The sequence below is a fragment of the Amblyomma americanum genome, chromosome 2 (genome assembly GCF_052857255.1).
Source record: "Amblyomma americanum isolate KBUSLIRL-KWMA chromosome 2, ASM5285725v1, whole genome shotgun sequence".
NCBI lineage: Eukaryota > Metazoa > Arthropoda > Arachnida > Ixodida > Ixodidae > Amblyomma > Amblyomma americanum.
Window position 1 is genome coordinate 163714874 of NC_135498.1, and position 72089 is coordinate 163786962.

The 72089-nt window shown below is 47.1% G+C and overlaps 1 protein-coding gene across 1 annotated transcript; it reads left to right on the plus strand.

Moving 5' to 3' along the window:
- The first annotated feature begins 36093 nt into the window (after window positions 1–36093).
- LOC144120198 (uncharacterized) lies at window positions 36094–60313 on the plus strand. The gene is made up of 5 exons (XM_077652614.1): window positions 36094–36140; window positions 38936–39058; window positions 40258–40435; window positions 47087–47167; window positions 60101–60313. Exons 1-5 carry the CDS (start codon window positions 36094–36096, stop codon window positions 60311–60313), a joined length of 642 nt encoding a protein of 213 aa, XP_077508740.1.
- The last annotated feature ends 11776 nt before the right edge of the window (window positions 60314–72089 follow it).

Consider the following 72089-nt stretch of genomic DNA (forward strand, 5'->3'; position numbering starts at 1 on the left):
TGTGATGCATGGCAGATGCCTATCAACTTTCAAAAAACCGTGTATATGAGAATCACTCACAAGAAAAGTCCACTGATGTTCCAATATTCATTTAACAACAATATTCTTTCCGAAGTCTCACATTACAAATATCTAGGGCTATGCATTACTAACAACCTTGACTGGACTAAACACATTGATCAAACTGTAAATAATGCAAACCGTAAACTTTTTTTCTTAGGCGTGCATTGAGACTTTCCACACCCCGAGTTCGGCTTCTAGCGTATAAATCGATTGTTCTTCCAATATTAGATTATGCGGCAATAATTTGGGATCCATTCACCAAAACAAACGTAAATAAAATTGAAAAAATACAAAAGAAACAGTACGTTTTGTTTACAATAGCTATGGACGCACATCAGTAAGTGACCTCTTAAACAGGGCTGCTTTAATATCTATAACCGAAAGGAATCGCGTTTCTCGACTAAAGTTCTTATACCAATTGGTCAAAGGTCATTTTAAAATTAACATTGATGGACTAATATCTTTCTCTTCAGGTTATTCTACAAGACAACGTCACAATCTTACAATCACCCCTTTCACCCAGCGTAATAACTGCTTTAAATATTCTTTTTTTCCGCGAACAGTAACGGAGTGGAATCAACTTACTAACGACGAAGTCTTACAGCTATCTGTAACATCGTTCATCGGCAACCTCAGTGCACAATAATGTCTCTGTCATGCATTCCCGGTTCCCATTTTTGAACTGAATTTAATATTGTGATCGTTTTGGTGCTCTTTCTTCATTTAATTAATTCCTTGTTGACCATGTTCACTGATGACTTGATAGTAGTGTATTTATATGCCCCAAACCTTAGTGTACTTTTTTGTTGTGTTACGTCATTGAGCCTTTCATTTTTGCTGTTGTGCTTTGTTGCTTATTATTAATTTGTGACCTTTGTACTTTTTTTTCTTAATATTTGCACTTACCTATTTTCTGTATGCTCACCCTGCGAAAATCCCTTCCTGGGATTTCAGTATTAATAAATAAATAAAAATAAATAAAAATTTCTCTGACCAGCTTGTCACGAACACCTTCAAAACTCTTTTCTGTGTTTGACATATCAAGCCACCTATCAAAATAGTTGGTCTGCCTGCAGGAACACTGCTCAGCGATTTCCGAATCCTCAGGTTTCGCGGTGCAAAATCTCTCACGAAAAACACTCTGCCGTAAGCCTGAATCTTTGGAGGAGTGCCTTTTTGACTTTCTCGTAGTCCATGGAATCAGCAGCAGGCATCCTTCCAAAAACATTCAGCGCCTCTCCGACTAAACACTTGCTCAATGCCGTGGCCCTTTCACAGCGCTCCCAGCATTGCACTAAAGCTATCCGCTCGAATCGTTGCAGATATGCATCCAAATCATCTCTCTTGTCATCAAAAGGAGCCATCCGCTTCCTTGGGCAAACTCTGGCTGGTCTAGGAGATTCTATACCCGCTAAGGAATGCTGATCATTGTCCACGATCTCCTCTTATCCTCCCGCGCCATTAGCATGTTTCCACAAAATAAACTCCTTCTCCCGTTTATCCTTCTTTTCTCCTGTTCTTCTGTTTCGCGAGCTCTTTTCTCTTCTCGCTCTTCCGCCTCGCGAGCTCTTTTCTCTTCTCGCTCTTCTGCCTCGCGAGCTATTTTCGCCTCGCGTTCTTCTGCATCACGAGCGTCTGCCCGGGCTTGCGCCCTTTCCTCTCTCTGCCTATCTGCCTGCACTTTCTTCCTTTTTATCTCCTCGTCATAGAGACGCATCGCCTCTTCCTTGCTTAACCGTAGCTTGTCCGCCAGTTCTAACGTTTTTACCAAATCTATACTTTCTGCCTTCGAGAGATAGGAAAAATCCGAGACAAAGCAAAAAAGAAAAAGGAAATGTATCCTGGCACAGGCTCGCCACTTATCTTTGTCACGGATCTCCCCGGAGAACACTCGGACCGAAAGAACGGACTAGGCGACGGGTGTACCCACACAAACGCACATTTAATACGCCCTACGTGGCACACACACTAGAACACAAAACTAACAAAACCAACACAAACACGAAGACTATAAATACACACGACCCGGGCACACTGCTACTAGCGTCTACTACTAGTGCTCTATTAGCGGTCGGCGTTCGTGCTCACGGTTGGTTCGGTGTGGCTGCGGCGTTGTATGGATCCAGTAGGCGGCGTCGAGGCGGCGTTCGCCGTGCTTGGGCTGGTGTCGCTGGCGGCGTTCGACACGCTTGGGCTGGCGTCGCTGGCTGCGTCGTACAAGCTCTAGGTCCAAGCGCCCGTGGAGGTGACGCCGGTGTTGTTGGCGTTGGGGGCACCACCCGGATGGGTGGCAACAGCGCTGGAGACATTCCTGGCCGTAGCAGGTGGTAGCGTCCTCTGTTGACTCCCAGGAACGGGCTCAGGCACGGCAGAAAGTCCACGATGTGGAGTCGTCGAACGCGAGCTCACCGGAGCAGTAGCCGGCGTCGCTCTCTTCCAGCGGAAGCGTCTCTGACCCGCCGGAGCCTCTGCTTCTCAGTTCATCCTCCCGTGCCTCGCTCTCCCTCGCCCTTTTATAGCCTTGGCTTTAGTCCACGTAAGCTTTGTCGTCGTCTTCTCCTTCTTCTCTTCTCCACCAATCATCTCTCTCCACCTCACCGAATGGTTCTCCACCAATCATCTCCCTAAACCTCACCGCATGCTTATTCTTCTTCTTTAATCTTCGGTTAATTCGCGTCGTCTTCTTCACACCTTTTTCCTTTAAAATTTTAATTTCGGCTTCTTAATATATGTGACAGTCTCCAATATTAGTGATTATCTGATCGTCTCAAGGGAGCTCAAATTTTTCATGCGGCTACCGAAAGTGATGTCAGACCAGTAGTGGATCATTGCACGGACAAAGTACCGTGCGCTCAACGATATCCTGAGTGCAAAAAAGTGTTCTGTATATCAATGTCTCCTGTCGAGTCAGCGCGCCTAATACTGAAGTGGACGCTGAACTTCGTACGCATAAGTTGCTGCCTGGGCAACAGCATTGGTCGAACGTTGGGGTATCATTGGCAAAAATTGGCACGAACATCGGTCCTACACAGGCATTTACGCTGAGCGCTACCATTTTGACACATTGGCCCTACTTTCATGCCAATTTAGGGCCAACGTACAGCCTATCAAGGGGTAAACGTAGGCCTGGCGTTCGTTCTGCGACATGGGCCAGTAAGGGTCTCAGATTGGCATCCATCTTTCGAACATCGGCATCCAGGTTTCGAACATTTGCATCCAGCCTTCTAACTTTGGTATCCAGGCGTCGAACATTGGTATCCGGCTTTCGAACAAAGACATCCAGTTTTCTGCAACATGGGCCAGTAAAGATCTCGGACTGGCATCCAACTCTCAAACATTGGTACCCAGCTTTCGTATAATAGTATCCAGCTTTCGAACCATGGCATCCAGTTTTCGAGCAATGGTATACAGCTTTCGAACACCGCCACATGCAAACCCGGCTGCTGGTTACTGACCAGCATTTTCGATTTAGTCTTCGAAAGGAACCAGGCTGCATGGCTGGCTTCTTGCTTGGAGTGACAAATATGTTTAGGGTAAGAACCCTAGGATGTCCTCACAATCCAACACTCGTCTCTAGGGAAGGGCTGCCATATACAACTGGAGATGCAAACCTTGCACCCTGGTTACTTTTTGCAAACATGGTTCTATTCCACCTACCAGCCCGCAGGAAGGTAAGCAAGAAAAGAGCCACCCAAAAGTATTAAAAAAAGATCTTTATCCAAAGCAGTTGTGAGGCACTTGAGGTGGTGTGTCTATAGGCAGGGCTCGGGCAGGGGTCAGGACCTGGAGTGGGATGCCGGGCTTGTGGTGGGGTGCAGGGCAGAACTTGGGGTGGGGTACATTTATTTTCATGTTTGCTGCGTGTCGATAATTCAGGTTACACAACACAGCTCTGCAATATGCTGTAGCATGGCTAAGAGATCCATAAAGTGCTTAACAAAGCTGTCCAGCTGTGAACTGATCAGTCATATCTGAAGTAATCGTTGCACTCCTCTTGCAAAAGGACTTTTCCACTGCACTCAAATTGCTTGTCCAGCTCTTGCACGATGACCTCACAATGCGTCGAGCCTGCAAAGAGAGGCATGATGTCACGATGAACCTAAATATGGCTTTCACAGGACAAAAACAGAAATGATTAAATAACACTGAATTTTGTGAGGCACAGTCGGGCTGAAAACACTAGACCTCCATTTTACAGAATAATTTGTAACAACCAGCACGCATTTTTCGCTCAAAGAAAAATTTAATTTGCCTTGTCCCAAATTGCTGATTTTTAGTTAATTGCGCCGTTTCGCACCTCCAGTAAGGTATTCAATGTGAAAAAACAAATGAGCGTAATTTTAAAAGGAAGTAAATGTTTTATTTGGTTTTATTATCATAACTACGTATCTCTAAATTTATAGCGCATTTTTTATTCAGGTAAAGATGCACAGGTTGTAGCATATATCTCCCCCATATGGACGTCAAAACAGCTGTTTTGAACAAAGCTTGTTTGTTTGGATGGGGTTAAAAATAAATACGCTGGGCGAAAAAATCTCTGAACGCTTTTGTTTTGTTTTTAATCCAACAGTTTATCTTAGTCGATTCCAATGCATGTAGCACACATTCGAAATTGACTTGAAAACAATACAAAACAGCCATCTGCAAGTCCAGAGTAAAGAGCAAAAGCATTTGCCTTAAATTGCGGATTTTCAATTGCACCTGCAAGTGTGTTAACCACTGCTGGGAATAACAGCGCTGAGATGAGGGACAAAGAAAAAAGAAGACAACAGGACCGCCGGTCCTGTTGTCTTCTTCTTTCTTTGTCCCTCGTCTCAGCGCTGTTATTCCCAGCAGTATGTACCAACCAGCTCAACTCTCCTTATTGTGTTAACCACAGAGAAAGAGCGCCGAAGTAGTATTCATATCCTTACCGACTGGTCTGTAGTAGAAAACAAAACAGTCTCGATTCCTATGCTGCATAAGCGGTACATGACGTACGTATTCTGAATGAATTGGATGAAAGGTCAGAAGAATTCAAACCCGCTGTTCGACGAAGTAGTGAATGTTTGGTGAATTCATTGCACCAAAGACGAAAAATAAAATTCTCACCATTCGGGCAGATCTACACTGCGCACGACGTCAAGCCAGACATTTGGCAATGAGAGTAGATACAAAGAAGTCGTCCTAGTGCTTTGTCTCGTTCTCTTTTCCTGTCGGAAAAAATAAAGCCCCATGTAGTCAGAGCAACACTTACTCCAAAAATCACATTGATTTCCGAACGTATCTCAAGATAAAATATTTGTAGTACTTACAAGTAAGGTATTGCAGGCCAGGATAGTGAACCGCGTCCGAGCTCTCATATAGTATCGGATGTGGGTTTTCGCTTGCGCAGACAACGAAAGGAGCGAGCTCGAGTGTGCATGCTCTTTCGTCGCGTTGGCTGTGCAGCTGGGCGCCGCCATGCCAGGTAAGCCAAGACTCGTCCGTTCAAGAATGTGTCGTGGCGAGGCATCGCGCTGTGACGGATAGCAAGGGAGACGACGGTGATGGGAGGGAGGGGCAGCAAGGAGGGCAGTCATTTTCTTTTACACAGCTTTTGTTGTCCCAAAAAAAAGTTTCGAGCTGAAAGGTAGAGAAAAGAAAATCGGGGGGGGGGGGGGGGAACGAGAGGCGCAGCGCATACCTGCGCGTGGGAGAAACACATAGGACAAAATGAGTAAAAAAAAAGCGCATCGGGGGGGGTAGCGCGCTGCCTTGAAAAGGGCACGTCCGGGAGATGAGTTGGGGAGATAGGAGACTTCAAAAGAGAGAAGGGAGGGGGCCGAAACAGGTGAAAGAGGCTTGGAATTCTCCGAGAATGAGTCAATAACAGTTTTGAAGGTAAGGGTGTGGAAAACGTGGAAGCGTCAAAGTATTCTTGCAAAGCTGCTGGAGACAGCATCATGTCTGGCGACAGAAAACTTTGAAGCGAAAAATGTGCAGTTTAAGATGGACTTCGCCAAAACGACTTCAGACGCTCGCGCATTCTGTAGGGCCTTGTGTTATTTCAGGTTGGGTTAAATGATGTCATAAAATAACTAGAACATAAAACAATAAATTAAATATTATGCAAGCAAATTCGCACTTTTTCATGGTATTACATACGGGGCATGTGGCAAATAAGCTAGGTTAACATGCGTCTAATACCATTTGTCAGTAGATTTATTCGCTGATCGTCGAAGAATCCTCCAACGTTTTGTTGGTGTGGAAATTTCACACAAAAAGATAAAAGAAACAAAATCGTGTTGAACTGTGGCTCGCAACTATTTTCGATGCTTTTCATCAATAAAGGTAGTATTCGAAAGAAAAAAAATTAATTTGCGAGCAAATAAGTTGCGACGTCTGCAAAAGATATAGCCCTCAATGCAAATTACGCAACAAAACAATAAAATGCGCAAAAAACGACATTTTGAAACATTACGATCTCCAGAAAAGGAAGAAAACCCAAATCTGAAAACACAGGGGAAAGCGCGATCACAGGGAACGACGTATGGAAGCGTAGGAATCTCTTACTGCGTGTTGAAGCGGCGGCCTAATGTTTCGCGCGTGCGCAACTTATAATTGTAAATTACGAGGCCACAGCTTCGTTTCTGGACGTTGCTAAAATTGCGCACAAAGTCGGCTTAGGGAATGCACTTGCACTAAGTTATTGCGTTTGATTTAGTATCTCTATTAAGCAGTTACCCACTGCGCAGTGTGACAGTGAATTCTCTAGAGTGAAGCAAAAAAGCGCTTCTCTCATTAAAAATATCATGAAATGAAAGTCATTTGATATTTTTTTAGAAGGAAGCCACCTTGGGCTGGTTTTCAGATACTCGCGCAAGCAGAGCGTGCAAAAACGCTTTAAAATACATAACGTTCATATAAATAGGCGGGTTATTATGCCCAGAAATCGAACAAAGGCAACAGCCTGAGCTCTGTCGGTGCACTTCTCAAAAAAGTATTTTTTTTATTAGCGGCGTGGCTGAGCCATATATATTTACACGAATCATTACGACTGGGTCATGCCAGCGCATATTCGGTAATTACTAAATTTACCAGACCTTTTCAAAGGAATTTAAGGGGTTAGTTGCAGCCGCTTCTAGTTCCCAGGATTAACGATAGGATTCTACAGATCCGTAGTTGTCTGTCTGGATGGTGTCGTGGTCGGCCTTAGGCCGGTTTCACATGCATGCAATTTTCGCCTGCGACACTGCGAACTCCGTCGGTCTGCGACTGGGGAGGGCCGTCGGTCTAGTCGCAGACGGCTTGCGATCGAGTTCCGACCGGTAGGTATTCTGTCGTAGTATCGGTGTGTTCGCTTAGCGACTGAAGAATGGGGAGCGCCGAGACAGGGTGGGACGTGCGGTCACGTGGGAGCTGTTTCCGCTGTAGAAGCAGAACTGTTTATTCGAATCGAAACATTTCAATAATGCCCCACATCTAAAAATACACTCGTCATAACATCATACACATTTCGTGTAGCGTTTCTGTCGCGTTAATTCATGTATTGGCTTTGCAAACGTCAAGAAACCTTGACTGTCCCTTTGACCGAATTCGCTGCGGAGTTGCATGTGAAAGCACTGGCCGAATATCGCACTGCGGCGTCACCGGCTTGGCCGACTGTTTTCGTTCTAGTTGCAGCATGTGAAACAGGCCTTATATGCGACAGAGCGGTTCCTTTGTGGCGGAATATGCTCACTCGACTGACCACCACCGAAGTCGCCGTCGCGTCGTTGCACAACTCAAAATTAGCAAACAGACCGAACAAATGTCGATGGCAGCAGCACACAGCGAGCGAATGCGTTTAGAATGATTCGGAATGCGTTTGGAAATTGTTGGGAAGCCCCTTATAACAAAATTTATCAGCGGCGGAGCCCGCGGCAGACATCGCTACGCCGCGCCTCGACGGCGTCGACACGCTCCTCCTTTAGTTTCTCCTGTACGAGAGCTCCCTCTGGCCGGTGCGATCTGCTGAGAGCTTAATTTGGTTTCATTGATTTTTTTTCGTCAACTATGTCTATACCTCCGTCTACGCAGTCGGAAAATATTCGTTGTTTATCCAACTCCACACATATACCGCCAAAGTGTTCGGTAAGAAAAAGATTAATAAAACTTCTAATTCTTGAACTCGCCCAAGCGCAGCCCAGGAGCTCAAACGAGTTTTCGCGCGTTCAAAAATTATAAACTATTATAAATAATAAATTATAAAATCAACCTTCTAACCAGTGTAATGGATGGGGCAATATTCACCGACACCAGCCAGTATACTTTTAACACTGGACAAAGGGTGGCAAGCCAAGGCCAACATAGCCAAGTTTCGAAAATGGCGTAGCCAATTCTGGCAAAGAGTGGGATAACTCCGGCTAACATGGCCCACGATAGCCAGGCTTTGAAAATGGCTTAGCCAATTCTGGCAAAGAATGGGAGAACTCTGGCTAACATGGCCCATCATAGCCATGATTTATTGATGGCACAGCCAATATCGGGTCCTCATTGGCAACTCTGGGCCTACTTAGGGCCACGCTTTGCCAGTGGCTTTCTAATATTGGCGCGCTGTCACGTGCTACCTGAGTGTGTGGACTGCGTATTCTCGCAAGCCAGGCGCCTGGATTGAAAGGCAGGGCGTCTAAAGCTGCGTTTGCCTTCCAGACCGGGACATGCGCATGTCCCGGTCTGGAATGAGGGGATCGTTTGACAAACATATGAAGGAAGCCAACAGTCACAAAACCAAGGTGCACAGGCGAAAGTTTTTTTTTTTATTGTTTAGTGCCAATAAATTAGTTTTTAAAGAAAATTGCTTAGGAGCAGAAAAAACAACCGTGGCTCCGGTGGGATCCGAACCCACGACCTCCGAATATAGCGTCCGATGCTCTGCCAACTGAGCTATGGCGACGGCTGTCCAATCTGCTGCTCTCGTGGGTATTTATGTTTATTAGGTGTAAGCGAACCTTGAGAGTGATCATCAGCTGAAGTTCTACGTCACACACGCGGTATCACAGGACATGCTATGTCCACCGCTAAGGGCGAGGGTTTATTATTATTTATTTTTAATTTTCTCCCAATAATCCGCACTATAAGTAAAGAAAACATTCCCCAATGCACCTTGGTTTCAGTGACTGTTGGCTTCCTTCGTATATATATATATATATATATATATATATATATATATATATATATATATATGAAGGGAGCCAACAGTCACCGAAACCAAGGTGCATAGGGGAACGTTAATTAATTTTTTTATGTGTTATACTTATCAGTGGGATAATAATACTTAGAATAATAAATTGCTTAAAGAAAATTACTTATAAAGCAGCAGAAAAAACAACCATGCCGCCGGTGGGAACCGAACCCACGACCTCCGAATATCGCGTCCGGTGCTCTTACCAACTGAGCTACGGCGACGGCTGTCCAATCTGCTGCTCTAGTGGGTATTTATGTTTACTGGGTGTAAGCGAGCCTTGAGAGTGTTCACCAGCGCCGCCCTCGACCATAGCGGCGGACGTAGCACGTCCTGTAATACCGCGAGCGTGACGTAGAACGTCATCTAACGGCGAGGGCGGAAACCGTGCGAGAGCACTCTTATGCTACCTATGGCATCAAGACTGCCAGAACCGAGACTCTCGTTAAGCTATTAGCAGACAAGTTAAAATAAAATGAGGGGCCCGTTTGACAAATTTATGAAGGGAGCCAACAGTCACCGAAACCAAGGTGCATAGGGGAACGTTAATTAATTTTTTATGTGTTATACTTATCAGTGGGATAATAATACTTAGATTAATAAATCGCTTAAAGAAAACTACTTATAAAGCAGCAGAAAAAACAACCATGCCGCCGGTGGGATCCGAACCCACGACCTCCGAATATCGCGTCCGGTGCTCTTACCAACTGAGGTACGGCGACGGCGGTCCAATCTGCTGCTCTCGTGGATATTTATGTTTACTGGGTGTAAGCGAGCCTTGAGAGTGTTCACCAGCGCCACCCTCGACCATAACGGCGGACGTAGCACGTCCTGTAATACCGTGAGCGTGACGTAGAACGTCATGTAACGGCGAGGACGGAAACCGTGCGAGAGCCCTCTTATGCTACCTATGGCATCAAGACTGCCAGAACCGAGACCCTCGTTAAGCTATTAGCAGACAAGTTAAAATGAAATGAGGGGCCCGTTTGACAAATTTATGAAGGGAGCGAACAGTCACCGAAACCAAGGTGCATAGGGGAACGTTAATTAATTTTTTTATGTGTTATACTTATCAGTGGGATAATAATACTTAGATTAATAAATCGCTTAAAGAAAATTACTTATAAAGCAGCAGAAAAAACAACCATGCCGCCTGTGGGATCCGAACCCAAGACCTCCGAATATCGCGTCCGGTGCTCTTACCAACTCAGCTACGGCGGCGGCTGTCCAATCTGCTGCTCTCGTGGGTATTTATGTTTACTGGGTGTAAGCGAGCCTTGAGGGTGTTCACCAGCGCCACCCTCGACCATAGCGGCGGACGTAGCACGTCCTGTAATACCGCGAGCGTGACGTAGAACGTCATCTAACGGCGAGGGCGGAAACCGTGCGAGAGCCCTCTTAAGCTACCTATGGCATCAGGACTGCCAGAACCGAGACCCTCGTTAAGCTATTAGCAGACAATATATATATATATATATATATATATATATATATATATATATATATATATATATATATATATATATATATATATATATATATATATATATAGTCTCGTCGTTCACATGATATCGTAACTTTACTCCTCTGCGTCGGCCAGATTAGCCGCTGATGGCAGCTATTAATCCTAACGTGTCATACACTGAATGCGGTGCTTAAGCGTCCTACCAATTTTTAACCTACGCTTAAGTACCACATGGCGCTCTTTGTTCCCTCCGTGCGTGTGGACGGTCCATTTTGTTTTGGCGTGATTGCTTGTTTAAAGAAGCGTTTAACAAGTGTGCCTGTATATGTTTCAATAATAGGGCTTACCAGACGATGTAATGGTTAGTAGCATGGTTAGTAGTAATGCATCAGTAGCATGTATTTTTGAAGCCAGTGTAGGCAGGGTTGCAGAATGGACAAAATATATTATGATCGTAAGGCATCTGCCATAACTTCGCTGCTCGGTTACCGCAACCATGCATTCTACAGCGTGTCGGGTACCCGAAATAAACGTAAAGTAGAAAGACGACATGGCATACGCGTATTTATCGTTTAGTGGCTGGTGCCAAGCGCTCGCGCGTGCCAGAAGGGGTGTTGGTTGAATAATTTCATGCAAACGAACGATGAAGCCTGGAGTCAGCCTAGGCCCCGATCCGTGGCGCTGAATGCAGCAATTCCATCGCCGTCGATACATACCGCAAGCCATGATAAATCATATTGGTGCTGTGCTAGCCTTCTAGGGTTCTGCAAAGGATCCACTGCTTTTTCTGCTAAAAACTCATCGCCATTATCATCATCATCATCATCATCATGATCAGCCTGACTACGCCCACTCAAGGGCAGAGGCCTCTTCTATATCTTTCCAATTAACTTGGTCCTTTGTTAGCTTATGATTTTGTTAATATTCCGTTCACGCAAGAGGTTGTATCCTATGTGAACAACAAAAATCTATTCTTTTCTGAAGAAGAATCCGAAAGCTTACAAAGGAAATGCAATAATTGGTCAGTAGAATGCGGACATTGGGTCAACGCTAATAAGCTCCAGTTCAATAAGTTGAAAAGTAAGCACCTATTGTTCCACGCAGGAAACAAACTAATTCAACGTAGTTCCTTCCTTTGCTTTGCGCGCTAGTCCTTGGAACGAAATGAACCACAAACAATTTTCATAGTCATTTTCCATCAGCGTCTGTGATGGAATGCAAACATAATTTAAAAAGAAGTCTCTCAAGGTCTCGATACAAACAATTATAGAAAGATTTAATGCATAACTGTGCTTATTTCTTACAGAATTCGATTCCAGTATTGTTAGTATGGTGCACCACGACAAAGCAGAATTTTCCCTCGTTGTTCATTGTGCAAGAAAGGCGTTTCGGGCAACTCAACAACGTACATTGTGTTACTTCCTTAAGTCTTGAACACAAAGATTCTTCGAACTGCTGTGGTTGTTCAGAAATAAATAAAGACAACCCTGAGTTATTTCAATGCGATATTTAAAAAATATATGATGGAGTACCGCATAGACGGGAGAAATGTCACTCCTCGAATTAGTATAGAAATTCTGGTGTGCAGATATCATCTTATTCCGAGTTTAACTGTTAAACTCCTTCACAACTACATCTTATCTCTAGATTTCGAAACTGTTCTTTCTTTCGAAGAGGTTGTTATACTTCGCGTTCTCTAAATTGCTTGTCATTGATATTTGTTTAAATAATGTCCGATTACTGGATGCATATGTTTCATATCCTTGGTGCTTGTTACCTACGGCGCGATTCAAAAAAGGTAGTTTCATTCCATCAGATGCATTGGTTTCTGTTTGGTATTGCTGCATGTACCTTACCGCAAGCATTTTCACAGTTTTTCTGCACACATATTCCAGTGCTTTCTGTTTTCGCTTGGTGTCAATGCAAGGAAATGCGCAAAAAATACAAGGAAGAGAAGAGCACATTTTCCTTGATTACGACCGACTCGCCCAAAGTGCGCTCTTAAATCACTTAGTGCCGTCACAGGCACGTAAGGAAGACTTAGCTACAATTTTAACTACGATTGGAAAAAGAAACCAAACGGTACACGGTATACAGTCAGAAATGCACTCCCTTGCATACTGAAGGACAACATATATTTCAGCAGAAAATGGAGGCGTGCGCAATAAGTGAAGCAGTGATGCACACTCTTAGGAGCAGCTAGAAGGTCGTATAGTCCTGGTTTGCAGAGGTACCGGAGGAGGCCCCCTCGGATGCCTCTTCTGTCAATTGGTCTTGTGTCGGTGCAATGGTATGGGATGCTCGAGCAGAGGGTAGAGGCTGCGCAGTGGTATCAAGCATCATGTCCGTGATGGTCACAACGTGGACAGTCGTGTTTTGTTCCACAGTGAGGTCGTGAGCCAGCCACCGCGGTAACCTGTGCGTGGCCATGATGATAATCACGCTGAGAACGAAGAGTCCAGCGATGAAGACAGCAGTCACGCTGAAGGACGCCAGACCACCCGGAAGCGATTGAGGCCCCTGGGTGACTTCGCATGAGTTGAGCGGGACAAGGCTGAGGTGCCCTTTGTCCTCATCGGGCGAGTCTCCTGGTTGGCTTCGCGAGAATGTCGGTTTGATTGTTATTTGCGGATGGACACATGCGGCCGGCAATTGAGGTACCAATACGGTTTCGCTGACAGTTCTCGCAGCAACTTTGTTGTTGTTGTTGTTGTTGTTGTTGTTGTTGTTGTTGTTGTTGTTGTTGTTGTTGTTGTTGTTGTTGTTGTTGTTGTTGTTGTTGTTGTTGTTGTTGTTGTTGTTGTTGTTGTTGTTGTTGTTGTTGTTGTTGTTGTTGTTGTTGTTGTTGCTGTTGTTGTTGTTGTTGTTGTTGTTGTTGTTGTTGTTGTTGTTGTTGTTGTTGTTGTTGTTGTTGTTGTTGTTGTTGTTGTTGTTGTTGTTGTTGTTGTTGTTGTTGTTGTTGTTGTTGTTGTTGACCTCACATAATGGCACATACCCACAAGGGGGATTGGCCATAACCAGGCGGTGACTATTTAAATGACCAGTTGCATGTCGCAAGCATTGGATGACCTACCAAAATTTGGATCGCACAGTTTCCGTAGCCGAGGTGGTTGCAGGAGGTTATGGGGGTCATACAAACTAACATTTAGGCAAAGAAGGGGTAGGGATTACTATAAGTGGTTGTAAAAACCGAAATACAGAAACTGATAATGGGATGGGCAGGACGAAAGCTCATGATGGTAGACGTTTTGATTCTAGGAGATAACTTTGAACGGCAATGCAAACATTCATATTGGTATGGCCAAGCATAGAAGCGCCAAGAGACAGAACAACCGCAGAAGACAGGCGCAAACTTAGATTCTGTATTGGAACTTCTAATAGTCGCCTCCTAATCGATGAGTAGCGACGGCAAAAAAGAAGAAAGTGCTCTATTGTTTCCGGCTCCGCACAATACGGACACAATGGGGAGATCGCCAGACCAGGCCTGTAGAGGTAAAAATTTAGTTGCGGCACCCGGCAACGAAGCCTCGTGAAGGAAACTTCAAGATTGCGCTATCGCCAGACTGAGCTTCTCCAAGGGAACAGTAGGTGCTGGAAGTCGTCCAAGGAAGTAAGCGCTGATGCGCCCAATTCGTTCATTACAGTGTACCGTCGAAAGCGTGCCGCCGTGATATAAGCAGTTTTTGGAAGCGGGTCAACAATCGGTCCACTCAGGGCTGCCTTCGCTAAAGCATCAGCTGATTCATTTAATAGAAGACCCCTGTGCCCAGGAACCCAAAGAAATCGAATTGATGTGATGTGTGGAGGGATCAGGAATTTTAGTATCCGAAAGAGCTGCGATTCAGTGGACGCCGAGAGGGAAGTGCATAAAGATAACGAGTCCGTAATTATTATTACTGCTGATAAAGAAATTGGTACCTTGCGCAGAGCGAGAACCACTGCTAAAAACTCAGCCAGATAAATAGGAGTGAAATCTTGGAGACGGAGAGAAAAAGACCAGTCAAGGGACTGGGAGTAAATACCTACCCCTGCCTTTTCTGCACACACCGAGCCATCAGTCGCAATTGCAACATGTGAGCTGAAGGTCGACCAATAACCCTGCAACATACTATTTAACCATGATAAAGGCAGTAATTTTGCATCAAATGGATAAATGTCATCGTAGATGATAGACACAGTTGCGGGGATGGACCGCACCGGAACAATTTCAGGTATTCGCACGTTGAGTGGGCCCAGCAAAGATTCAACGAAACAGATTTGGGGAGTTTGAAGGCGAGACAATCCGACACCCAAGAACTCCGCTCGCTGCCCCAGGAAGATCAACTCGGATGCATGCTGCTCCGAGTCGCAAAACTTTAAAAACGTTTGTACTGTCAAAAGGCGAAACCTTGCAGTAAGAGACGGCACCCGCGCTTCCAGATACAAAACATTGTTTGCCACGTATTTAGGGAGACCCAAACACAGGCGCAGAGCTTCTCGCTCTAAGAGCAGAAGAGGGCGCAGTTTGTATGCAGCTGCTCCAGAAAACAAAACGCAACCGAATTCCAAGGTTGGCCGGATATACATTTTGTAAATCAGCAGAAGAGCATGTCTGCGCATACCGCAGCGAGGGCTACTCATCCTTCGCAGAAGGCCTACCGCCCGAATCCCTTTCGCAGCAACCTGATCTATTGTTACGGTGTGGGATGCCACGGGGTGGCCACGGGCCCGCCCAGAGAAATATAGCAGCAGTACGGAGGAGAGCCGGCGAAGCACGACCGGCGGCGGCCAAGCTTTCCCGTTCTATCTCCCTCGTGCTAGAGTCGCGCGCTCGCCGCTCGCGCTCGCTCTCCGCCTCTTTTATTCCCGTATCACCTTTCCACCGGGGGGGGGGGGCGAAGAAGTCAGGCCGTGCTTTGATGCAGGGTTTCCTGGGGCGATGCAATGTGGGCTCGCAGATAGGAAACGGTCACACTCTTCGTTGAATTCGAAGTGTGTGAGCTGGGCGAAGGTGTCTGCAGTCGCCGAAGAAGGTCCCACACCGGTTAGGCTAACTTCACGGAGTTTTATGCATATTGAGCGGCGATCCGTTTATGGGACTGCATTGCGTGGGGAAGGCATGGAGCCAGCAGGCGACGACGGCACTGATGAGGACCCGGTAGCTAAGTCGGAGTCACCGCAGGCGCCGTAGACATATCGCTTCATGTTTGAAACATGCTCTGGGAAAATGTGGTGCACACCGCATGGTCGATGCTCTGGCAGGTCTTCGAGGCGGTATGTCACGGGGCCGAGTCGGGCAACGACACGGTAAGGGCCGCGGTATCGGGGCAAGAGCTTTGCGGCACGGCCAGTCGCACGGATGGTGCGGCGAACGAGGACCAAGTCACCGGGCCGGAAGGGGGGATGTGGTGGTGCTGCCGCGTTGGCCGCTTGCACACGCGCGTGAGCCGTGAGGAGGTTGCGCTGGGCGTCGAGGCGGGCGGAATGAAGTCGTTGAGCAGATTCAGTTGGTGACGCAGTAGGATGGGGAAGGCCCAACTGCGCGTCGAGAGGGATGGAGGGCGTTCTGCCATAGACGACTGAGAACGGCGTCATATGCGTTGTTTCTTGCGCTGCAGTGTTGACTGCAAAAGCTGCAGCAGAAACAAAACGATCCCAGTTTGTGTGGGACGGAGCGACGTAGGATGCGAGTATATCCGTGAGGGTACGGTTAACACGCTCCACGAGGCCATTGCACTGCGGATGATTGACGGATGTAGTGGAATGCGCAATGCCGAAGGAGCGGAGGGCTCGCTCGAATTCATGGGACATAAAGCAGCTCCCACGGTCCGTGATGAGGCGCCGGGGAACACCGTGCCGAAGAACGAGATGCTGTTCCACAAACGCGACGGCATGAGCAGACGACGTGTCTGGAACGGGCAGTGCTTCGACCCACTTGGAGAAGTAGTCGATCGCAACCAGAACATACCGGTTGCCGGCACGCGTCTTCGGAAACGGGCCCAAATGATCCAGTCCAACCAGCTCGAAAGGTGAACTTGGTGGCGAAAAAGCCTGCGGGGGTGGCTTGGTTACACCTGTGGACGGTTTTCTGTACTGGCATGTCTGGCAGGACGCCACGTGTTCCTTGACATCTCTGGACATATTAGGCCACCAAAACCGCTCCGACACTCGTGCGTAGGTCTTGCCGCGACCAAGGTGACCAGCCGTGGGAGCGTCGTGTAAGCCGCGCAAGATTTGCGACCGCAGTGTTGCCGGCACAACTGGCAACCAGACGGGTGGTCGACCACGGAGCCGCTTCACATGACACAAGAGGTCGTCCTTCATTCGATAGACCCGGCGTAGTTGGCGGAGGCCTGCGCCGGCGGCGGTGCCAAGGGAGTGGATTATGGCAGCAATGGCGGGAACTTGCGTTTGTGCAGTCCTCAGGTCCGTCAAAGCCGTCACGGAACAAGGGCGGCGAGAAAGGAAATCGGCATCTTGATGGGCAGAGCCGCGCCGATGCACTATTGTGAAATTGTACTCTTGAAGTAGCAGGGACCAGCGTGCAATCTTGGCATTCATTTGTTTGGCGGACTGCAGCCAAGTGAGAGCGCTATTGTCCGTGACTATGGTGAAGTGACGGCCGTACAGGTAGGGACGGAACTTCTCGACGGCCCAGACAACGGCGAGGCACTCGAGTTCTGAAGAGTGGCGGCGGCGCTCAACGTCGGAAAGCTGGCGGCTGGCATAAGCTAGGACTTTGTGGTCACCAGACTCGTCTTCTTGCAGGAGGACAGCGCCGAGCCCATCTTGGCTGGCATCCGTGTGGAGGACGATGTGGGTCGATTCGTCGTAATGGGCCAATGTAGGAGGCTCGAGGAGGGCGTGCTTGACGTCAAGAAACGCGAGCTGTTGGGCCTGCGTCCAACTCCACGGTGCATTCTTCTTCAGCAGGGCGGTCAATGGAGCGCTGCGCTTGGCAAAGTCCGGAATGAAACGACGGAAATACGAAGCAAATCCAGGGAAACTTTTGAGCTCCTTGGCGGTGGAGGGAGCTTCGTAAGCTGTAAGCGCTTTTAGCTTTTCAGGGACGGGACGGATGCCATGCCGGCTCACAACGTGACCCAAGTACGTCACCTCCGCGAAACCGAAGAAACATTTTTTTGGTTTTAAGCGAAGCCCAGCAGAGGTAAGGGATTCGAGGACGAGTTTGAGGCGTCTCTGGTGTTCTTCAAATGTAGCCGCGTAGACAATTACGTCATCCAGGTACACCAACGCCATAGTCCACTTCAAATGGCCTAAGACTCGGTCCATGAGACGCTGGAAGGTGGCTGGAGCGTTCGAGAGACCGAAGGGCATACGGTTGAACTGGTAAAGGCCGTCGGGAGTCACGAAAGCCGTCTTTTCCGCATCATCGGGGTGAACAGGCACCTGCCAGTAGCCCGAGAGCAGATCTAGCGTGGAAAAATAACGGGCCCCCTTCAGGCGGTCAAGCGCATCGTCGAGGCGAGGCAGCGGGTACACGTCGCAATTAGTAATAGCATTTAGCTTCCGATAGTCAACGCAGAAGCGGAGTGTTCCATCCTTCTTGCGCACAAGGACGACAGGGGAGGACCAAGGGATACAAGAAGGGGCAATGATTCCCTGGTCAAGCATGTCGCACACGTGCTGCTGGATGACTCTCCGTTCGGCTGGCGCTACACGGCGAGGTTGGTGATGAACGGGCCCGCGGTTTTCGGTGTTGATCCGGTGTTGAGCCCAGGAAGTGCACCCGAGTTCACCGGCGCTGAGAGCAAGGCAACTGCGATGCTCGAGCAGCAAGGTCTTCAGAGAGGCGAGCTCCGCGCAGGTCAGGCTGGGTCCAAAGTTAAATTCTTCCCATGATAGGATCGCCGGCGCTGGAGGGTGGCGAGGCGGGGCTTCAGGTTGCAGAGACGCCACTGGTGACCCGGGGTCCAAAACTGAGGCTGTACCCAATTGCGTGCCGGGAGTCAGCGCGAGAGGTACGCTGCTGATGTTGAGTATAAATACGTGGGCCTCTCCTTTGAGCACAGGCAGAAGGCTTCGAGGGGAGGTCATCTGACGGGCTGGAGCTGAACACCGGATGGGTTCGAACAGCACGTCTGCTGTGACCGGACTGTCAAGCTTGGCATACACCCACGTTGCCGCACCCGGTGGCAGGGTCACGGCGGACGCCACAGTCACGGTAGTGACGTCGAACGGCTTGACTCGACACGGCCACTTCGTCGCGAGGTCACGCAGAGATGCTGAGGCACGCTTGGTCGCCGACACCAGGGACTGCCACAGGGCGACACCGAGGCTGGAAACCCGGCTAAGCCAGCCCGGCCCACAGAGAGTTCGGTTCGCCCGTGGTTTGGTTCTAGTAAAATTAAGGACGACTCCGGCTTGCTGGCACCACCCGCACCCGAGGACCATTGGCCAAATAGGGCTGTCTGCGACAACAAACTCGGTGGAGATGGTATTTCCGAGTGCTGTCAGGTTGACGACGACACGTCCGACTTGCTCCACAGGGGTGCCGTTAAAAGCTAAGAGCCGGGTTTTGGCGGCTGGCAGAAGCAGGTGGGGCGCGTTAGCAACAAACGATTTGTGCAGTACATTGACAGCCGCTCCAGTGTCAACCAAGGCCTTTACGTGCCGGTCAAGCAGGACGACGTCGACGAGCACGTAAGGAGCATCAGTGGTAATCGGAGCCGACGAAAGGAGGGGACGCGGAGAACGAAGGAGTGTGGGGACGGACTCGTGTCCCGCCAAATCGTTTCCCGACGTTGGAGGGCCGGCACAGTCCCTCGCGTAGTGTCCCCGCAGGCCGCAGCGGAAGCAGGTCATGCGGACGTCGTTACGCAGGCGTCGGATAGAGGCCGCAGTTGGGGCTGCGGACCGAGGAGCCTGCACCCGGACGCTGCGCTCAGCAGACGGTGGCGACCCCCGCGTGGCCAGCAAAGTCAATTCCGCCTCGATGGCGAGCGCCATGGCGGCGCGGACGGAATCAGGACGGCCAGAGCGGACCAAGCGCTGCACCTCAGGGAGTCGGATGGCGTCGACAAACGCCTCGGTGCCGACCAGGGCCACGGCGTTCTGAGGCGCTCCCGGCAGCGACTGCAGAGCCAGGCGCTCAATGGCGGCGGCGAGGTCCTGGTACGTCTCCCCGGGCTCTTGACGGCGGGCTCGCAGGCGGTGGTACTGCACACGGGGTTGACCTGAGGCACCATAGTGGTCGGCGAGGAGGCCCGCCAGAACAGTGTAAGAGCCCAGCTGGTCGGGCGGCACGTTCTGCAGCAGCTCGGTGGCGCGACCCCTCAGTTTTGCAACGAGCATCCATGCCTTCATTTGCTCGTCCCAGCCTCTCGCCGCCGCAATACCGTCCAGCTGGATGCGGTAAGCATCCCACGAGATGGTGCCGTCAAATGTGGGCAATTCCACAACGTCCAACGAACACTGCGGCGAGGACGCACCCGCGCCGAGCACGCCATTGGCGGCCACGACCGCAGGCCCAGCGACGGCAGAGCCGTAAACAGCGGCGGCGGGGACGCCCAAAGGCACCTGACCTGTGCTCGGCTCGGCCGGCACCAGGCGACGGAGTTCGCGCCGGAGAGCTTCCATCTCCCCAGCCTGGGCAGTCAGACGGGCCTCCCATGCGTCCATCCGTTGGGTGACTGTATCCAGGAGGCGCTCAACACCGGCGTCCGGCTGCTGCGAAGAGCCGAGCCCCTCCGAGCGCCTAGGTCTAGCGGCGCCGGCCGCCGCGTCGTCGGCGCTATCGGCTGGTGGTGGACTCCTGTCGTCTGGCACGTCGGGTGCTTGACTCTGGGAGCGGGTGAGCGGCATGATCCCACCGCTGCCACCAAAATGTTACGGTGTGGGATGCCACGGGGTGGCCACGGGCCCGCCCAGAGAAATATAGCAGCAGTACGGAGGAGAGCCGGCAAAGCACGACCGGCGGCGGCCAAGCTTTCTCGTTCTATCTCCCTCGTGCTAGAGTCGCGCGCTCGCCGCTCGCGCTCGCTCTCCGCCTCTTCTTTTATTCCCGTATCACTATATGTGACCGCCAAGAGAGAATGGAGTCATAAGTTGCCCCGAGATACTTTAGGGAGCATACCTGAGGAATGACATGATGACGATAAGACAATGAAATGTGTACCTGTTGAGTAACCGGAAAAGGTAACAAAGCGCACTTGTTTACATTAAGACTTAAGTGTAATTCAGATAACCATCGGTCAAGGGAATTTAAATATGACTGTAAAACCATATACACAGAATATAAATCACTCGCAGCAGCAAAGAAAGCTATATCGTCTGCATACACGTACGTAGTCACGTCAGGGGAAGTCGGAATCGAACTGAGTAAGAGTTTGAATAGCACAGGGGAGAGAACTGCACCTTGAGGCACACCTCTAGATTTATGAAATTTCCTTGTAGAAACTCCGCGTTGACAACAATAAAATTCTCTGTCAGCCAGGAAAGCTGACACCCATTCCACAAAATAACTTGGCAAGCCCAGAGCCCGTAGTCTGTACATCAGAGGCCCATGTTCGACACTGTCATATGCTTTCGAGATGTCTAGAGTTACCAGCGCAGCATACTGTCGACGCCGGCGCGCTAGTCGGGCACAGCTTTAGAGGTCAGTATGCGCACACCATATAGAGCACCCAGGTTTGAAACCAATCTGACAGGGGTTAAGTAGTCCCTTTTCAGTAATAATGGGCATGATTCGTCCATACAGCACGCGTTCAACCAATTTCACCAGATTCGATGTCAATGAAATTGGTCGAATGTTGTCTAAGACCAACCCTTCGCCTGGCTTTTTAAGCACCGGGATAATTTTGGAAACACGCCATACATCCGGGATCCATGGGATCCTAATAGAGTAATTTACCAGCTCCAATATAGCATTGGGGGATTCGTCGAACAGTATTTTAATCATCGCAGAGCTCAGAAACCGAGACATTAAGGAAATCATCATAGTGATTCCCAAGCAGTTGTAGGCGAGAGAGCGCAGCCGAAAAACGGTGTTCCAAGCCTTTGCCAATTTCTTCTAATGACCTGGCAAGCTCTACTGGAGTCAGCACATCAGAGGGAATGTTGTGAGGCGGTGGCAGCCTGTTCCTTGACATCAGAAAGCGAAACAAGGCTTCTCTGTTATTAGATTTTGATAGATGGTCATAATTCTCTTCATCATATTTTTCTTTTGCCCTAGCGACTGTGCGCTTGAAGGTAGCTGCAAGAAACATAATCGATCCAATTCCGGGGACATTGATTATGGATAAGTTTCTTCCAGGCTGCCTTGCGCCGCCTATAATCCTTTGAACATTCTGTATTCCACCAAGGGCTCAGAGAAGTGCCTATGCTATTGCACACTGTAAACTCTGATTGCCTCCGTACCCGATCTAAAATAGAGCATAAGCCTAACACCCTGCTCACCTGAGACAAATTCGGCAAAGAGTGTAGTTCTGAACTGAGTGAACTTTTGAACTTGTTGTAATCGACTAGGGTGCAACTGAATCCGCTGATAGACGTAATCGGACACACAATGTCAAAAGTGAGTGGGAAATGGTCACTGTTTGTTGCAGAGTCAACCGGAGTCCAGAAGGAAACTGCTACCCCTGGGGTTGAAAATGTTAAATCCAATGCTTATCGGGAGTGCCCACGGAGAAAGGTCGGAAAACCCGAGTTATGACAGTTTAGGTTATTCACACAAGCCCAATCCCATAAACGCAAACCGCACTGGTCTGTTCAATAACCCCAAGTCAAGTGATGCGAATTGAAATCCCCAACAAGCAACACATCTGATCTGCTGACAGAGAGTAAGGAATCTAATGGCCGTGTGTCATGAACCCCAGATGGAAAATATACTTTTGCGACAGTAATGGGATGGAAACCAGGAACTGAAAGATCCACTGCCTGAATTTCGCAATGAGCGCCCACACGCTGAAACACCAATCGTGCCTTGTGACAGAATCTGGATGAAACCAGCAGAAGCAAACGCCCCCCCCCCCCCTTGATGGGCGGTCCATTCTAAAAATTCGATAATGTTCCATTTGAAATGAAAACTTTTTCGACAACCAGGTTTCTTGAAGCGCAATGACATGAGGAGAAAATCGATTTGAAAGATTTACTAAATCAGTGAAGGCTGATTGAATGGAACGGCAGTTCCACTGCAGCACTCTCAGAGACTCTATTCTGCCGAGAGATCTGCAGCAGCAACTGCCTTTTCCAAAATGCTGTGGTGACCAGTTTTTCCTGAATTACTCTTTTTTGTTTTGGATTGAGGGGAGCTAGACGGACCAGCAACGGCCAAAGGAGACCGGCTACGTTTCAGAGCTCGAGCATCGAGCTCCATCAGCTCAACACACCCATCAATTGCTCCGGTCGTGACTTCAGGTACATGAGTTGGAGGCGTGCGCTCTTTTTGCGGCTGCATTGAAACAAGGGAAGGCGTCTCCGCGCTGAGTTCAGTAGGTACTGCAGGATCCACGGATGACTTCAACGCAGCATTGGAGGTCATTATTGAAGAGGTCATTTGCGCCACCATGACTTGCGATATGCACTCTGTTACTGAATTCACTAGCCGATCCATGACCTTGGTCATTGCCTTTTCAACCACTGTAGCAATCGCACCTGACAGGCGCGAATCCACGACCGCAGTCGTCTGCCGTGCTGCCACACTTGAGTACCCGTACGTCCTTTCCTTAACAATAGCCATAGCCTCGCGCCTTGAGCTACGGCGCTTTTCTAACACTTCCAGCACCTTAACCTCCTCAGCCCTTGCAGGACAATTAGAATATGTGGCGGAGTGACTACCGCTGCACAAGCAACACTTCTCATCTTTTGAGCACCTTCCTTCACGGTCATGATTACCACCACACACACTGCACCTTGAGCTCGACTTGCAGGCGTTCGCGCTGTGAACAAACCTCCAGCAGTTAAGGCATTGAAGTGGCCTTGAAGAATACGGATCGACCCTGAAAACCAGGGGCCACACCTTCAACTCAGATGGACAAGAGAGACCCGCAAAAGTGGAAATTACCGTTTCAGTTGGAAGTTTTGTTTCCTCGACGACCCCAATGCACCGATGTACAGAAATCACCCCTACTGAGGAGAATTTCTCTAGCGTTTCCTTAGGGCTAAGGCGTCGGTCAACCCCTCGCACCAGACCTTTAGAGCACGCCAAGTGCGGCGGTATAAATGCGCTTACCGACTGGCTTCCAAAAGTTGTGCACGTTAACAAATCCATGATGCAGGCCTGGTCGGCTGACCTGCACACCACGCCTCCTCTGCCGTACTGCCGGACATCACAGATTTTTAAGAAGTGAGGTGTAATCGCCTATAGCGCAGTCTGAACCGCATCCGGGTTATTGGTTCTAATGGCGCCACCATCCGATGGAACCAAGGCCACGGGAATAGTGCCGACGCCACCCCGAAAGAAGGCGTCCAGGGGGAGTTGGTTAGGGGGGAGGCTGGCGTTGTGAGCGATAAATAGGGTGAGTTTGTGGCCCACACAGCCAACCCCGGAGAAGCAACCAAGACGGGCAACCTAGGTCAAGTGACTTTGTGGGGTCATCCCAACGTACCTAATGATTGTGATCAAATTAACCACCCTGGTAAGCAGCAGTTAATTATTTATCGGAAGATGTTTCATAGAAGAGGAAGTTGGGTCGAACAAGACTCACCGGTGGCAGCAACTGCCATCGCATGCAGTTGGAGCATCCTTTAACCGTAGCACCATTCCGCAAGGAGTGGTATGAGGACTCTCAGGAACATATGAATATAAAGTTTAGAATGACCACTTTCACATATATGGGCAATAACTTATTAACTCTATTTGCTCATACCACTAAAGCAGAGCTTAAGTGGGCCCTCCAATTACTTTAGCTTGTATAGGACGATAGCATCTTGTGAGGTTGCATTCAAGGATAGTTTTCTGTCTATATTCAAGATCGGTAATACAGTAAGTCGCGTAAGTATTCCAAACATTGTATTGAGAGTGCTAGCGCGGACCGCACACACGTCAGCACACCATAGACATCACCATATCATTGGCAGACTGCCCTCTTTTTGTGCCCATGATTGGCTACATAGCAGTCCTCCTCCTTTAAGCGGTATACTAATTGAAATATTCTGGCCCTTGTGTCTCTGGCCTTCGTCTCTGCCGCACGGTGGAAGGGTGCAGCTGAAGTAATGACATGTCGCGAGAAGATGCACTGGAGAGCAACCAGGGTCGCACAAGCTCCTGCTGTGGCGGCACTTGCCATCGCAGAGCAGTGGCGCATCATTTAACTGCTGTGCCACTGCGCCAGGAGTGGTATCAGGACTCCTGGGGACCAATGTATGTTAAGTAAAGAATATTAATTCTGCATATATCGGCATTAATACTATAAAGCTATCACATCATACGCTTAACGCACAGCGTAAGTGCCCCTCCAAGTTTTTGACAAATCGAGGTGTCGAAACAAAGGCTTAACTCTTAAAGCTTTACTTGAGGCCATACATTAAGAGAGCGAAAGAAAGGCAGAGAGGTTAACTACGCAGCGCCCGGTATGCTATCCTACACGTGGGAAGGGGAACGGAGGGAGAGATAGAAAGGGGAGAGAACAAAGGGAGATGATCACTTTTCCTCATGTCCGTTGGCCGTTACTTGAAGGCTGCACAGGGCACACATTGATATTTCCCAATCTCTCACTCAGTCCTGAGTCCTTCAAGAACTTGAAAAGTGCCTTCAAAGCTGTCCTCTGCGATGAAGGCTTACTCCAAGGACCCAGTATCTTGGCTTCAGTAAGGGGCCGAAGATATAACGGCGGAGTGTTGCAGCCAGGAGTGCACGCTCACGCTGAAACCGAGGGCAGTTACAAAGAAGGTGTTCTATAGTCTCCTCGCACCCACAGATCTCACACGCAGGAGAGTCTGCCATTGCGATTAAGCGGGAGTAGGCATTTGTGAACGTCACTCCCAGCCACAGGCGACACAACAGCGTAACCTCGCAGCGGGAGAGGCCAGACGGAGGACTGAGTTGGAGGAAGGAATCTAGGTGGTGCAGACGGCATGTGGAGTTGCTAGTAGATGACCATGACGCTAAAAGCTCTCTTCGTCCAAGCCTTCGCAGATGTCTTGCTGCGTCGGCTCTTGTCAACGATATCTGGACAATGTTGGCACTGCCGTGAGCCGCTCGAGCTGCAGCGTCAGCCGCGTCGTTTCCAACAATGCCAGAGTGCCCCGGTATCCACTGGAAGATGATGTCATGACCCTCTTCCTGCACCTGGTGTTGGAGATGTCTTAATTCAGCTACGAGTTTATCGTGATCGCCATGGCGTAAAGCAGAAATAAGACACTGCTAGGCTGCTTTTGAGTCACAGAAAACAGCTCTTTTGTGGATTGTTTGTGCGCCGATGTACTGCACAGCCGCACAAATTGCGGCCAATTCTGACCCGGTGGAGGTTGTCCGAAGCGAAGTTTGCTGGATAATACTGGTCTGTCTCACAGGAATGACCACGGCGTAGGTTGAACTTGTACCTGAGACCGAACCATCTCTGTACACATGAGTGCGGTCACTATATGCGGCGTGGAGTAGGCAGAGTGTCATCTGTTTAATGGCTGATGTCGATAAGTTCAATTTTTTCGTTATGCCCGGAATTCTAAGACCCACGCATGGCTCGCGCAGACACCACAGCGCAGAGGAAGGCCGGGCTGCCGGGGTTAACTGTGATGTGATGGACGACTAGTGGGCTGCTATAACCTTTGAAAACGTAGTGTGTGGTCTTTGGTTCACCACTGACACAAGGTGGTGCTGGGGAATTCTTGTTAAATGCTGTATGTGGATCCGCAGGCTGTTAAGGGTTATATACGTCGAGAGTGGGTAGTCCTGGGCGATTGCAATGGTAGCAACTGTTGATGCGCTGCGAGGGAGACCGAGGCATGTGTGAAGTGCCTGACCTTGTATAGCTTGCAGGGCACGCAAATTCATCTTGCATGTGCTTGAAAGCATTGGTGCACTATACCGCAAATATCCCAAAAATAGTGTTCTGTAGAGTTGCAGCATTGATAGAATCGACAATCCCTATAGTTTTCCGCCAAGAAATCTGAGAATAGATTAGTTTTTTTTTACAATGCTGCAATGCGGGCTTCATGGTAAATTCCGATCTATAACAATTCCTTAAAAACGATGAGATGCATGACAGGCAATGACATGGCCGTCAATACTTAGCGGATAACGAGTCATACTATTGCGCGTGAATGCCACTATAGCGCACTTCTCGGCTGACACACTCATACCTTGCTCTCTGAGATAGGAGGAAGTTACGGTTGCTGCCCTCTGTAGTCTTGCTCGCACCTGGACACGCGTCACAGAGGAGGCCCAGATGCAGATGTCATCGGCATACATAGAGATATAGACGATATTAGGTAGGTACTCCTGGAGTCTCATAAGTGTTGGATTAAACAAAGTAGGACTGAGCACTCCGCCCTGGGGCAGGCCCCGGTAGGTGTAATGCACTGGTGTGGAGCCATCTTCACACATACTAAAAAATGTCCTTTTGGTCAGATAGCTTTGGATCCACCTATACATCCGTCCACCAATTCCAACAGCCTCTAGCGCATCAAGGATGGCCTCATGTGTCACGTTATCGTATGCACCTTTGATATCAAGAAAAAGTGCCGCGCACATGCGGTTGTGGCGTTTCTGTTGCTGTACTGTGGACACGGGATCAATGACGTTGTCTATAGAGGAGCGACCTCGTCGGAAACCCGCCATGGCATTAGGACACACGTTATTGTGCTCAAGATACCACTCAAGACGCGCCAGAAGCATTATTTTCATGACTTTACCCACACAACTGGCCCAAGCTGTTGGCCTGTATGATGACAGGTCGAGCGGTGATTGCCCTGGTTTTAGGAATGGTATCATGCGACTGGATTTCCACTGGGGAGGAACAACTCCGTCTTGCAACGAGTGGTTGTAAAGGCTGAGTAGCTCTCTAAGCGCGTCGTGGCCAAGGTGCACAGCACAGCATATGTAATGCCGTCTGGACCTGGTGCAGACGGACGCTTACATTCTGCAAGGGCAGCATCAAGTTCCTCACGAGTAAAGACAACGTCCATCGCTGAATCCCGTGATGCAGGAGGAACACGCTGGGAACACGAGGTAGTCACTGCACCCGCGATCGTCCTGCAGAAGTCAGTTGCAGCTTCAATCTGATGACGGTTTTGATGTAGAGCCAACGCATAGAAAGGCTGTCTTTGCTGTGGAAGCGTTCGAAGCCCCCTCACTGTCCGCCAAATGAGGGACATGGGCTTTCGAGGATCCAGAGATTGACAGAAGGACTTCCAGCGCTGTTCCGCCAGCGTGTCCATTCGTCGCTTGATTTTCCTCTGCACATGACGCGTCTCTCTCAGGTTCCTTGCGCATTTAGTCCGTCTGTAACGTCTTTCTGCACGCCGACCAATAGCACGTAGGTGGTCTATTTCGACATCAAATTCGGTGCGCATTCTAGTTGACGTGAGGAAGCCTCTAGCAGCCTTCATTGCGGTTGCTATAAAGTCCTCCAAGCTGGAAGTGAGGGCTTCTTTGCACACCTCTTCCATTCGAGCTTTAAATGCCGTCCAATCGATGTGCGCGTGTTTAGCTGGGCCGGACGCCCCAAAACCTGGAATCTTGAAGTACGTGGGTATGTGGTCACTCCCATGGGTCTCCACATCACAAAACCACTGGACACGCCGGCGCAGAGACCGCGAAACTAGCGTCAGGTCTAGGCAACTGCTGTATGAACTGCCTCCCAGGTATGTCGGGCTGCCGTCATTCATTACGTAAAATTCGTTTTCTGAAGCAAATAAGGCTTGATTCCTCCCTCTGGCGTTGATTACAGGACTTGCCCACAGTTGGTGGTGGGCGTTAAAATCTCCACTAATAATCCAAGGAGCCCGGGCTGCCTCCATTATTGTCTTCAACCTCTCGCAGTCCAATTGAGACGAGGGGGAGACATACGCCGCAATCAGTGTGAACTCTATGGATCCTTTTCTGACTATGAAACACACGTACTGGTTGTCGTTGTGGGGTTGAACTGGGCAGCAAACGTACGTTATGTCGGTGCGGATGTAGACCAGAACTTTGCTGCGCTCCCCGCATGTAGGAGCAAAGAAGGGCTCGTACCAGGAAAGTCTGATTGCTTGGGATAAGTTAGGTTCACAGAAGAATAATATTGGGAAGTGGTTGTTGAAACCATACTGCCGAAAACTTCCGATTCGTGACTTTTGGCCTCGCGTTCCATTGGAAGACCGCAGCGCCCCTGACTTCCTCAAGAAACGTGGGAAGCTGGCCAGCCATTCTGTCTGTTTTAAACATCTTGTAGTGCTGGAACCAGAGATTCCAGCACTAGTAAGCCGCTTCGGGCGGCTGACGATTGCAGGGCCTGTATCAGAGGCGAATTGCGTTGACCACCGTCCTGAGGATCACGAGGGCTTGGCGATATTGCTCTGGGAGCCTTTCTCTAACGACAGGTGAGCTCGGCGATGGGAGCTTGCGCTGAGGAGGCTCAGCAGGACGTAACAACGAAAGCTCTGCCCAAGCATCCGCACACGGAGAGGTTTGATTATCCTTGGCGATATTTCGCGGACTTGGCACACTTATACGTAGCGGCACGGGAGGAGGTTGAGAAAGAGGTGCTGTGGGCGCGCCAATGTGTTTTTTTTTGCAATAGACTTTATTGAGTTCTTCTTGCGCCGAGAATGTGTTTTCCAAACAGTCGCGGCAGCTTCACGGTGCGCAGAATTGTCCCGAATCATTTGCTTTAGAATGGCACGCTTGTTTTTTAAGCGCGGAAAATTCTTAGATGAACCGTCATGAGGCCCGTTGCAGTTGGAACACTTAAGCACTTCTGCATTACAGGACTCAGCGCTGTGAGCTCCGGCACAACGAGAGCACACACTCGTGTTGTCGCAGACCCCGCTCACATGACCTAGTTTCAAACATTTGTGGCACTGCAGGGGCTTCGGAATAAAAGGCCGCACGGCATGACGGAAATCGCCCACCTTCCCGTGCGATAGAAGGCTGTCGCTTTGGAACGAAATCTTCACGCAACGAAAATTGCCCAGACTTGACACCCGTAGAATATCGGCGCCATCATTTGCCGGCTTCACGAGTATGGGCAAATCATCTCGCGTGGCAGCCTCGTCGACATCGTAAATTACGCCGGAAGAGGACTCGTTTCCGCCCAGAGGGATAATGTACTGATAACCCGCCCAGCTGAGTTATGGTCTGCAGTGGTTCCAGCGCAGCTGCATGAGGGACATCAACGGCTACAATGTTCTTCCTCACAATCACTCGAACGTTTTTGATTTAGTTAGGCAGGAGGGCCTCGATTTCTACAGAGACGACTTGCCGGTTAAGACGCCTCATGTTGTCGGTTGGCTGCACAGGAAGGACTAGGATGGTGTGTGCCGGTGTGTTGCCACTTGTTTTTACTCATTGGATGACGATCCGGCTCTTATTGTCTTCTGTTGGTCCTCCATCTGAGGTAAGTCTGAAAGCCGTCCTCACTGCTAGCCTCGCTGAGGTACTCGATGGTGTCATCGCTGTCGGGATCGCTCGGACGGCTGCACCGCTTCCTCGACGAGCTCGAGGAGGAGGCCGCCAGGCCATTCGGATGCCCCGGAGGGTTCTGACTCATCGCTCTATGATGGGGGACGGCGTCCCCGAAGCATAAACGCAAAAACACAAAAACAAGCTAAAGGCTGACTGAAAGCATTCCACAAGGATGCACTTCGTCGTCTTCTTCGCCCTACATTAAAAAAAATACCGTGCACTACTCGAGCTAGAACAAGGTCATTTCGAGTACAGCGTTTAATATTCAGTGGGTTCCAATAAATTGCTGGTGCTGCTGGGAAAAGATTATACGCAACAAACCCAAAGCAATGCAAGCGAACACCACCGATTGGACTTTCAAGGTAGACGCTTTATGGAGGCCACCTGGGGCGACAGTTGCTTTACTCCGACAAAAAAGGCCTACAAAAGTTTATTTCTCCTCCTGTAGCATACCGACCTCAAATAGTTGTTTAACAGTTCCACTCTTGCGATAATTGCAGTCGGCTGAGCGCATCTGCATCTGCAGCTGTTGAGTAGGTCTGTGTTCCACTTCATAATCATATGCAGTCATTATCAACGACCATCGCGGCATTCTTGAGGATAAGGCTTTGGGCACACAAGTTTTGCATGGTGCAGAAATCCCAAAGGCCTTTTGGTCAGTCACTGTCCGGAAGTGGAGTCTATAAATGAACTTTTGGATCGTCAAAGCTGTGAAAATTATGGCCAAATCTTCCTCGTCAGTCTGTAAAGAAGTTTGGTGGGTTGCGGTCATAGTTCGAAAACAGTTGGCTGTCCGCAGTTCCTAAAGATACCCTCAGACCACGTGGAGAGGCATCACAGGCCAATACTAGTTGTTTCTCGGTACTGTAGTGAGTGAGGATTTGAGATCATGCCAGTAGCTGCTTGGCTTGTCGGAATGCGTTAGCTTCCTTACTGTACATTTCCAACCACGGCCGCATTATAGCAACCTGTAAAGATTCAAAGGTGTCTGTGGCTCCTTGCAAGAACAAAATGCCAAATTTGAGGGCATAAAGAAATGTTTGCAGGTTATTTCACATTGGTTCTGGTGCTTCCTCAATAGCCTTGACTTTCTACTCTCTTGGCTCTATTTTTGACCTGCTGACCTTCTACAATAAAACTATACCTTCATCCACACCAAACAGGCACTTCTCTTGGTTTTGCTGAACGCCATCCTTCTGGATTCTTCAGAGGATCACGGGCGTTGTGCTTTTGTTCATCTTTGCTGCCTACCACGATGTCATCGAGGAAAACTTGAACGTCATCACGGCCTTGGAGTAGCTCATCTATCCAGCGCTGGAAAATCGTAACTGCTACTGCTGGTCCAAATGGAAGGTGTGTGACATCAAGACCATGATATGTGCTGATGGTCAGCAGGTCAGCTGTTTCCTCATCTACTATGGCTTATTGGTCTGCGAGATAAAGATCAAGCTTGTAAAAATTGAACAACCTGACAGTTTTGAAAATAGCTTTGCGGGTGTCGGCACTGGGAAAGCGCCATTGGACAACTGAATTTACCATGCTTTCATGACAAGAACAGATCCTCACTCTGCCGCTCTTTTTGAAAACCGGAACAATCTGTGTCACCAGTGCGGAATGCCGTATTGGCTGCAAAACTCCTTGCCTGACAAGTTACTCTAGTGCTTCCTCAACTCTCGGCTGAATAGCAAATGGAACTGGATGAGGCTTGAAAACCTTTGGCCGGGCCGTGAGTTCCACTTTCACCTCCATGGAAGGTCCATGGCCCCCGCCCAACCCTGGTTGGAAAATTTTGGCATATTTGTGCAGCAGCGTTGCGATTGATGCGTGCCGGACGCTGGCCGTCGCCCTCGGCTCACGGATCTTGACTTGAGTCCCAAGAGCCTTGAACAAGTCTCTGCCAAGCAAGCTAACTCCAGCTTCCTTGATAACGACTAAACGCTGTAGATCTTATATACCCTTGGATTTGAACTGGACAGCCATGGAGCTGGGTACCCGCAGCTCTTGCAGACTGTACGCGCGAAGTCTCAACTCACGGCTGTAGCCTGCTTTTTGACAGACGTAGGCGTCGCATAGTCCTCTAGTTAATCACAGAGAAGACTGCTCCCGAGTACACTTCCTTCTCAGCTGGCTGTCCGTTGATTTCCACAGACACTCGAACTTCCTGCTCTTCAGACGTTACATGGAAGATTACATAAACGTCAGCTGTTCCGTCGCCGCTATCAAGGTGGTGAACTTTTATGTTCAAAAATTGTGTATGGGAGTCAGAAGTCTTCGATATATGGTTGGTATCCTTAGTCCGGGACACCGCACGAAGAGGCCCTGTCTTTGCGGGTGCTTTACCAGAGTCCTTTTGGACTCTAGTGTGGAGCAGTTAAGGAGGGCAGTCTTCATTCCTTTCGGGTAGGGGAAGGGGGAAGGTGAGGGCTCTGAGTACATGCCCACACAATGCGAAAGATATCCAACAACTATCCGCATTGCGGGCAACGCCCACCTATGTTTGGAATCAATGTGTTTGACTGCGGCAAGACACAGAAGGGTTACTATATGCGGGCGCCACAGAGTTCGCTCCTCCGCCTTACCCAGCCCCTGGTAGGCCGGCTCTTCGGCCCATCATTTTTGCTTCGGAGACACCTGCTTCGCTTTAGGTTCACTTTGGCAAGTCTTCACAATGCGACTGCGCTGCTTACAGTAATGGCATTTCTCATACCAGAACGGGCATTCGTGAGCCTTGTGAACCCCTGCGCAGTGAAAGAATTTGGAGCCTGTCTGCGTTCCACTCTAGCCTTGTGCGTACGCTCCGCTAGCCTTATCAGCTGGTGCCCAAATTCCTGAACATGACAAACTTCGTTGAATAGCGTCCCACCAATTTTCTTGGCCTCACGATGTGCATAGACCACTGCTGTAGCTCTGTATCAAGCCATCGTGAAAGTTAGTTTGGACTCGGTAAATAGCTGCTGCTGTGGAGTTTCACTGTGGAGACCACAGACCAACCTGTCTCGGGGAATGTCGTCCAGCGTTGACCCTAAATAGCAGTGCTCAAACAGTCGGCGACGTTCGGCATCGCTGTCAGCAATGCTCTCCCGCCGATTGGATTGGATTGTAAAACATTTATTGCGTCGAGAGGAGGTTGCAGGAGACAAGCTCTAGATGACCGCTAGCCCATGGCCTGCGGCGACCTCATTGGCCCGCTCGATTGCCCGTACTTAAATCTTAAGGTCCGAGCTGACCAGCACGGCCTCCCACTGCTGAGGATAAGGGAGCTGTATCAACTGCGCCAGAGGAGGATCATTTGCGCTGTTCCACAGAATGTGGTCGTATGTGGCCCTTTCACCACATTTATGGCAGTTTGGGCCGTACTGGCCAGGGTACATAAGGCCAAGCACTGCCGGATTCAGAAGGGAGCGTGTTTGCAGTCCGCGCCAGGTAACTTCCTGCGCTTTTGTTAACGATTTGTGGAGAGGGAGATATGCGCGCCTCTCCAGCCTAAAATGATGGGTAATGTCATGAAATGAGATCAACTCGTCCCTCCTGAAATTTGGGATTGAAGGCGCGCTCACTGGCCGGTCGACGAAACCTCAGGCTTGCGCGTGAGCCGCCTCGTTCCCTGGATTAGACGAGTGGGCCGAGACCTAGATCTATTCAACTTATCTAATCGGAAGTGGTGTGTTTTGAAGAATGCGGAATGAGGTAGATTCAATACGGCCCGTTGCGAAATCGCGAATGGCTGTTTTGGAGTCGCTAAATATAAAATCAGCACGCGTGCTCGCTACAAATAAGGCTATTGCCGCTTCCTCCGCCGTCTCGGAGGAGGTGGTTTCTATCGATGTGGCCGCCAATAGTGTGCCGTTCCTGTTCACTGCGACCAGTGCAAACGCTTTTCTCGAAGTTTTCGGTATTCCGCTGCGTCCACATACGCCACATTGTCGTTTCGGCCGTATTTGGTGTGTAGGGCGCGAGCCATCGTTGTGCGTCGGCCTTCGTGGTGCGCGGGGTGCATGTTCTTGGGTAGGGGTTCAATCAAACCAGCTTTCCTAAAGTGCGTGGGTAACTCCGTTTTTGCGTCCCTCTCTGGGAGCTGCTTGCACGTCTTTAGTCTGTACAGGATGGCCCTTCCCGCGCTCGTGCGAGTGAGTCATCCGAGCTGGGAAACGAGGTGCGCCTCGCACAGCTCCAACAGTGTGTTGTGAACTCCAACGGCCAGCAACCTTTCAGTGGACGTACTGTGCAGGAGCTCCAGGGCCGCCTTGTAGGCGTGCCGGATTGTAGCTTCGACCTTGTTCCTTTCCGCTAGATGCAGTTGCTGGTAAGGGAGGGAGTAGACGACCATGCTAAGCACAAAAGCCCCGAAAAATTCAAAACTGGTTTTGGGGAAAGGAAATGGCACAGTAGCTGTATAACTTATCTCGGTGGACGCCTGACGCTGGTCACGTTTCCCGAACTGAAACCGTTTAACGATGACGGCTTGCTTCGTGTTGGAGTACGTCTTCAACTTGGACGCGACGTCTTCGTAGCGCGTCTCTAAAGGCAGCGTCGGTGCAAATGAGAACAAAAGTTAGTTTTTTGAGGAAAGGAAATGGCACAATTTCTGACTCTCATATCGGCGGTCACCAGAACCACGCTGTAAGGGAAGGGATAAAGGAGGGACTAAGAGACGAAATGAAGAAATAGCTGCGGTAGTGGAGGGCTCCTGAATAATGTCGACCACCTGGGGATCTTTGACGTGCACTGAGAGCGCACAGCATACGGCCGCCTTAGCGTTTCACCTCCATCGTAACGCAGCCGCCGCGGTAGGGTTCGAACCCGGCAACTCCGGATCAATAGCCGAGCGCCCTAACCACTGAGCCACCGTAGCGGGTCGACTGTGAGCTAAAGAACAAATTACGGCATAGGTTGCGCCTCCACACAACGTGCTGAACATGGCACGCGTCTGCACACTTGATGTGATGCCACTAGCAAATAAAAAAACTCCAGCATTTCCAGTTACAAAGGCCACACAGCACCGGTACTGTGGCCGAATGCTTCAAAAGTTTCAAGGGTGGTTACCGACGCCAGCTGCAAAGGTTTGTCATCGCTCTGCTGGGTCATCTTGCCGCGCGTTGCCACGCCGGGAAGTCCATGTCGCCGCTAGATTATGTCTTTATTGAACATCTGTATTACTGTTAGACGCGTACTTATTCCGCACGTCGTATTGAGAGAACTGGTCCACATCACATACGACCGTACACCACACGCCACCAGGGCACTGGCGCACTGCTCCCTGCTTGCGGCTATGGCAGCCTACATAAGAGATAGCCTAACCCGTGTTTAATATAATAAAAATAATAATAATAATAATAATAATAATAATAATAATATTTAGTTTTTGGTGGAAAGGAAATGGCGCAGTATCTGTCTCATATATCGTTGGACACCTGAACCGCGCCGTAAGGGAAGGGATAAAGGAGGGAGTGAAAGAAGAGAGGAACAACCCGTGTTTCGCGAAACTATAGCGGAAGAGACCCGTGTTTCGCTAAACTATAATTTCTTCCGCAATTAGCGTCAAAATCAACAGCATTCTAACCTTCTCGCAATATTTTATTACAAGATTATATTGGTATAATACATTCCTTTGCTGTATAGACCTTGTATACGTCTGATATAGGCTTTAATTAGACTAGGTGAAAGTCACATGTCGATTGTGAAATATTACCACTAACTTTTTTTTTTACTTCAGCAATTACTGCGATTCAGTTAGAAGAACATCCGAGGGGGCAAACCTGCTCAGCTTTAAACTGCATGCCAGCTGATTCCTAACGGAAGGTAACCACCGTCTGCGTAATCGACCGCGCGCTAGGTATGGCCGCTACAGCATTCACACCAGCCACCAACACCTTGGAAACAGAGTAAGCAGATATACCGCTAGCCATTGTCTCCGTTCCGCCGACTCACACCTTATATGAGCTTAATGCCCTAACTGCAGCAATGGGCTCGTATCCCTGTATGGTGCCAGAATTCTCGGATGCGCTGTCATCTGCTCCTCTAAGGTTGTACTAGTATGGAACTACTAGCATGTACTAGAATGGTCATGAGTCGCTGCCTGGCACCTAACGTACGCATGCTGTCACCCGTGCATGTGCCGCAGTCATCGAGCAGAGTCCCTCACAGGAGCGGGTGCTAAACCAGTATGCAAGTCTGCGCCAGCATGAACGCCTGGGCAGGCAAAGATATTCAACACCGCAAAAACGACTCATGGGAGACGAGGCCGTCGTCTGGCGACAGCTGCAAACCAATGCATATACTAGCTTGAACATCCGACACATACTACACCCCCCCCCCCACTTTATCAACGATGTGCAATCATTGCATTTAATAGTCCTCCCTATACCATACCACTGGCCTTTCCAACTCAACCCGGTGCTCCCCCCTATCACCGAACCCAACCCCTCCAATTGGAAAACGTGATGTCCAGCTCAGAACTCAACGATCAGCATATTTTGATAAACCGGGCCAGGTTGACGGCAGCCGCTGCAGGTGCCCTGCACTGAGGGCCCCTCTCGGGCGTTCTAAGCTTCTTTTTAGAGAAGATAAATGTTTTATATGGTCATTGTTGCCATCGTCTCCTATTAGTTACTATGGCTGGTCTGGTGCTTTCGAGACTGCAAACTGGGTGTACTGCCTGGCTCCTGATCAACATGACCGGTGGTAAGGGAAGAAATATTTTTATGAAAGGCCACAAGGAAACAAGAAAAATTGACCTTTTTGGAACTAACTCTTGGCGGAGAAGGGATTATAAGAGAAGTGAGGTAATTCAAGGTCTATTCTTATGCTCGTGTTTACAGGCCTACATGACCTACAGTCCTACTGTGATCCGTTTAGCGACTGACCTCTGGAAGCTGTCACCGATTCCCTGAACCGGCATAAGTGTATGCACCCTCCAGCTGTACAGTAAAGCGTTGTGGGAGCAGTCATTATTGTAGAGCAGTGCACTGCTGAATAATTGCGTTTGATATGCACGGCCTCTGATTAATCACTGTGATTATTCTATTGCAACAGAAAAAGTTTTTGAGCCATTTAGGCTTTTATTTCGAACAAAGAACTTCAAACGGCTGCTCTTTTCAGGTTGTTTTTTACAAATGACAGAAAGGACGCCGTAGGTCTTATCGAGTCTTTGTCACAGGTGAGAACTACAGCCACTCCAGGAGTTATTTGTGTCCTTCGAAGTATCGAAGTTGAAATGCAGGCCTACGATGCGAAATCAAGGGTGCGACTGCAGCGGCTGTTTGCATTCTTTAATGGAGCGTCGCAGCCGCGTGCAAGGCATCCACGTGCCTCCTAGATAGGGGTTATCGAAAGAAGTGAGAAAGGAAGTAATCATACGCTACATGTAACAATGCATGTGTGGCTAACGCAAAAGACACCCGCGGTACTAGTTAAAAATGCTTCCGAAAGCTTTCGACAAGTATAGCTCCAAAAAAACTTTAGGGACGCATTTCAGGCATCGCTATCAAGAACATGTCTTGATGCTCGGTACAGGGGCGTCTTGGCATGTGTATGTGCTAATGCTGTGTAGTATCATTCTTTCGATAAAACAGTTCAGAGTATCCTCGACGCAATGTTCTCTGTCTTCCTTGAAATATTCATATGACAATAAATGATGAAATGATCGAAACCACTGTTCCTTACCGCACGCCGGGATAAAAAGTGCAAAAAAAATTTTCGGGATGATCACTATACTAGGTAATTCGAAGTTTCATTGGAGCGATTATCGAGTTTTGATTTCGCGATATATGGAGGTAAACAGTTTAAGCGATCTAGAAGTGTATATATGTGCAGTTCCGGACCATTCATCTCTAGTCCGCCGCTTAGTGCTTTTCGGACGGTACGTTTTGTAGTTGCTGCCGCAGACGGAGCTCCCCCATTCTTCGGCACTCGCCATAGTCACCCTAGAAACAATCACCCGCTCCTTCTTTTTTGCAGCCAGAACGACGGCGACTTCCTCCTTGATACTCAAGGCGGTTAACATGGTAAAAAAATCTCCTGCGTTCCCTCTGTTGGTTACGCCGACAACACCGGCGCTCAACGCAACTAACGGGGTTTAACAGCTGCGCCGTGAAAGGATAGAGCGAGAAACGAAAACCTCAACGCAGCGAGAGCAGACGCAGTCCTCGTCGCAGTTCATCTCATGAGCTGTGCGACGTCCAAGGGCACACTACCATTAGGTGAGGGGGGGGGGGGGGGGCTATATTGATATTGATAGCATACGAAAAGATAATATTACAGGAAAAATCTGATTCAACAGCAAATTACTGTGAACACAGCGTTAAAGAGAAGTGCACAAAGACTGCTCTGATGCACTCAAAACGATGCAATCACGGTGCAATCAAAGCGAATATTCAGCAGAAGGCCGAACTACCCTAATAAAGACAGACATCCATTCTTTCCGCCTGTTTGTAGAATATACAGATGACACCGATGGCTTCTTACCCAGAAGGCAGTATTCTTGAACGGTTCTGGTACTTTTATTGTTTTCGGGATATGTGTCCGACATTTATCTCTTTTGGTAAGTGTTTGTTTTTGGTCCTTGCTATCCCACCACGGTAGCCACCCGTGGCGAATGTACATTACAGAGACCAATGTCCCGGTATAATATTTTTTGCCGGCGCTAGTGCTTCTACCTCTTCTGTGGGTGCGCGAGCAGGAAGAGCGCTCAGCTGACGAGGAAGAAGAAAGATCTGCGCCCTTCAGTGGAGCCCAGCATCCCAGCAATGAATTTCGTTCGGCACTGGATTCGCACTGAGCGCAAGGGGTCAAGGAGCGACAGGTGGGCACTGTTCGAGGTCTTGTTTCACGCTGGTTTTTAACGCACTCAGGAAAAAATGGCACTTCGCGTCCAAATGAAGACGATACCTTGAATGGATACATCTTGATTTGTATCAAGGCTTGGTTTGGTTTGCATTTTTCGGGGAAAGGAAATGCCCCAGTATCTGCCTCACATATCGGCGGACACCTGAACCGCGCCGTAAGGGAAGGGGAAAAGGAGGGAGTGAAAGAAGAAAGGAAGAAAGAGGTGCTGTGTTGGAGGGCTCTGGAATAATTACGACCACCTGGGATCTTAAGCGCGCACTGACATCACACAGCACACGGGCGCCTTAGCGTTTTGCCTCTATAAAAACACAGCCGCCGCGGTCGGGTTCGTACTCGGGAACTCCGGATCAGTAGCCGAGCGCCGTAACGACTGAGCCACCGTGGCGGGTCGCTTTTGTATGGAGGAAGCGATGTTTTCGGCGCCTAATGGCCTGAGTGTTATAAGGCAAGACACAGAGATTATCTTGCCCTTGGCGGAAACCTCAATGCGCCAAGACGGAAGGCAGGTAATTCACAAAAGTATGCCGACCGGGTAGTTGTTTCTGCATGACAACTGTTAAACAAGGAACAACTTCGCGCTTCCGCTCATCATCCTCTCTTTTTGTTTGTGTTCATATACGTCTTCTTCAAAAGGTAGTGAACAAAAGGAAGACGATGCGTAGAGGCGTCGCAGTGGAGGACTGAGGAATAATTTCGATCACCTTGAGTTTCTCAACATGCACTAAAACCGCACAGCCCGCGGGCGTCTTTTGAACTTCATCTCGACTGAAACTCGAATGTCGTGGAAGGTTTTTGCTACATCACCAAAACCTGTGATTCTGCATCGTTTTGCAGGCGTTTTCTCTGGCATCTCGTTTGTTTTATGTATTCAACGAGATAAGCCATATATCCGGGTAGCTGAAGACATTGCCGCAGCTGGTGTTTGAGCGTCTAGCAGTTCTTCTACACTACCTGTAGTGTAGGGAGCGGCTGAAGTTTAAAAAGCATCGACCGCTACAACATATCTCCAGTTCTAGGTACAGGTGCCATTGAACTACAGCAAAATGTGCAATTGTTCTTGGGAATATTTTGCAAGCCTTTTTGGCGGAAATGGAAACGAACTGTTTGCGTCCGAATTGACCGCACAAAGAATCCGGTGCGTTCGCCTTCTCGCAGCCCCGTGTACGTGCTGAGATTCGACAGTCCACCAAGGCGCACTGAAGACGATAGATACCAAGACGTCCACTTCGCCCTCTGGAAGCAGCGGTTCGAGGGGAAAAACGCCATCGCATTCTCCATTGTGCTCGCACTACTATTAGGAGCCGCAGCGTGCTTCGCCTTTGGAACCAATTCCGTAAGTCACTTTCTTGCGCGCTAAAGCAGGTAGCTGACAGAATATACACACGAAGCCATAAAATCCAGGGACAATGGCCCCTTGCTGAGCGCGAACCTTGCGCCGCACGTTGCCGACGATTTAAAAGGTACAGCACGCATTAGTATTGAGGGATGTACTTAAATTGTTACTGTAGATCGGAGTATTTTTACTAACACAGTGGGCGATTTTGGCACACCTCTATTAGTTTCACAACGTATACCTTGTTCTTTATTGACAGCAATTCCAGAAAGGTATATATTGTTACGTGGTGGCCAACCTGAGAAAGAGATACGATGATCGATGGCAATGAGATGATTTAATCGCTGCTGGCCTAGCGTGAGCGCTCCTGCGCGACACTGCACAGTTCGTCGAATTCTTCGTCACACTACCCAGGGCCACCGAGCGATCGTCCCGATCGGTGACAAAGAGAAGCGCGAAATGGTTACGGGCTTATGAGGATGGTTGGTCAGGAACGAGAAAGGGGTGAGGTGCTGGCCGCCACGATGAATGAGATGGCTGGATGATTCCTGGTCTTGAAGCTTCCGGGCCGCAGGTCGCCAAGAGCCGACAGTCAAGGCCCCAGGACGCGCCGAACAGCCTGGGCAGGGGAACGGTGTCTTCAGATGTAAGCGGCGACTCCGGTCGGTGGGGTCGATAGGTCAGGTCTTTGCGTCGGGTTCAGTTCGCCGTGATGAGTGGTCCGGGCGGGGGACGGGGCGGGGGGAACAACGGCGAGGTCGGTTCGGGTCTGAAAGGCTGGGGCACGGCCGAGCGACGCACGCCAGGAACTCACGGCTGACGACCACGGCTGACGCAGGACGCCGAACCTCCCCGGACCAGGATGTCCATGATACTCCAGCAAATGTTACGTGGCGGCCGGCCGAAGAGACACGATGATCAATGGCAATGAGATTATTTAATGGCTGCTGGCCTAGCGCGAGCGCTCCTGCCTGAGCCACTGCACAGTTTGTCGTCTTTTATATATATATATATATATATATATATATATATATATATATATATATATATATATATATCCATGAAGGGAGCTAACAGTCACCGAAACCAAGGTGCATAGGGGAATGTTTTTTTTGGTGTGTTGTGCTTACCAGTGGGATATTATAGTACTTACATTATTAAATCGCTTAAAGAAAATTACTTATAAAGCAGCAGAAAAAACAACCATGCCGCCGGTGGGATCCGAACCCACGACCTCCGAATATCGCGTCCGGTGCTCTTACCAACTGAGCTACGGTGACGTCTGTCCAATCTGCTGCTCTCGTGGGTATTTATGTTCATTGGGTGTAAGCGAACCTTGAGAGTGTTCACCAGCGCTACCCTCGACCATAGCGGTGGACGTAGCACGTCCTGTAATACCGCGAGTGTGAAGTGGAACGTCATCTAACGGCGAGGGCGGAAACTGTGTGAGAGCCCTCTTAAGCTACCTATGGCATCAAGACTGCCAGAACCGAGACACTCGTTAAGCTATTAGCAGATAAGTTAAATGAAATGAGGGGCCGAGTCACACTCGCGGTATTACAGGACGTGCTACGTCCACCGCTATGGTCGAGGGTGGCGCTGGTGAACACTCAAGGTTCGCTTACACCCAATGAACATAAATACCCACGAGAGCAGCAGATTGGACAGCCGTCGCCGTAGCTCAGTTGGTAAGAGCACCGGACGCGATATTCGGAGGTCGTGGGTTCGGATCCCACCGGCGGCATGGTTGTTTTTCTGCTGCTTTATAAGTAATTTTCTTTAAGCGATTTATTATTCTAACTACTATAATATCCCACTGATAAGCACAACACATAAAAAAACATTCCCCTATGCACCTTGGTTTCGGTGACTGTTAGCTCTTTTCATGAATTTGTAAAACGGGCCCCTGATTTCATTTAACTTATCTGCTAATGTATATACAGTATTGTGCGTTTTTATCGCTGACACTTTCAAAAATTTCCCCGCCTCAACCGCTGGCTCGTTTGCGGTGATACTGCACACAGAGCTTGCGTATTATGGTAACTTTTGTATCGTAGCAAGTTTGACAATGGTACATACTTAGTTCAGGCGCACATATTGAGAAAACGTAAGCGTCTACGAGAGATCGGCGAGCCAAAACCCGCAGACGACGCTTTTTCGCTCAAGGGCGGCAGTGGTGCCATCTCTTTGCGGTAGCGCAAAGCGTACGCGACAAGGCCGTCGAGGAGAGCGTTGCAAGGAGCGCGGGCCGTTTGAATATGCCGTTCCTGTCGTTTCGTCTGCTTCTACTGAAGCGCTTACAACATTTTCGACTAATTAAAAGGAAAAATATCAGGACAAATGATTTAACGAGGCTTTACATTTTAAAGAATATTGTTTGCAATGCTCGCCTCGGCGGCCTTGCCGCTACGGTTTCCACTGCCCAAAACAGATGGCGCCACTCTAGGTTCTCAGCGAAAAAGCGTCGTCTGCGGGTTTTGGCTCGCCGATCTCTCGTAGACGCTTACGTTTTCGAATCATGTGCGCCTGAACTAAGTAAGTACCATTGTCAAACTTGCTACGATACAAAATTTACCATAATACGCAAGCTCTGTGTGCAGTTTCACCGCAAACGAGCCCGCGGTTGAGGCAGGGAAATTTTTGAAAGTGTCAGCGATAAAAGCGCACAACACTGTATATATATATATATATATATATATATATATATATATATATATATATATATATATATATAAGGGTTTATGGTGGTTTAACGTCCCAAAGCGACTCAGGCTATGAGACGCCGTAGTGAAGGGTTCCGGAAATTTCGACCACCTGGGATCGTTTAACCTACACTGATTTCGCACAGCACACGGGCCTCTAGAATTTCGCCTCCATCGAACTTCGACCGCCGAGGCCGGGATCGAACCCGCGTCTTTCGGGCCAGAAGCTGAGCGCCATAACCACTCAGCCACCGCGGCATATATATATATATATATAGATATATAGATATTTATAGATATCACCAAAAATTGAAGAAACATAACAGGATTTAATTCACGACGTTTCGGCTGGAGGACCAGCCTTTTTCGAGTGTAGTACAGCGTTTGAAACACGCAGTTTTTATAGAGAGTGCGCGAGGTACAGAGTTTACAAGTTTACAGCAAAGCACGAGTTCAGAACACTTGGGGGGGAGAGAAGAGACCAGGAAAAACTTTTTTTTTAACAAAGGCAGAGAGTGTTCCGGAGAGGCCGAATTTTTTTTTAAATAACAAAAGAACAATAAGATTAAGAGAATAAAAATAAAAAAATATATATAAAAAAAGCGGAGGTTCTTTCCCACCACCTCAGGGCTGCCTTGGAAAGGCCCTCGAGGTGTCGCTCCTCTCAGCATTTTGGTGACAAGCGTGAAGGGCTCGACCCCTGTACAAGGAGGAAGCTACATTCCAGAGAAACTGGTAGGGGGAGAAGGAGGGGGAGTAAAGAGGAATGCAAAGGAGGCCTCTGATAAAGAAAAAAAGACGAAAAAAGAAAAAAAGATTGTAGTGAAAAAAGGAAAGAAGAGCCATTGTACAAGGCTTGGTAATATGCATTCAGAGAAGGGTGGTGGCAATACGACACAATACAAAATAGGATATTAAAAAAAAGAAAAAAAGAGGGAAAAAAATGAAAAAAGGGGGATTCTTTTCCACCACCTCAGGGCTGCTTTGGAAAGGGGTGAAGGGCGTATTTTGGTGACAAGCGTGAAGGGCTTGACCCCTGTACATGCAGAAGGCAACATTCCAGAGGAACTGGTAGGGGGAAGGGAGGGGGTAAAGAGGAATGCTAACGAGGCCTCTAAAAAAGAAGAGAAAAAAAGAAACAAAAACACAAAGACAAAAAGAATAAGAAAAAGAAAGAAAATTAGGGGAAAAAGGAAAGAAGAGCCATTGTACAAGACTTGGAAATATCCATTCAGACAAGGGTTGTGGCAACACGGGAGAAATCAAATAATACAAGTTCCTAATCAATCCTTAGAAGGGCACTCCGTACACACGCTTGTCTGAATGGATATTTCCAAGCCTTGTACAATGGCTCTTCTTTCCTTTTTTCCCCTAATTTTCTTTCTTTTTCTTATTCTTTTTGCCTTTGTGTTTTTGTTTCTTTTTTTCTCTTCTTTTTTAGAGGCCTCGTTAGCATTCCTCTTTACCCCCTCCCTTCCCCCTAACAGTTCCTCTGGAAAGTTGCCTTCTGCATGTACAGGGGTCAAGCCCTTCACGCTTGTCACCAAAATACGCCCTTCACCCCTTTCCAAAGCAGCCCTGAGGTGGTGGAAAAGAATCCCCCTTTTTTCATTTTTTTCCCTCTTTTTTTCTTTTTTTTAATATCCTATTTTGTATTGTGTCGTATTGCCACCACCCTTCTCTGAATGCATATTACCAAGCCTTGTACAATGGCTCTTCTTTCCTTTTTTCACTACAATCTTTTTTTCTTTTTTCGTCTTTTTTTCTTTATTAGAGGCCTCCTTTGCATTCCTCTTTACTCCCCCTCCTTCTCTGGAATGTAGCTTCCTCCTTGTACAGGGGTGGAGCCCTTCACGCTTGTCACCAAAATGCTGAGGAGCGACACCTCGAGGGCCTTTCCAAGGCAGCCCTGAGGTGGTGGGAAAGAGTCTCCCCCTTTTTTATATTTTTTATATTTTATTATCTTAATCTTATTGTTCTTTTGTTATTTAAAAAAAATTCGGCCTCTCCGGAACACCTGCGCCGATTCTCTCCCTGCCTTCGTTAAAAAAAAAAGTTCTTCCTGGTCTCTTCCCTTCCCCCCCTAGTGTTCTGAACTCGTGCTTTGCTGTAAACTTGTAAACTTTTTACCTCGCGCACTCTCTATAAAAACTGCGTGTTTCAAACGCTGTACTACACTCGAAAAAGGCTGGTCCTCCAGCCGAAACGTCGTGAATTAAATCCTGTTATGTTTCTTCAATTTTTGGTGATTTTACATTATATTGACCAAATCAGCTGCCAGAAATCACTTTATATATATATATATATATATATATATATATATATATATATATATATATATATATATATATACAGCAGACAGCTACCTGGTAGACAGAGTGGCTGCGAATGTTAACTGCCGGTAAAGGGATTTTTTCAGCCCCCACAGAAATGTATGCCCTAACGGTCGTCCCAGAAAAGCGTGTGCTCGTCGCGGGATCATGTACTTCCTACCTACCCCTATTCGCACCAAGCGATCACCACCCTTCCCTCTTCCACACCTCCTTCCTGCGCAATTTGATTTTCATGCGGGATCTAGGTGATTCCAGTACCCGACATTCAGGCCGCTCACTGCCCTCGACAACAGGACACGTCGCCCATGAAGCAACTGAGGGCGGTCTTACCGATAGCTTTTCTCCAAAACGCTGACGTGCGTCTTGTAAAAAATGACCTACTCACTCAATCACTCTATCACTCTATCACTCACTCACCCACTCACTCTAGAACGTCGATGTTAGACGTGACGCAGGATATTCCAAGTGACGAAGGTGCATAATAGGTTGCGTTACACGCCCGTGCACTTCTTTCAAAAGCAAGGTGGACGCATTGAGCGATATATGCTTTCTTAATGATATGTGTGCCCACTGCCGATTCAGGTGAAGGGCGAGTCATATCCAACACCAGCGAAGTGTTCTCTCAGTCGTACTCGATGACGTTTGCGCCGGAGCCGAGTGGAAGAGGTTGAAAAACCTACCTTAAATAATGTCGCTTCACTGTGCTTTTTGATGGCTTCTTGTTTTGAGAAAGCTATCACTATTTGCCTGTTAAAAATTGTAATGAATGTTGCGGCAAAATTCATACAGTATCTTTTGCCTCAGGGAAGGAAAATTATTCTGGCAGCAGAACAGATCCCGTGGCCGATCGCCGCTGCCGGCGACTTTCTTGTCGTAAAATGAACCGCAGCAGCGGATTTAGATCTCGCCTGGATAAGAAAGCCAAACTATGAATGCTTAGAAGCAATTTGTGCAACCGAAACAACAAATATTAGGACCTCGCTCCATCTAACATTATGCAAGAAAGGATTCCAAGGTAGTCACCGCAGTGTGTCGTCACTATAATGCTTTAGGTTACATCGATGAATAACATCACTGTGATTCCGCATCGATAATATCAAATTGCAATCATTCTGAAGCCTTCAATGAATACCCTGAAAGATGGGAGCATAAAGCTGAGCTGTGGAAATTGTTCGTGCCTGTTGTAATCTGAAGGGCGCAGGTGAGGTACCTGATGCGGTGGAGAGCTCGCAAGACAGTTAAGTTCTTGCAAAGAGATTTAGAATATACAACGTAGGTGTAATAGAATCGTTTAGCCATTGTCTAAACAGTTGAAAGATTTGTTATAAGCACCGTTGTCAAGCGTGTTAGCCAGTGAATCTCCTTTGTAGGAAACAAGGTACATTCATGGAATTAATAGGATGAGCTTACCGCCAACCCCTGATTATGATGTCTTCTGTTATCTGATGTTATGTAGAGCCATACAGCTACCATATTGTCATGTTCCACTTTTTAAGTTAGCTGAAAAAAACATGCCGATGTTTCGATTTAGCACAGCTAACATTTTGCTGTAATTCTTTACAACCCGATACAAAAAAAAACGCAAAATTTTGATTGTTATCTGGCGCTGCGTGCAGAAGGCCAAGGAATCCGCGGTGCGCCACCAGCCCTTGACGGATTTCGACGATTCAAAAACAGTAGTGACGGCGAAAAAACGGGTAGGTATCCACATGAGAAAAATATGAAATTTGCTTTCAGGAAAGGGAATGACACACTTGCCCACATATCTCAGTGGACACCCGAACCGTGGCTTAGGGGAAGGAATAAAAGAGGCAGTGAAAGAAGAAATATATAAGGAGGTGTGAGAGCCGATTGCTCCGGAATAATTTCGACCGCCTGGGGTTGTTTAGCGTGCTCTTACATCGCACAGCACACGTGACATCGCCTTTTGCGTTACGCCCCCATTGAAACGCGGCCGCCGCCGTCGGGTTCGAACCCGGGAACTCCGACTCAGTTGCCGAGCGCTTTAGCCCCTGAGTCACCGCGGCAGGTGTATCCACATTTGCAGCATAAATTTTGTGCAAGGGTGTTTTAACAATAAGATGAGAACGAAAACTGCTTAGACTTGAGGGCGTGATGACAAGGATAATATCGAACTAATTTTTCGGTTCACTCGCTGTGAGAGAGCGATATTACTCGTTAAATCAGATTATCATTTCTCGCGGAAAAGCGATCGTGCTCTCAGCTGCGTTGAATGTATCGCGTATATGGGCGCATGACGAACGTTACCGTAGAATGGACATGGTATCACGAAGGGGTTTTGAGTGAAGTAATGATAAGGCGCGCAAGCAATAGACTGCAAGCTGTGATTTATGCTCATGGGCGGACACACGTGAAGGGGCGTTTTTTCTGCAGTAACATTTTCTATAGGATCAAAGCAAAGACACCCGCGATGCCTGACGTACTTTAAGGTATCTGCACGATCTTACCTACACTATGGTGAGCAAACTTAAGAGACTCTTGTCAGCGTGTGCCGAAGAGTACGAAACTTCATGCGACCACTACCTGGCGAAGCACTCCTGCTGCCGAGACCGGCGCTGCCGGGCGCTGCTCGAGATCAGCGCGCGCCTGTGCGCGGGGATCGGCAGCAGGAGTGCTTGGTCAGGCGGTGCTCGCATGCAGTTTGGCACGGTTCGGCACACGCTGACAAGAGTCTCTTAAGTTTGCTCACGACAGTACGTAATCATATAGACACTAAGCGTGTGCTCTCAGTATCGCTAGTAGAAATCTACGTACTGTTGTCTCCGTATTTGCCTCATTTGGCGAAAAAGCAGTAAATATTCCTCTTATGCCGCTATTTTAGCACGCTAGACTGAACCGAAGAATTATTAGGCACTTTAATAGGCACTTTGGAGGTTTCGATGTGCAGCCTTTTTTTGACAAGAACCTTAACGCATTATATGTCATCGTCTTTTTCAGTCTGGTTAGCTCCATTGAGAAAAAAAAAACTCTCCCCCAGCGATCCCAAGCCCTATTTCCAGATTGGTAGATAGGTCACAAGACCTCGTGACGTCATCACAACTTGCCCGCCGTGGCAGGTGGCAACCACCAACCGGATTGTGAGCGAACTGGCCACCTTGCCATGAAGCAGCTAAAGATTGGTCTACAGAGGTCACGTTACCTTGCGACAGCATCCCAAACTGATCACCATGGCGCATAAAAACCCGCCCAGCTGGTCGCGAGCTACCTTCCCTATGTGGTATATGGCAATGTAATTATGTAAAATAAATGCAATCAAATGCCACGTGGGCACCGTAGTGCTCGACGTGACTCTTACGGCAGCTCAGCAAGAGTAACCGGCTTCTGACAATTCACCGGAGGTTACGCTTGAACCTGCCGGGGCAGTGGCGCACCGCTTAAGCGCTACACTACTGCGCCAGTAGTGGCATGATGACTCCCACAGCATAAGAATGCAATTTAGAGGGTCGTGAGGTCATTAACAACACGTGAACACGGGTGAAGGAATCATTGGGCACCGCAAATTTAAAATTCTGACGGCACCTGAAATTTGGAAGTTAGGCCAGACTAAAACTTCCTAAGGCTCCCAACAATTTGGAAGTTGACCCACTCCAGAGAATGAATCAAGTGGTTAGGTGGGGTTTAATCATTCAATTAATTGGATTAGTCTGCCCATTAGTCTAATATATTATGGTAATGCAATGGAAGATAGTCGAACGTTCTAGACGGTGATTACTCTTGGGTACCACATAAAGGGAATGGAACCTGCTCCAACCAAATTGTTGAAAGCGAAACCACAAGAAGGTATATGAATCACTGTAGACTCCATAGCCGGCAACCAAAATGCCATGGCATTTTATTCTTTAGGAACGTGGATAAAAATCCCTCAAGTTTATGCCCGTCAGGAATCTTTATTCAACCTTTAACTATATTTTCGTCGTGACTAGATCTGGGTTGTTCTGTGGCAGCCTCACGTTATTTGATTTACTAACACCAGTGACTATATTAATGGCACCCTATCGTTAATGATGCAAGTGCGATCTGCTACAGAAAGAATTTGCCAAAGGACTTTCGGAGCAACTTTGATTCCCAACATTACGGTACCACCGCCTCCACACGCGCTTCGTTTGGCCCATACGAATGGCTTGACCACACAGGTTGCAGTCTGGAGCATATTCATTGTCGGCTAGGGCTAAGCCATATATTCGGTCAGCACCACTGTCCTCAGCGAAAGACGCTTATGCTGTTGTGGATAAAAATTTTAAAGAGACGCCATGTGAAAAACCGGCTGCCACTAGCAGGATCAAAGCAGTGGTGGTCCTTAAAGGGAGACTGAAGCACTTTTTGCAAAAATTGGGCTTGCGGCGACCCCTTAGAGTTTTTGATGCTGCAAACTCGAATATCGAACTAAAATTGGGTAAAAACATGCGCTAATTGTCGTTTTTAGGAGAAATACGCAGCCGGCGCCTCAGGGCACATCGCGGGTCGCACCGCCGCCTCTCGATTGGCCAAGAAGACGTGACGACATTTCGAGGACCGGCGAAGCTGCCGATATGGCTCCAGTGCTGCGTAGGCTGCGTTGCGTGCTGATTGCAGCTCTTCGCGGTGTTGTAAAAGTGATTATAGGACACTTTTAACACTCACGTGAACATCGGTGTTTCACTGTATGTGTTCGTACCAGTTGCGCACACAAACGACGCAGCATCTCCATGGCGGGGAGCGAAGAGCAGCCGAGAACGTCTACCGGCGTTGGAAACTTGCTCTGATACATAGTACGTCATTTTTCGAAGTTGCATGTCGTTATTGGCAGAAGCTTGACGACTGTCGGATAACTTTCTCGCGGTAATTAAGCCACTTCGCACAATGCCTTTCGGACTTTGAAGAAGATTCGGAAGGTCGTGACAGTGCGCCTGTAGTCCACAGAAACGACTAAACTGGAATGTGTTTGCGTTCGCTTGCCCTACGATGTGTTCTTGATCGTGCCGTGGCATGGTGTGTGAAAAGACCCGCGACCACATTTTTCTCGCCTGGCAATAGCACAACGTACAAAGCGTTGAATTGAGTAGAAAGTATTATGTTGCTGCACAATTATTTGATTGTGCGTGATCTGAGTGCTTTCGTCTGCTGCGATGTGATTCTCAATATTGTATTGGTTACGCTGGAGAGCGGCAGTTATACCCGAAGCTTGATGCAACAGAAAGTCGACTTCGCTAGCTCACATGTACTTTGCCAAGACCCGCTGCCGTCGGTAGGGGCCTCCCTTTCGAAAGGAGCCGTCCACAGTGCTCTCGTAGTTAGTTGTGCATGCGCCGGCCGGCACCATTCGCGAAAAAATTTCCGGTACGTGTCTGATGCCGGTATGCGATTTTTTCGCATGTAGGGTGGCACCCAGTTGTGCATAACCGTATTTTCGCTGTGGCTGCAATATTACTCGTTCATAGCAAGTGTTTGTATGCATGCACAGAATTGAAGATGAGTGCTTCTGCCGCATTTATTACCAAGTGCAGGAAACCGCTAGGAGAGACCTGCTCTGTGCGGCTACTGCGAAATTTATGATAGCCTGTGGTTTAAAGCAACAATTCCTGAAAAAAACAGCAAATGCTCCACTAATGAGTGAGAAATTTGAATCAACCCTGGGGGATATTTTAGCACTTTTCATTCACAGGCTATAGCGAAATGCAGTGTACTTGCTGTTTGGCTCATCTGAAAACAAATGAGAAACAGTCGACGCTTTCTACCAAGTTGTCTCCTGGATACAGTCTGAGAAAACCACCTTTTTTCTGTGTTCCTGCAGAGAGAGGTTTCTACAGAGGTGTGTGTTGTTTTCAGTGCTTGAGGTTTTTGCAAAGTGAGTGCAAGAAAAAGGGCTGTTTGGAGTGAGGACTAATTTAAATTAGCTGGGTCTGCTGAGTTCTGGCAGGTTTTCTTGCAATCACTGTGCAGGAACCTGGCACTAATGTGATTGACATGAAGAAACCACATGGCAAAAAACCAGAATTTTATTCCGCTTTGAAGCCAGGAAAAAGCATTTGTGGTCCTCTAAAAATGTTAATAAGGTGCATTAATTTGTGAAGGGCAGAACATCTCTTACCATTCAGCGAGGTCACACAAGATAATTGTGTCCCAATACCAACCTGCAAGATAAGACAGCAGGGATTACACGGGTTGTAACTTCAGTCAATGACCATTGCCATTGAGCAGTCATGTGCAACCTGGCCGAGCATTGTTCTGCTATAGGTAGTAGGCGACAGCCTCCTGGCATCCAGCATTTCAGTGACTGCTTGTGATGATCCACTACGCCAGCATCAACAAAACAGTTAGGCACATGTTGAACCAATATCAAGTTGCATTTTACTACACTGAATAGCTGTATTGTGGCATTTATTGCCACCGGTGCCAAGCAAGTATGTCTGAGTTAGCAAAACTTCATTCCTTTATGGCGAGTTGATGACGCTGCCCTAAAATTCTCGATCACTTGAGGCTCTTCAGTATGACAGAAAAAATAAGGCACTTAGGCTGAAATAATACCAACTTGAAAGATGCAGCTGCAGGGATTAAACAAATCGTAGCTTCTACAGCTGAGTGAGTTCGCAAGTCCACTTCAAAAAAGATTTTACGTCAGCTAATTTATTTTTTTGAAATCTTGTGCATAAATGCAAATATGAGGGCTCCATGCAGTAATTATACGCTCGCAGCATATGGATGCATGCACAGTAGACACTTGTTCAGGGAACTGAAATAAGAGAGAAGGTCTGTTTGGCTTATCGAATGCTTAGAAGGACAAGCTAAAGCAATAAAACTCTAATTATGTCAGAATTGCTACTGCGAATAATAAAATAAATTAAAAACTGTCACAGAAAAAATAAAAACCATGTTGGAAGCTTGTTGGCAGTGCAAAACCTACTTGTGTCAAGGACAAACAATCACCTCTGAAGAGCTGTAATTGGGGTGAAACTTTCCTTTGTAGTCTGCGCTGACATCTAGCTGTCTCCATAGTATGGCTTTGGATTGAGGTAGTTGGTCTGTTTGCAGTTCATGCATGGTTAAATGGTTGGACATAGACATCCAACACTGGATACAATGATGGATACAATATCGTTCAACTAAATGTTGTGAAAGATGAAGCTACGTCTACAGTCTGGTGGAAAGTGCCGTAGTCGAGGGCCAACACACTGAACTCCTAGCTATAAATGTGCCTTGTGCCCATTTCTTCACCATCATTGCCCTTCCAATCAATAAGGCCCAAAAAATTGCAACATGTTTACCGCAAAAATGCAGAGCAGAAAGGTGGCAAGAAAAAAAGTTTTTTTTCTGCTTACCAAATGACTATTCCATGAAGCACACTAAGCAAAATGATTAAGTCTTCTTTCGTGCTAGCCTGCAAATTGTCAAGAAATGCAGAAGCATAGCGCTTTTAAGATCATGCAGATACTGTCGTATACCGTATGGTGTGTTCACCACAGTTTGTCGCTAGTAATATTTTTCAGAAGACAGCAATGGTTGCTAAATATGTGGTAGTAGTGCATTGGTTCTTCTTTCGTAATGGCAGATAAGAAGTATGGGAGATTTCAATCTTAAAAAAAATAAAATGAAGGGAGAGCCTCAGTCCAGCGACCAAAGTTCCAAGAAGAGGACTTGTCTTTGTCAGGTCAAGTGCGGTCATCATTGGCGGAGGTTATATAGGCCCTTCACTCTAAGGAGGATGGACTGGGATTATGGTGGAGAGCGGAGTGAGGAGGGTGGGAAGATGGCGCACTTGGTCTTCAAACAGCTCTTGTCTGGCCATGGAAGCTATCACCTACAGGTAGGAGAGAAGCAGGTTAATAGCCATACTGACATGAAAAGAATGCAAAAACAGACCCCCCTTTAAAAAAAATATGCAACAGAATCAAATTGAACAATGGCAATAAAACAGCAAGAGGTAAAAAAAGCTAAAGGAAAAAAAATGCTGTAAAGGAAAGGATAGAGGCGTTAATGTGGTTATCAAGGTTGCATTATTTTCCTTTATAATCTACGCAATCCCCAGCATATAGTGCACAATGGTCTACATACTTTCTAGTGGCTGCATGATTTTTCCTACTCTGCCTTCTTTTGTTTAGTAATATCTGTTTTTCTTTTTTTTTTTGACGAACCAAACATTTTGGTAACTAGTTTTCCCTAATTAAAGTATACGGTGCATGTCATCACATTCTTTGCTGTACATTTTTACCTGTCACAATGGCTATCAAGCCACATTCAGATTTGAGACATGCGGTAAACCCCATACTGCTTACCCGTATTTTCTCTGCAGATGGTAAGAAACTGATCATTGTCTGTTGAACCTTGACTTTCTTTTCTCGACCAGGTTCTCTTTTGGGGCCTTTGGAAAACTGCTGCTGAGTGATGGACGAGATTCTGGAGCAGTTTTCCTCTCCTGAGGCTGCATGCTCTCAGCCATGGCCACAACCTTATCGAGGAAGCGTTTGACGTAGCCTGTGTGAGCATTTCATCTTGTAGCTTGTACAATATTCACTTTCTTCGTGATCAAATAAACTAGGTGGTGCAAGCTTACCATGAGTGGGTGGCTCCTTTACTGGACGAACTGTTGGGTCACCAACTGCTGCCTTTGGGTAACGCACACACCATCGAAGTGTGCCACCCTTTGTGCGTGCAGACCACGTCCACTGTTCTCGTTGTAGTGAAGTAGAGGAAGTTGGGTCCTGAAAAATTTGCATAGGACAGTGTGAAAACGTGTTACCTTGTAACATATGTAAACAGTCCAACTGTAAAGATCGTGTGACAAAAGAAGGCCACTGATGGGCGTTGAGCACAACACCATGTTAGCAATTAGTGCTTGAAAGCACATGAGCACGCGTGATGAGAATACTGGAGGAGCAAAGTACTACTTTTGAAGAGCTATGAGAACAAAGCATCGCCTCAGTTGCCAGGCGGATTGAAAATGAAAATGCAGTGCTTGCATGGTGAACACAGCCGAAACTCTAAATGCCCACAAAGTGTCGGCATGTAAAATCTCTTCCCATTCGGTCGACTGTGTTTTTAATTTCTGTTTAGACGACATAAGAAATGATGCAACTATTGACAATTTCAGTAAGTGTAATTTAAGATGGACACCTGTTCATATAGTTGTGGCATGTGCCTACATGCCTTTCACTTTTTCTACAGATGCATGTCTAACATTTGTTTTGTTTAACACAATTGTTTTGTGATATCGATGGCTTCTGGCTGTAAAAGTAGAAAATAGAAGACAACAGCTTACTTGGCCCTCATTCCCAAATACGAATAATGGTAGGTATTCGGTCCAAAATGCACTACAAGGCTATGAAAAGCCTCTAATCCATAGATTTGATGTCTAGTAGATAGCCGCGGCATGTCTTGCAGAAGGGCCTTAGAATTTGCAATGTCTTGAAGCTTCTGGAAAGCCTTTGATTCTAAAAATAAAAGGCCATTATCATCTCTTTTTAAAGCTCTAAGTGTGCGGCTTGCTCTATGCTTTGCATCAACCAGTTAAAAAGTGTTTCAGTACACCTGTAAATAAACTTATGTTCAGTAATGCACATCTTCTAAGTTTCGATAGTTTTAATAAACATTGGTGTTTGAGGTGCACTGTAATAAATGGTATGGAAGAAACTGAAACAGCCATTATTTACTTAGCTCATGAAGCTTTTCATTTAAATCCTGCTGCACTGCACAGGTTGCTGAAATCTTGGAATCCAGTCTATTATCTCAACAACCATAGATTTCCAGTCTCTCCATTGCATTCCCTGCCATTTCCTCTTGATTTCTACCCGGATATCATTAACTCGTTTGTTCACTTACCCACTCTACTCTCTTCATATCATAATGTTAGACTTTTCAGTTTCACAGCTTGCAACATTGTACTCAATCTAAGTTCAACTTTATTTGCTAATTTTGTTTCTGCACCATAAGTGAGTACTGGTAAGATACAGCTGTTGTACAATTTCCTCTTGAGCGATACTGGTAAATTACCATTAATGATTTCAGCATACTTGTTAAATGCACTGGTCCTTATTCTTATTATCCTGTTTCTTTCAATCTCATGGTCTGGATCTGCGGTCATTACCTACACTAATAAGACCTCTTCCCTTCCCACTTTTAATGCTTCGCTGCCTATCATAAACCACTGCTTGATTCAGAGACTGTTGTACGTTGCTTAAGTTCTATGCATAAAGTATTTAGACCCACTGTTCTGCTTTGCCTGTCGAGGTCATCGATAATGCTTTGCAGTTTGTTCCGAGTTCATTTTTTGAAAGTGCTAAAACAAAACGGACAAAGAAGGAACACACATGAACAAGCGCTCATCCCTCTATGTTCCTTCTTTGTCCATGTTGTTTTAGCGCTTTCGAAAAATGACAAACATGCACCAACTAGCCACATTCGCCAGTCTTCTGGAGTTCCGAATTCTTTAGCAAGGCAAAGTGATCACCAAATTTCATTAACTCTTATCGCCAGTTCTTCTCAATTGAGGTCTGTGAATACCTCCTGTAAACACGCAGTGAATAGTACTCTAGAGATTATGTCTCCCTACCTGAAACCCTCTTATTGGAATTTTATTACTTTATATATCAAACCTAGATGTGCCTAATTATGCTTCGCTAGGGCCTTTCACATATTTTCATTACAAATTGTAACATACCTTTTCTGAGCCACTGCTTGTGTTCAATGTCACCGTTCAAGCACGTGGGGAACGATGCCTGGTCGTATGTGTGGATGTCCCTTATGTGGTTAAGAAGTGACAGCCATTTGGACACAATGAGTTCTGCTTTGCCTTCGCTGGATGCTGCCGCCCAATACAGATGGTTGCACACAGACTTAATGCAGGGTGCAAGTTCCTTGCAGTTATTTTGTTTTGCAGCTGTGTGCAGTTTCTTGGTTATACCTAAAATGCATTTAAAAAAATAGAACTAATGTAATATATTCCATAAAGATGCTGAAAATAACATTTTATCAGCCACCGTAAAGCCGCAGCTGCTAGATACCTTTTGCCATGTGCCACACGTCGAACTCATGGGTGATTGCAGCTTTGTTGTTGCGGAGAAAGCACTTCATCTGTGTATGACGGTTGGTCACCAGCACTGCTACCCTGATGCTCTCACTCTCCAGAAAAGCAAGGCCTTGTTTCAGGCCTTCTAACTCCATGTGACCGCTGCCGCCAGCATCACTGGACTGTGGAATGATAATGGCAAAGAATATTGAGTGATGTGCAGCGTGTCTACCAATTAAAAAATAAGACTGCGTGTATTGAGGTCTCTCCTTCCCAGCTGTAACTATTTTTGAGAAAATAAATCCTTGTATTTCTAACAATGGCAGTGTTGAGCTGATGCTTCATCTACCAGCACGGGGATTCAAGGCTAAGTCAATGATAATGCATGTGCAGTAGAAAGAAGTCATGATATTTAAATGTTGCGTTACAGTTCATTTGGCGGCATTAGTGAGCTATAGAAATTTACAGAACGTTGTTGTAGCAAAGTGGAAACGCACCTGCACGACTTCGAAATGCAAGAATTTGTGGCGTTCAACGTCCATCAGAGTATACGTGCCATATTTAGCACTAAATCCTGGTGAATCAGCACGTCCATCTCCAGCAAGGTTCACCTGTTGGCCTTGCAGCTCTTGCAGCAGAATTTTCTGCTCTTCTTTCCAAACCTGAAAAAAAAAACAGTGCACATTGAACCTTGACCATGCAAAGAAAGCTGGAAACTTCTTCACAATGACTCCTTACCCTGTCAATTGCAGGCCACAGATATCAACGCTGGATTGCAAAAAAAATGTCCTGTTGCTCACAACCGGTACACCAATTGAATTCAGCATTCTCAGTGTAGCTGTTGGGTTGCATCCAGAGAAGAGAACTGCTGCGCAAAGCTGCAGGTTGAGCATCGGCTGCTGCTTATCGACGTCTTGATTACACCAGTAAACGAAATGGCCAGATGTACACTCCCCGTAAACTTCTAGAAGTGTGCCTTCACACTCGAATCTGACTGTACGAGGTGCGAGGCACTCTGTGCACAGCTGGAAAAGCTTCCAAAGGCACTTCTCCTGCACCAAAAAAACTTTGTTGCCGGGTTCATCTGGGGAGTTTCCGACACAACCCTGCCTGGAAGCGAATGGGCAAATTTCCAATCGCACTGGACAGCCTAAACACGCTACCTTGCATGGAAAACATTAGGAGTGAATGTTTATGGCACCAGAGTAAAAGTAAGGCAAACAGGTTTTTATCATACTGTTAATAAATTGCATACTTCTCTTCAAATTCTTCGCATGGAATGTAGTCATCATCGTAGTTCTCATCTCCACCTTCGTCTTCTGTGCTGTCATCATTTTCAATGGCCTCTCTTTGGATTGGCACGGTCGTTTGAGTGGCTACATTTATCATGGGGCTGCCAACCTGAATGCCTAAAAATCATGTGATATGTGCAGCTGCATTTAGTAGTTGTTACCACTGCACGCAACATAGAATATGCGGAAATTTTAGTACAACTGAAAACCTCTATAACGCTTTGCCCCCTTCCCGGTCATTATTGTGCAAATGCATGCATCAAAAATGTACGCTGATTGTGGAGGCACATACCAATAGATACAGTGTGTGGTTTTGTCTGAGAGTGGTGTGATGCCATGCTTCTTTTCACACATGCCTGTGCAGCTGTGCTTTTTGTCGCTGGCCGCATCGTTGCTTGGACAGACTTGTGTTTTCCATCACAAGACTCTGTCAGTTTGACCTCCGGCGTTACATCATGTGCTGAATGTGCAATAATGAGCATGTTATCATATAATGTGTAAGGCGTCAATGCCTTGCATTACTCTGCTTGCTGAAGATTGCCCATTACCAGTGAGAGCGAGGATACTTAGTGAATTTTCCACGCCGACGTTTTCATGTGGCATTGCACAGAGATCTGCTCCAGCTTCTGTTGTGACATCTGCAGCACAGACAGACATGATTTGATGCACAGTAAAGGCATGCACAACTAATTGTTCAAACTGAATGTAGCGTCATTACCTGCTGAGCAACCAGAGGGACTGCCCAATTTTGGATCAAGTTTTTCCACGCATGACCCTTCTCCAAGCAGTTCTGCAAGGACCTGAAAGGATAAAAAGTGTACTGGATTACTGAATTGCTCTTTACTGAAAATTTTTTTATCAAAGCAAGAAAACCGCGTATGCGAAGTCTTTCTCGGCTGTTAGGTGATCATCGAAATGTATGTTTACATCGTAAGAATACTATGACTCCTGCCGACTTATCAAATTTTCATAACCACATCGGAATTGGACAGATTTAAAAAGTGTGAAGCTATCGGTTAGGGACATAAAGGAATAGCGAGGCGCCAGTACGCATGCGCAGGACCATTACCATTATTTTTGCCCGTCCTGTCTGCACGCGAGGAATCATCAGCAGTGTTTGATTGATGAGTTAAGTGACGTTTAGCGCAGGGGTCTCTATACCATATCCCCTTGCGCGAGAAAAAGAAACCCAAGTACAGCCGCGCGGCGTTGTGCCCGTACCATCGCGGGATCGCTCTACGCGTGCTCTACTCGCGGTCAACGCTTCTTGCAAAGCTCCACACGCAAATGAGACCAGAATTGCCGCAGAGTAACGAATTTAAAATCGGAAGTAGAAACACTCACCTCATGTTTCCTTCTTTTAGCAAATGCACTTCTTGGCGGTGGTGGCATGCTTCTTTTGTGCAAATATAGTGAAGGAACCGCGTCATGGTTCAGCCGTGCCTCTTTGACAGAAACCCCTAGCGATCGCATTAGGGACAAGCTCTGCACGTAGTCGCTGTCACAAAAGTGCTTCGAGCAGAGTATGCTTGCTTTGGTCGGCTTGAAACTCTCCCGCTTCACAGCAATGACTCACTGCGCTGCGAGCTTTTGATCTTTCGGGAAAGTGTGGAAGACGACATCGACGTGGCCGTAGGTGCTCGTACATCCGAACGCACAGCAGTACCTCATGTTAGGTCGGTTGCACGTGGTCGGATGCTCAAAACCTGGCTGAAATACTTTGGGATCACGACCACAACGCAGGCAACACGAGGAACAACGCGCGCTGAAAGCACGTTCGGGTAACTCGGAGGGTCTCCGGCTCCTCATAATGACGTCACACGGGCCGACAAGAAGGAGGTTTTCCTCTCTGCTGTTCTCCTCTCCTGCGCACCCTCGGGACGCGGGAGATTTGAACGGCGCGCATTCAATCTGTGATTGTGGCGGTGCTTTTGCAACAACTGAAAAAATAACTTTACAAGCATGATCAAAAATGAGTATACTTCAAAAGCCTAGAAGGTTAGCAGATTTGAAAACCGCCTCAGTCTCCCTTTAAAGCGGCAGGAAGCGTGACTACTTTGAAAAATTATGTAGCATAAAAAGGGCACAATTAAGGCTGCATGGAATTCTATAGCGCAGTCATACAGTTATAGAATAGTGCCTGCGCGTCGCCAGTGGGCACGCGCTGATTGGTCCCGACGCGGCAGTCTTGCGCGCTGCTGTCCGGGCACATAGCGCCATCTGCCGCCCTCAAGGCGATCTGCTCATGCGCGGTGATGCCCCGTAGAAACGAATCACGGTAGCGGAGCGCGGCACGCACTATGCTATAACTCTCAGTGGCCTTCCCTCCCACGGTGCAGGAGTCGCAACCCAGTGGAAAGGGCACGGTGACAGTCGGCGCACGTTCCACGCCTGTATCGGAAGCTGGCAGGCACCGTGGTCGAAACCAGAAACGGCAGACAGAATTCGCAGCTGACGAAACCACAAGCCGACCTCAAGGTGGCTCCGACGGCCTCTCGTCGCTGAAGCAGAACACTTCAGCGACAACGGTGGTTCAGCGAGGGCTGTGCTGACAACGCTTTCGGAGTATAGTTTTCGCCGGCGTTTTGAAGCCAAGTATAGAGCTGTTGTTTTTGTATTTTCGCTGGTTACAGGACCGCTGTCTGGCGAGAGAAAGCTTCGCAGTGTGTTGGTAGTGGGTCTAATTCAGTAGCGAATGCAACACTACTCTGGCAGTATTCTTACCGTCATACATAGGCTTAATCTCTAAGTGAGGAAGACGATCTTACTGTTCAGACAATGAACGGTAATCTCACAGCTGTCTTTACGGAGTGCGCGGTAAATGTACGCGGTAGGCTGGTTCGACAGGATATCGACAAGCTATTTCAGGAGATAAAAAATATCATTAAGATGTACAATAGCATGAAATCATCTTACTCTACGGACAGAACAGAAATGGCAGAGCTTTCGAAGTTAACAAATAAACCCAAGAAAGCCGACATAAAGATGTTTAGCATGAAGAAAATCAAGCGTGCTCTGAAGAACGGAGGTAGCCTAGAAGCAGTGAAGATACATCAAGGCATAGGTAAAAACCAGGTGTATAAGGTAAAAGACCGAGGGAATTGTCATTATCGATATAGATAAGGTAGTTAAAGCAACCGCACAGTTCGACACATATCTATAGAGTAGCCAATGTCATCATAATGTTAATGCGAGAAGCAGTAGACCTTAGAAATGGGGCATCCCGCCAGTGAGGAAAGAGGAAATGAAACCTTAGGAGCAATGCATAGGGGGAAGCAGCTAGTGAGGATTCGGTTATGGCACAAGTCTTGAAAAACGGAGGAGAGATTGCGCTAGAAAAACTAGCCAGCTAATGAGGATTCGGTTACGTCACAACTCTTGAAAAACGGAGGGCAGATTGCGCTAGAAAAACTAGCCACTCTGTATACAAAATGCATTATGAAGTCGAGCGTACCAGAAGCTTAGAAGAATGCTAAGGATATCTTAATTCATAAGAAAGGAGACGTCAAGGATTTTCAAAATTGCAGCCCGATCAGCGTACTGTATGTTGCCTACAACTTATTTACTAACGCAACTGGAAATAGCATCAGGACAACCTTACACTTCAGTCAACCAAATGATCAAGCAGGCTTTCATAAGGGATATTTCACAATAAACCATATTCCCACCATCATAATGGTGATAGAGAAATGCGCAGAATATAACCAATCGTTATATATAGCGTTCTTTCATTACGAGAAAGCATTTAACTAAGCGGACACCATAGCACTCATGCAGGCTTTGCGGAATCAAGGTGTATAACAGGCTTATGTGAAAATTCTGGTAGCTACCTATAACAACCGCAAAGCTAAAATTGCCCTTCATCAAGAAAGCAGTAAATATCGAATAAGGAAGCCTGCGAGGCAGGGAGACGCAATCTCGCCAGTGCTATTGATTGCCTGTTTACAGGAGATCTTCCAAGGCATGAATTGGGAACAGTTGGGGATAAGAGATTGCCTACATTATCTGCGATTAGCTTATGACACTGCCTTGGTGAGTCACTCAGGAGGTGAACAGCAAATCATGATCAATGAGTTAGACAGGAACAGCATAACGGTAAGTCTCAAATTAACATGCAGAAAACCAAAATAATGTTCAAAAGTCTACCAATTGGCAGCGAGGTCCCGGAAGTGGCTAAGCAATACGTCTGCTTAGGGCAGGTGGTGACATCTGATCCGGATCATTAGAGGGAAATAGCTAGAAGGGTAAGAAAGAATAAGGTGGAGCATATATGGCACGTTATCTAAGATCATGAATGGTGGTTTACCGATATCCCTAAGGAGAAAAGTGTACAACGGCTGTACCTTACCGGTACTCAACTACGGGGCAGAAACATGGAGGCTAACGAAAAGGGTTCAGCTTAAGTTAAGGACCACGCAGCGAGCCATAGAATAAACAATGATGGGTGTAACGTTAAGAGACCGCAAGTGAGCAGAGTGGGAGAGGGAACAAACTCATGTTAAGGACATCTTAATCAAATCAAGAGAAAGAAATGGACTTGGGCAGGGCATGTAACGCGAAGGCAACCGCTGGTCCTTAAGGGTGACGGAGTGGATTCCAAGAGAAGGCAAGCATACCAGGGGGGGGGGGGGAAGGGGCAGAAAGTTAGGTGGGATACAGTCGCCGCTGCTGGCAAAGGACAGGGTTGATCGGAAAGGCTGGGGAAAGGCGTTTTCCTTGCAGTGGGCGTAATGAGGCTGATGATGGTGATGACATATGCTAGAATTGTAGGTCGGAGATATGAAGTATTGGAAGTGAGCATAGTTAAGAGACCCGAAAGTTCATTTCTAGTGCCATATCTTCTCATGACATGATTGAGTAGTCTTTATAAAGAGGACAACATGGCATATCCAACAATTCCGGACAAAGGCATTCTAGTGCGGGAAAAGTATATAAGGGCAATTTTTTGTTATATTGAATTCTTTCACTACAACAATAAATATATCCGAAGACCTTTTGTTGGAAGGCTTGCATTTTATTGCTATTAACGTTTTTCTTTGTTCAAAAGCATTTCCCATTGAATTTTTAAGGCAGTTCTAACCACTTGATGCGAGCGATGAAAACACTTTAAAAGAAATATTTCGCTACAGATCGAAAGAATAGACCTTTACCTTCAATATTTTATATTAGTATCTTACAGGCGCAGAATTTGCAAAATGATTGTCCACGAATGTTGGACGCGAATATGTCGAACTGCATTGTAAGAATTTTTGTTGAAAAAAAACATTTTCTCGCAGCTGGCCTGCCCGAAATTTTCTCTTATGCTATGTTTTCTGTTCTACATTTTTATCTCATTTCGCAGGTTTTCTGTTTGTAACTAGCAGAGAATTTTCTTGTAGTAGACAGAAATTTTCTGTTATGCTACGTCTTCCGTTCTTACTTTTTCTGTCATTTCACAGGTCTTTCTCTTTGCAGCTAACAGAGAATTTTTGCGAAGTTGACAGAATTTTTCAGTTGTGCCATGTTTTCTGTTTTTATTTTTTACTGTTTTTGAGAAGTTTGTCCTCTCGGCAGCTAACAGAAAATTTCTGTGAAGTTTAGTTTTCTGTTTTGATGTTTTCTGTTCTTTTGCAGGTTTTTTTTTCTGGCTGCCATTCTGTTACCAAATTTTCTGTCATTGAACAGCATTTTTCAAGACTCAAATTTTCTGTGAAGCTCCATCTTCTGTCATTTCACACTCCTTATTTCTGCCACATCATCTTTTAATTGCCGTTGTAAAAGCATATACAGCAGATTCAATGCTGCCGCATTTCAACAAAATACTAACTAGCCATGACAAATTATTACTCAAGACTAAAAAATATCAATATAAAACAATATCCCCGTGACTAGTATTTTACTATCCGTTATCATTCAGCATCACATATAATTAAGGTAAACTTTAGGTGGGTTACCGAAGACAAAAAATAAAATTTCCCTGCCTGCACTGCCTATAGCAGACAACCTAAACAAGGTATAAGTAAAAACACGCACAATGCAAAACAGAAACGTGTACCGCTCTATTCAACGGGTTTGCAACTTCACTTAGTAGGATGTTTTGCTACTGCAGTTATAAAAATGAAAATAATCACAAAATACTGAAATTAGTAATACAATGAATCAAACAACTGCGAAGGCAAGAACACACAAATTGCTCATTGCTTGATACCAGTACGGCGAGTATGCAAGATACAGCAACAGTACATAAGGCATATCACACGCGGTTCACATTATCAGAGTGTAACCATAAAGCACTGGTTTAAACAGTTTCGAAGTTTTAGAATGATTAAATATTGGTCTTGGAAAAATGTAATGAGGGAGGAAGCTATGCTGGATACAACCAGTCAACTGAAAGAGCAAGCAAACGCAAATTGTCCCTGGTTTGTCACCGGTACTGCATGAAGCAGTGTGATACAAGCAACATCACATAAGGCACGCCAACAGCTAGTGGCATTATCACTGTGTAAACATCAAGCATTCATCTAAACAGATCTGAAGTTTCACAACCGTTAATAATTGAAGTCTTGCATCGACGTGATGAGGGAAGCAACCTTTGGAGAGAGGCTGTGCTGCTGCTTCTTTCTGCGTTCTGCCTTTGTCCCTCTGCCAGGATTCACACCTGCAGTGGTACTGAAGCAAGGGTAGAACAGCGTTACTCTTGGCAGAGCAAAAATGTCACAGCAAAAAGACCAAATTGGGCTGTCACCCTGTCTGTACTGATCGGCTACTTGCGTGCTTTTACGTGCTGTGCTTACCTTTCCGGCCATAGTGTCATCTCTTCACGCTGTCTGAAGATCCCAAGGAGGCCACAAGATCTCGGCACGGACCCTCCTACATGGCCTTCACGATGCCGATGTTTCTGCCGTGAGGCGCGCAGGCCTACCTCAACCTGCTCAATGGACATGCACAGTAATTATGACATGAAAAGATCACATGCTGCTATCAATGCGTCTGCCATTTCGCCTACTCTTCAACCTTAAGGATGTCTCTTCACCACCTCCGCTCCTCCTGCACCCGGTATTTCATCGCTGCTCAAGTCACCGTCTTCACCTGCAGGGGACGAACCATCGTTAACCTCTACAGCCTTGCCTATTCCTGTGCCTATCCCTATACCACTCCTGTCCACTCCTGTTTGGGAGTGTTTCTGATGACAGCATTGAACCGGCTGCGAAAAAGGTAAAGGCCACTTTAACCGATATTACAACTTTAAAGACGACACCGCCAAAATATCCACTCGCGGAATTTGATCGCTCCTTCAAAGTGCACATTAAGCCTACCTCGCAATACGACATAACCTCAGTTCCTTAAACAACGGTGCAGCAGCTCCTTGGCCATGCACTGGCCATCTCAAGGTAACGTGGATTTATTTTTCCACCATCCCTCCAATTCCATCACTGTCCAAGTAGCGTCACTTGCTGATGCTGAAAAGATCTGTGGCATTGACAAAATATATATCAGCGAGTCATAGTATGTAGCTCTGCAGGCCTATCTAGCATCTGGACCCGGCTTGCAAAGATGTGTTATTTATGACGTCGAACGTAATGCGCCTCCGAAGGAATTGATGACGGATCTCTATTCCGACACCCACTCAGTGCTTAATGCCCGCCGACAAGGCAACCGAGGCACATTTCTTCTTCTGCTTGTGGCGCCATTAAAACTACCTACCCGATTTTTCTGCAATTGACGAATCGTTCTCCCGAAGCCTTTCCGTCCTGCACCAGTCTTCTGCTATCGGTGCCTGCGACAAGGTCACATCAAAAAGTTGCGCCCTGCATCCCAAGACACTCTGTCCAAACCAGCAGCAGACTGTCTTCCTCATTCAGGTGCCCATTCTTTAAGACAAATGACAACGACATCACTTATTCTACATGCCCTCGAAAGAAACGTCGTCCGGTGGCTGAGCCTACTCAGGCTGGAGTCAAGGTCCTCAACCGTTTTGCCGCTTTCTCGACAGGCACAGATAAGGATGATACTGAAAAACCGCCAGCATCATTGCGTTCACCTTCTAGTATCCGCAATTCATATGCCTCTGTTTTAAAGACAGGTTCTCGTACCCAGCGGAAAAAAGATGAATTTCCTCTAATAACCTCCTCCACGCCTGATGAGATCTCTGCCATCGATGGTGCGATCGCCAACGTTCACCAACAACTTGATCAGCTTTGCCGACGTCGCTCTCTCTTACTACAACGTCTGCATCTTCCGCGCGTTCAGCCTGTTTGCCAAGTCCATCCTTTATCCAATGTACACAATCGTTCAGGCTCAAAATATGAACAATCCGAGCAATCTGTTACAACATCCTCAATATCATCCCTCATTATCCTATTGCAACACCTCCCTCGGATGATTGCACCTGTTTTGAAACCGAATGACCACTAACGCTACTTTCCACGTCGTACAATGGAACTGTCGGGGTCCTACTAATAAGCTCCATGAATTGAAGCTGCACATTCAGGAAGGCAAACTCTCTGCCTGGGCTTTCCTTCTCCACGAGCATACTGCCATCCTTCCTCTCTCTGGTTATTCTGCATATCACAATCCATCAATACCCGTCCGTCGCAGTGGCCTTGCGCCTAGTAAAGTAGCTATATATGTTCAGTGTTCGACACCACATTCTCCCTTCGACCTGGCAATTACAAGAAGTAATTGCCATTATCACTAAGCTTTAACGCACTCCAGTATCATTGGTCTCTTTTTATGTTGGCCCCAAACCTCTGTACTCAACTTTCAAAGGCTTACACATCTGCGCATCTCTTACCCAGGTGCACCCATACTAATTGGAGATTTTAATGGGCCACATACAGCCTGGGAATACACCCATAGCTCTAAACGTGCAGATCAGATCTACGACACGTTTTTTGACCAGTTGTTTACACTTCTAAACAATTCCTCTAATTATACCCGCCCACGTGCTCCTCTATAAACTCTAGACCTTACGTTGTGGCTGGTCCCGGCAATCCTCACTGGTCTTGCGAAGCAGGCACCTGGGGCAGTGATCACACCCCCATCCTAATTGACTTTGCCTCCAGTACATTACGTAAAATTCGCTGCAATATCCATGTCACTTCATGGGACATTCTTCGCACGGATGGTCGCCTCGTCTCAATACCTCCTGCCTCAGCCCTTTCTACATTCATGATTGCCTTAACTCAGAACACAATTTCTTCCACTGTCAACGAAGACCAACCAAATCCTGACTTTCACCTCCTTAATCTCTGGGCAAGGCGCAAGCAGCTGGGCGCATACGTCCCTCAGCAGCCTTCAGATCAGAATGCACGAAAGGAACTTCATAGAGTCTCCGCTAATGCCCGTCGGTATTCTAAACGCCTTCTGCACAAGCGCTGGACAGAGTGGTGCTCTCAACTCAGCACTCCTGTTGGCAATCGCCACTTGTGGCGTGTATTTCATTCCATGGAACGCAAGCCATCCGTCAAGGACTACGCCAAGAATATTCGCCTTGCCCTTCGTCTTTCTCCACATGAATTTGCTTCACAAGCTGCTCTTGAGTTTTTTTTTCCGAATTATGACTGCTTACCTGCACCTGTTCCGGTCAGTTACAAACATGACACAGAGGATAAGATCACATGCCCGCTCACCATGGCTGAGCTTATAGGTGCAATTGAAGATATCAGCCCTAACACTGCACCTGATCATGACGGTGTACCTTATGCGCTATTCCGAAATCTACACGGTGAAGCATTGACTTCACTTCTCAGAATTTTTAACGAGATCTGGGCATCCAGCGAGATGCCACCAGATTGGAAACATTCAGTGGTAGCTCCAATACCAAAGCCCGGAAAATCACCCACAACTCTTAGGGCCCTACGACCGATTTCTCTTTCTCCAGCTATTTTTAAGCTGTATGAAAAACTGCTTACCACTCGACTCTCCTGGTGGCTTGGCCATCATCAGAAATATTCGTCTTCCCAGATTGGTTTCCGACCAGGATACGGAGCTGAGGATGGTCTTCAACGCTTTGCCAACGACGTGATACGTCACTCACCTTACAGCCGTCTCGTTCGCACAGTCCTGGCAACAGATATCACGAAGGCCTACGACAACAATCTCCACGAAGTCATTCTCTACACTATGTCATCACTTGGCATGATCTTGCAGATACGTCGAGCGATTCATGCTTTTCTCTCACAAAGGACATTTGCTATCCGCATTAATGGTAAACCCACCGGCCGCTTCATTTCTAATCGTGGAGTACCGCAGGGCTCAGTTTAAGCCGCAACACTATTTAACATCTCATTCTTTAATCTGATACACAGTCTTTCCACCCTTCCTAATGTCCAAGTTCTAGCATATGCTGACGACATCACTCTCTCGTCTACAAACCGCTCAGCTCAGGTACAGCAAGACTCCCTCCAAAATGCCCTCAATCATCTACACAACTTTCTTGCAAACACTGGCCTCTCCCTCAACCTTCCAAATCCTCTTATGTTCATGAGGGCAATAAAGATGGCCGCCGTATTTTCAAAGCAACTTCGTTCGTGCTCACTATTGAGAATGCACCACTTCCTGAAGTGGAACATACCAATGTTTTGGGCCTGCACGTTCATACTTCAGACAAAGGAACGGCTTGGTTGTCAGCTATGCACAAGAGTGCTATAAACACACTTGGCCTCATCCGCAGAATAGCCAATCGCTCTGGAGGTGCCCGCTCAGATGCAGCTCGTCGACGTGTTCGGGCTGTCTTTCAACCTCGGCTCCTATACCAGGCTGTTTCAACACCTTACGAAACCACAGTGGTCTATAGTTGAAGCACTCAACCACGAAGCCATGCCAGTCATTACTGGCCTACCCCGAGAGACTCCTATTTTTCTGCTGCAGGAGTATGCGCAGCTGAACACACTAGAAGATTTAATTAGCCAGCGACAAACCAATAGAGCCCGGAAAAGTTTCTCTCCGTCCTATGTTCGGGCCTCAACCACCTCCATGGGACTACTGTCACATTACATCAAACAAGCCAGTTCATCATAATAAGTAGGAGTTCTATTCTCCGCCGTAACTATCAGCTTTTTCTGCGCAACATGATGGCTGCATCCTTTGCACAGATGTCGCCATAACCGCAAAGTGGGGATCAACTGCTTTTATAAGCTCAACACACCCTCAACTCTATAGCTGCCAGACCTACTGTACTGACCAATCATCATCTCTTCCCTTGGAGCTGCAAGCGATTTTAAATGCCATAGCAGGCTTACCTGACTACCCTCTTTATTACCACTTGCACTTATTTACTCATTCCCAAGTAGCTCTGAAGCACCTAAAGAAAATCCGTTGTACCCTTCGGGTTTTCCAGGCCATACATGCTGCTTGCAACTCTTACCCGGTCCCTATCCTCATACACTGGGTTCAAGCACGCACAGATGTCGATAGCATCGCATCTGACATATATCATCGGACGTTCCACAAACTCCCCCTGCCTCTTTGCAACCAGATCCACTTCTGACACATTTAACGTCTTCAGCCTCCCTCAGGCAGCTACTCGGGCTCTTATTCCCCCGTGTACCCACCCCCTTCCTCCCAACCTATCAAGGATAGAAGAGGTCTCTCTGAGGTGGCTGCGCGTCGGGGTAGCCCTTGCGCCCGCAGGTCGGCACCAGTGGCAAAGTGAGAAGATTCCAGCGGCGGAAAAATGCCCCCTCTGCGACACACCCGCTTCTGACACCACTGTCCACCGCCTACTGTAGACATGCCCAGGAACTTCGCTCGTGCGCGCTGGCATTCTTCAAGAGGTAGGCCTGTCCTCAAACAATGACTCCGATTTCCACTTCTGGGTAACGAAAAACAATTACGCCCGGAGATTATGTGACTTTTTTTACATAACCGGACTTAATGCCTTTCTGTAACGTCTTCACGTATTAACGTTCGTTAATGACATCACGTTTTATGCCTTGCGGCACATTTAGCGTCAAAAATAAATAAATAAAATGTGTAGTGAACTGCCTTCAAAAAAATGATAACAAACTGCAAGATGATCGCTCTCTTTTCAAAACAATAAATGCAAACCACATTTCACCTTCATTAAATGTACAGCAATGAATATAATCACTAGCTCTCTCTTCAAAAAACAAAAAGTTCCTCTGCAACCCACATTCTAGTTTCAATATGTACAGCAATGAATATATTCAGTAATCTTTAGAGTTCAGTACAAAAAATAAGGCTTCAAGCCAACTGAAACTTTCCTGAATGATCAGTTTGATAGGGTTGTAACAAGCCTAGTGTTTCGTTGCTTGCATTAAAGCTGCTGATTGAACACTATCATTGGGTGCTAAAGGTATACTGAAAGCAACTTCATGCATTTTGTTGTTTTGACTAAAAATCAATTTTCTGGCACTTTCCCAATTTGTTGATGTTTATTTGGTTGCAAAAGATGCATCCATTGCTGAGAAATATTAATTCGAAAATTTGTTTCTCACTCAAATCGATTTTACAATGTGTGCCCCGAAAAGGACTTTATGAGCAACATTTTGAACTTACTTGCAGGGTAGCATAATATCTCTATGATTAAGATCGATAAATGCGTCAATACACTGTAGTCTGCTTCCAAATGGGGCAGTGAAGACGCGTGTTTTGTTTCTTGCTATTTTCTTGCTTATAGAACCACCATTTAAGTCTCTCTGCAAGCAGAACCCAGTAATATATCAATATAAGCCCTTGTCTTGAACGTCCTTCCAAAGAGCTGCTTGACACCACAGGGGAAACCCTGTCTATTTAATGGAAATGTGGGTTGAATCATCAGTATGCCCATTTTTCGTTGCACAAAAGTCAATAAAATATTGTTCTACGCCATAATAAGTTTTCAGGTACTTATTTAAGTGCTTGGTCCTTACAAACATGCATTCATAGATTGGTCACAGACAAATTTTGAGTTCAGTAAAGAAGGAATTATTCAGCAAACGATTTCATGTATCAGTGATGCTCTACGAGTAAAACACAAATTTAAAATCACCTCCTGTGCTGCAGACAAGGCTGTTGTATGAATGTGACAACATTATCCTGTCTCACCATCTACTACTTACATGTTGGGTGTTTCACCTAAAATGTTATACAATTTTTAAAACTAGGTTTTTTGAGTTAGAAGAGCCGCTTTCTGCAAAGCATTGTCAGTGGTGTAGCACATCTGAATACAGCCAGGACGTCCCAACTGGAAGGCTGGTTAACAAATATTGAGAAGTTAACTTTTAAGTATTATTGTTATACCCATGCCACACACGCACACTAAGTGGCAGTAAATGTTTAAGGCCTTAAGTTTGTTAATTCCATTATTTCCAGAGTTGGTGCTACATGTTCACATTTAATGTCATTATATGAAAGTCAAAATGACGATAATGCTTGCAAGGCGGTAAAAAATTTCACCTAAATACAAACGGGGCTAATCAGCACAGTATCACGGGAATGTTATTAAAATGCAATATAAAAACTAGTAAGCAGAAAATACCGCTTCTCTTTCTTGGCAATTCGAGAAAGTTGCCCTAAATGCAAGTGTCGGCAGAACCCACCACAAGAGCCAAGAGAATCTGTCAGAAGTGCTAGTAAAAATGGCGCCCTTCAGATCAAAAATGCGGTAGCGATAATTTAACTGACTGAATTGTATGAATTAATCATTTACTACTGGTCAGGAAGTTGTTACTAATAAAGTTTCATGCTGTTCTGCGTGCGGAATGGGAATGGGAGTACGCATTGCCCGGGCAAATGAGCTGTGGCAAACACAGTAGGTAGCGAATGGTAGTAAGGCTAATTTCATTAAAATTATGTGTATGACACCGCACGAATGCCATTTAAGCTTAAGGCAGTAACCAATTAATTGCATTAAATTTGCCCGTTCGGCACAGGTACTAGTCTCCTTAATTACTGAGAGGCACGTAGCCGACCTTAAGTTATACTCATTAGTTTTTAGAAATTTGAAAACACAGTTACCCTTGTTGCTGTGGTCAAATTTTCGCCATATCAAGCGAAATTACATGAACTTTTCAGAAGCCTATCTTTAAGAACTGCAGAGCATCTTAGGCGAGACATTTGGCATGTACTCAGTTCCACTGTTCCAAATTACAAAGTGCCCACTATCCTGTGAGAAGAGCTTTTAATGCGACAGAAAGTCATTGGTGTTCTGAGCAAAAAATCTCCCGAAAAACAACCTTGGGCAGCTGCCTAGGTGACGCGACCTTGTGGCCTCATCATAACTTACCCACCGGTTTGGGAGCAATCTGGCAGCCATGGCAGTTGGCAGTTAAATTGATGACTGGTCCCTAGACGCTGCTCGGAAAGAGCAACCTTGGCTGCACAAGTCCCATCGCAGGGCAGTGG

Coding starts and splice junctions, on each gene's coding strand:
- LOC144120198 (XM_077652614.1), top strand. CDS start 36,094: ATGGCCGCTACAGCATTCACACCAGCCACCAACACCTTGGAAACAGA. Junction 39,059..40,257: donor AAGGGGTCAAGGAGCGACAG/GTGGGCACTGTT, acceptor GCCTTCTCGCAG/CCCCGTGTACGTGCTGAGAT. Junction 40,436..47,086: donor TCGCCTTTGGAACCAATTCC/GTAAGTCACTTT, acceptor CGCTGCGTGCAG/AAGGCCAAGGAATCCGCGGT.